Below are 71,073 nucleotides of genomic sequence, written 5' to 3'. Positions count from 1 at the left end.
GTGGGGCATCGAGGCCCGGGCAGAAGGATCAGTTCTTCCAAAATTGCTGGGGATGGGGGATGGGGCAATTTCAGGGCCTCCTCCTCCTGACACTTGGGAGTCTGTTCTTTGTTTTACTCTGCGTGTTTGTCGGAGGCTCCCCTTTCTCTGTGCTCACTTTCTGAGCCCCCTTCCACTGTCCCTAGACTCTAGGGAGAAAGCCTGGCGAAGGCGAGGACAAACTTGGGGCTGAAATCAAACAGATCACTTACTCTCTGTGTGTCTTTGGTGGAGTTATTAACTCGTCTACACTTCAGTTTCCTTTCTAGAAACAGGGCAGAAACTCCTAGCTCCTGGGACACCCCAGAGGATGAAAGGAGGCGACCAGTTGACCGCCCATCACCAATCCTGGCACCAGCACATAAAGAAAGCAACGCCTTCTCTCTGTTTTCCCAAATGTCAGGCTCCAGAGTTTCCTGCCTCATGGTACCCGGCCCCCCACCCTACCCCTGCTCAGGGGAGGTATTCATCTCAGCTCAGCGTCAGGAGACATGGGGCAGGCGAGGGAAGTTGTCAGTGATTTTCCACTAGCTGTTCGGCACTGTGCTGGATATATTAGGCATTGCTAGATATTTCAGGTGTTATTTCGTTATTAGGCAGAAAGCACACAAAAAAACGGTAATGACTCAGGCCTGCCTTGACCTTTCCTGCCTTCTGTGTGGCAGATTTCAGAGACTCAGGCCCTAGATTTCTCGCTCTCTGAGCCTGGCTGCTGGGTGAGACCTGGTCCCCACTTCCCCTTTCCTGGTTGGCCCTGCAGGCCAGCACACAGACCCCGTTTTCAAAGAGTTTCACAGACAGATTGACAAAGGAAGTAACACAAGTTTCAGAATCTCACAGGGCTCTGTGGCTGTGGCCTGGATTCTGCCCCCTTTTAAGAGCTGGTTCTGAGACGCCCCTCGACCTCTTACCTGTCGCAGCCAGGCCTGGGGCTGGGGGTCTGCAGTCTCCTGTTTCTTTTCCAACCTGCCCCCCACTCACCCCCGGCCGCAGAGCATTCAGGCCACAGAGAGAGGGACCTTAGGACTTCTCGAGGCATTCTCGAGGAAATCCCCTTGGGGAATTTTCTCAAAATGGGATTTGGAAATTCTGCACCTGAGTCACTCCTGACAGAGGCAGCTCTGGGCAGTGACAAGGTGGGTGGGGGGACAGGGATTTAGGAGATCTGGGCTCTGGCCCCAGTTCAGCTCCAGACCTCTTTGTGAGATGTTGGCAGACCTCTGCCCTCTGTGGCCCTCCGTTTCCTCATCTAGGAAGTGGAGGTTTGACATTGTTTCTGAGGCTATTCTCGATTAAAAGATATAAAACTAGAGGATTTGTGGTATCCTGGAGGAGAGTTGGGGGTACGTGTCCATTGCTCCTAAAATTGATTCACATCACTTCTCCTGAAGGTAAGGCTGAGGGGTTATCTTATCATCTCTGCTTCCTTCCCGTCCAAGGGAAGGGACTCACCTTATTACTTAGCTCGTGAAGTCCTTGCGTAGGCCGTACTGGTCGATCCTTTCCCTTCACTCCCTCTTCCACTCCTTCCATTCCTCCACATCCCCGCCACCTTTCCATTCATTTCTATGTCTGTAACATGTAAAATTCTCTGAGGCTTCCCTGGTGGCTCAGTGGTTAAGAATCCACCTGCCAGTGCAGGAAGCACGGGTTCGATCCCTGGTCCAGGAAGATCCCATGCTCTGCGTGAAAACAAAGCCCTTGTGCCACAACTACTGTGCCCACGTGCCACAACCACTGAAGCCCGCGCGCCCTAGAGCCCGTGCTCCACAAGAGAAGCCACCGCAATGAGAAGCCCGTGCACTGCACCTTGAGGGTAGCCCCCGCTTGCTGCAGCTAGAGAAAAAAAGTCCTCACGGCAGTGAAGATCCAGCACAGCCAAAAACAACTAAAATAATAAAAAATAAAATTCTTTGTTTCTTAGTGTAGAAAACAACTCTGGCTAACTTAAGCAGGAGGGTATTGTACTGGGGGCAATGCTGAGTAGTTCACAGAATGGATAGAGCATTGGAGAACCTGACTTGGAAAAAGGGCAAGTGGGACACCAGGGTATCTGGGCGGCAGTACTACCGGACAGTCTCATCAGGGTACCACTGTTGAAATAAATACACCCCAGCCATTTTTTTCCTATCCACATCTCAATCTATTAAAGATTCATAGTCCTAGGCGAGGGAGGGTAAACAGCCAAGCTGGTGTCCTTTGCTTGCTTCTTCGCTGGGAGAGGACAGAACTCTGGGCTTTGCAGTACCACTGAGACTGTATACCCTGGAGCAGAAATAAGTCCACAAAAGGATATCAAGATGATATTTGGAAGGGAGAATGGATGCTGTGTGAGGAACTTAAAAAACAAACACAGAAGCATATTAAACCAATACTCCACCCAACCGCCCACCCATTCATCTATCCATCTACCTATCTATCCTTCGGCCAACCAAAAAACACACTTAAAAAAAAAAAAGCCAAAACCTTTTATTTTGTATTGGGGTATAGCTGATTAACAATGTTGTAACAGTTTCTGCTGAACAGGGAAGGGACTAGGCATACATAAACATGTATCCCTTCTCCCTCAAACTCCCCTCCCATCTAGGCTGCCACAAAACATTAAACGAGTTCCCTGTGCTACAGCAGTAGGTCATTGTTGGTTATCTATTTTAAATACAGCAGAAGAAACGCAGTAAAAAAACCTTTTTTTTTTTTTTTTTCGGTCTGTGTAGCATGTAGAATCCTAGTTCCCTGACCAGGGATGGAACCTGTGCCCTCTGCATTGGAAGAGTGGAGTCTTACTGGATCACCGGGGAAGTCCCTGAAGAAACACATTTTTTATTCAGCACCGCTGGCTCAGACAGTAAAGCGTCTGCCCGCAATGCGGGAGACCCGGTTTCGATCCCTGGGCTGGGAAGATCCCCTGGAGAAGGAAATGGCAACCTGCTCCAGTACTCTTGCCTGGAAAACTCCATGGACTGAGGAGCCTGGTAGGCTACAGTCCATGGGATTGCAAAGAGTCGGACACAACTGAGCGACTTCACTTTCACTTTCATGTTCCAGAGGCCATACCAGGCACTTAGAGTGCAAACCCATCCGTCAGAAATATCCCAAGAGTCTTCTTGGGTGTTCATACAAAGGATGTATCTGTGGCGCTGAAACAAAGACGACTACACAGAGAGAGGAATTCATGTCTATCCACGCGCTGGAGGCCCTCTAGCAATGTTTCCAGGGACAGAGTGACTCGTTTTGCCTGCGGGCAGACAAGGGATGGTTTTTGTGGACGTGCACTGCAGGAGATTGCTCACCACAAGTGCACAACAGGATGTGGCCAGGATTAAGCCTCTTAATCCTAGGTTCTGCCTCTAGTCTCTTTACCTCTCCAGCAATAGGGAAGTCATAGTTCCTTTTTAACATCTCTCAAACGGGGACTGTGAATATAAGAATCCCTGCCCGGTATAACTCAGGGAACTTCTGTGAAGGGGGGGTGAGTTAGTGGGTGGGAGGTACTTTCCAAGTGCAAAGACGGAGAACTGTTTTTGCCATACTTACTTCTGTCTCCAGAATGGCTGATGAGAACACTCCTGGCTCACGTGTCCCTCTCACTTCTTCCCAGTCTTCACTGCCCTCCACCTAGCTGGTCACCCCGGAGAGGGTCTGTTGAGATTTTTGGTTCTTTAGGCTGGTGGATGAATGTCCAGGATAATCACTGCTACTCACCTTGGAGCTGTGAATGGTCAGGGCTCTGTGGGCCCCATGCAGGTTGGAAACAGCCCCTGGGTGAGTGTGTGTGTGTGTGTGTGTGTGTGAGCAGGTCCTGGTTTCTTGTAGAGGGGAATACAGTGACTCAGAAAAACCTAAACAACGTGGGTGGCTCAGATACTTTCAGTTCACAGTAGAAAGGAGCTGGTTCTCCAAGTTTTTGCTAAGTCAGCACAAGAGATTGGAGCTGAGATCAGAAGGTGAAACAGATATTGTCTGGAAATTGCCCCGTGCTTACAGGGACCCAGGCCATGACCCTGGGTGAAGCTTGTCAATTCCCATTGCCTGTTTTGCCATCTGTGAAATGGGTGGCTTGCCTGTTGGTGCCCCTGCCTCATCTTTGTCACTTGTCCTAGGATGAATGTCTGGCCAGGCACAGGCCTGCCTGTCTGCCCCCAGCTTGTCTCTTGCAGCTAATGGTCATTCCTCATATGGAAAGCATTCTCTGCGCTGCCTTTCATTGTTTATGGTCTACACACTCTTCCACCTCTCTGGAGGGCTGCTTGGCAAAACCCATTCGAATTTTAAAAGCACATATTGTATTTAATAAGCACTAGCAATTCTACTTCTAGGAATTTATCTTACATTCATACACACATGTGCACAAACTTAATATATACAAGATGGTCATGGTTTGTAATAGTGAAGGCTCCAGACAGCCTCACTGTCCATCAGGAAGGGACTGACTGGGGCTTTCCCCATGACTCAGTGGTAAAGAATCTGCCTGCAATGCAGGAGCTGCAAGAGATGTTTGTTCGATTTCTGGGTGGAGAATATCCCCTGGAAGAGGGCATGGCAATCCACTCCAGTATTCTTGCCTGGAGAATTCCATGGACAGAAGAGCCTGGTGGGCTACAGTCCATAGGCTTGCAAAAAGTCAAAAATAACTGAAGGGCCTGAGCATGCAAGGGGCTGATTAATCCAGTACTTCCATATAATGAAATTTTAGGCAGCTACTAAAAAGAATGATGTGGTTCTTTATGTGCAGATATGAAATGATCTCTAAGATACAAGAGACAAGAAACAGAGTAGTTTTTGAAGTTTGCTGCATGTGTGTGAAAAAAGAAAACTCATCGATGCTTGTAAATGTACAGGTTCTCTTCTGAAGGCTCATGGGAAACTGGTATCAATTACCTTCCCTTCCTATCAGAAAGGGCAATGCAAAGGAGGCCTGGGGGTAGGGGTAAAAGAGGTAGTGCTTTTTTTTTTTAATCTTTCAGACACTTAAAACATGAGTTTAGGGACTTCCCTGGCAGTCCAGTGGTTAAGACTCCAAGCTCTTAATGCAGGGGGCACGGGGTTCAATCCATGGTAGGGGAACTAAGACCCTAGATACTGCATGGCAGAGCCCAAAGGAAAAATGTGAGTTTATTTAGGACAAAAGTACATTTTGAAAAATTGACATGAGTCATTCTTTTTTAATTTATTATTATTGTTATTATTTTTTACTTTTTGGCCACACTGCACAGCATGTGGGCTCTTAACTCCCTGACCAGGGGTTGAACCTGGGCTCCTGGCATTGGAAGCGCCGAGTATTAACCACTGGAGCGCCAGGGAAGCCCCAACATGTATCATTTTAAACAATACAACCGTTCAAAATTATTATAGTATTTATTTTAAGTTTCTGGTAAAAAATTACCTTTTTTACATGACTCCTTCACCCAGCTTGGTTGATTTTTTTCTTTTTAAAAATTTTATTTTATATTGGGGTACCATTTTGCTGACAAATGTCTGTATAGTCAAAGCGATGGTTTTTCCAGCAGTCATGTATGGATGTGAGAGTTGTACCATAAAGAAGGCTGAGCGCCTGCCTAAGAATTGATGCTTTTGAACTGTGATGTTGGAGAAGACTCTTGAGAGTCCCTTGGACTGCAAGATCAAACTAGAGCATTCTAAACAAAACCAGCCCTGAATATTCACTGGAAGGACTGATGCTGAAGCTCCAATACTTTGGCCACCTGATGCGAAGAGCTGACTCGTTAGACTCTTATGCTGGGACAGATTGAAGGCAGGAGGAGAAGGGGGCAACAGAGGATGAGATGGTTGGATGGCATCAATGGGCATGAGTTTGAGCAGACTCCAGGAGAGAGTGAAGGACAGGGAAGCCTAGTGTGCTGCAGTTGCAAAGAGAAGGACACGACTTAGTGACTGAACAACAACAGTTGATTAACGATGTTCTGTTTCATGTGTTCAACAAAGTGAGTCAGTTAAACAGATACATGTATCTGTTCTTTTTCAAAATCGTTTGCAATTTAGGTTATTACAGAATATAGAGCAGAGTTCCCTGTCCTTGTTGATTATCTATTGTAAACGTAATAGCGTGTATATGTCAATCCTAAACTCCCAATTTATTCCTCCCCACCAGAGGGATACTATTTTTGTATCTTCAGAATTTAGTATCATGTGCATGTTCTGTCACTTTATAAAGAGTCATCTGGCAGGAAGTGCCCGGGAGTCCCTTGGCATTTCAGGCTCGGTGTTAGAGTCTCTTTAATCTCTAAGTCCAATGAGGGACCCAGGTCTCACCGGGGTGGGATGGCTCACCCAGAGGCTCATCCTTGCTGCAGTCTCTCACCCAACCCCTCATCCCACCAGCTTTTAGAATCGTGCTTTGACCCCCAAAACACAGCCTTCTGTGCTTTCCCCTAGAAGGAGACTGATGTCTGGACCCTGGCAAAGGAGGGGAAGATTACTATCTCCTCCGAGAGAAGGTGCTGCGTAGTGGAAACTGCACAGGCTTTGCAGTTGCACAAGCTTAGTTTCAAATTCCAGCTTCTGCTGCTGAAGTTGTGACAGTTCAAGAAACTGCCGTCATCTTGCTAGATGGTCTGCTCATCTGTAAAACGGGCTGACTGCTACTGAGTCCTGGGACTGGAAGGACGAGAGGAGGTCATTGTATACAGTGCCTGGCACACAGCAGCCGCTCAGTGAATAGCTGCAGCTGCGCACATGGTCACTGAAGTCAGGGTGACCTCTTCTCACGAGGGAGGGAAGAAACAGTGGTGGTTGGAATTGATGGCCTCCTGGGCTTCGCCCCTTGCTGGGTAGAGGTGAAAGGGCATGGTGCCTGGCAGCCACGGGGGAACAGTGCCTGCCTGCCAAGGGTGCATGGTGATTAGGTAGTCTGGGAGAGCCTCAAGTCTGCAGCCGCCTCTCTGTAGCTCTGACGTCTGGAGATGCTGTGGTCGGCCCCAGGGTGACTGTTTGCAGGATGGGACTTGCCCTGGTGTTTGCCGTGGTGACTCTGGTCAAGGAAGAGCCTGACTCAGGAAGAAACAGGAGTGCTGAAACCTGCTCTGTGAGGCTGCCATGACCCCAGCATGGGGTTCTTATCTCCTGGCTCCACACATGACTCTGCAGCACACTGGCCTTTCCTGCCACTTGGGAATTGTTTTAAAAATGGGGTTTTCCTCCCAGCTACAAAAACATCCACTCCTCCAAGGGGGGCCAGTGGTGGAGGCCACAGAGTTTAGAGTAAGGCCTGCCTGGGTTTGAGTTCTTGCCTGGATGTTGATTCACTCATTGGCTGTGTTCTTTAACTTTGCTGAGCCTCAGTTTCCTTGTCTGTGAAATGGGGATAATAATGCTGCCCACTTTGCACTGTGAGGATTCACAGAAATGTATGAGGCAGTACAGAAATGTTGTCTCAGGAGAGCTGGTTAAACTTGAGCTGATTGGTCTAAAATGAGGGCTAAAATCTTCTTACGGAGGGAATTACTTTTGGGTTTGGGGAAAAGGTGCATAATGGGCATATCTGATTAAAAAAGGGGAGACTCCCTGCCTTATCTCTCCCTACCTCTGTTGTCTAGAGAGGGCTAATTTTTCTGCAAAGGAAAGAAATAGGTTTGAGAGTTTTTCATGGTCAGTGTGAGAGCTGGTGTGGGGTTGTGAGGGAGTAGAGGGGAGATGTCCAAGGGCCCCGGGTTTTGGGAAGAAAGTCAGGCCAGGAAGAGATTAATTTTTTTTCTGTCAGGAAATGGCCAGTGGATTAAAATTTTTTTTAATCTATCTATCTAGCTATCTATTTATTTTTGGCTGTGTTGGGTCTTTATTGCTGCACTCGGGCTTTCTCTAGTTTCAGTGAGCAGGGGTCACTCATTACGGTGTGGGGGCTTCAGCAGTTGGGGCTTAATTGCCCCGTGGTGTTTAGCTGCCCGTGGCATGTGACATCTTCTGGAACCAGGGGTCAAACACGTGTTCCTTATATTGGCAGGCAGATTCTTAACCAGTGGACTACCAGAGAAGTCTCTGGCCAGTGGATTTTTAAAGCAGGGATTTTTATGGTTAATATCTACTTTTATTTTTTATTTATTTTTAATTAATTTATTTGGCTGTGCTGAGTCTTAGTTACAGCACACAGGCTCTTCAGTCTTTATTGCAGCGTATGGGCTCTGTAGTTGCTGCAATGAAACTCCAAGCTGCAGCATATGAACGCTTAGTTGTGGCACATGGAATCTAGTTTCCTGACCAGGGATTGAACTGGGATCAGACACCCTGTATTGGGAGCACAGAGTCCTAGCCACTGGACCACCAGGGAAGTCCCTAATGTCTAATTTTAGGTTCTCACCCAAATTATTCTGTGCTACATTCAGAACCTATCATATGCCCAAATTTCCAGTAAACATCTGTTCACACCCAATAACTCGCAGAGGGGTTACTCTGGGGAGATGAGGGCCCTGCTTGTGAAGGGAGAGAGAATTCAGTGGAAGCTGGGAGCTGGAGGGGAGAGGTGGCAGGACCCAGCCCCAGCCTTCAGTTCTTATGAGGGCATGCGGATGGGCTGAGCTTCCTGCCAGCTTGCAGTCGCTGAGATGCCGGAGGGAACCAGTTTTGGGGATATTTTGGTGGGGCCCCGGATGACCCCAGAGCAGAACCTGCCAGGTGGGTGGCTTAAAAAGGAAGGAGGACACGCTGAGACTCAGGTCCAGGAGCACGTGGTGGGGCAGAGGCTGGAAGTGAGGGACCAGGGGCTCTGGCGACCACGCCCAGTGAGCGGACCGCGAGTCTCTGGAGCTCAGAGCAAGGTGAGATGACACCTCCGCAGGAACCCGGAGGGTGAGAGCCACGCCCCCCACCCGCAGCAGGGCCTCGAGGTTGCTTCAGTGCCCCCTGCATCCCCAGGCCCTCTTGGAAAGGGTTTCCCATCGTCCATCTTGGAGGGAATGGGTCTACCGGTGTGGGATCAGTTCCCAGAACAAAGAGTACATCCATCCGTCTTTGGGGGTGTAGCTAAGTGGTGGCATGTCCGTTTTTGACACTGCCGCGTGATGCACGGTGAAGGATTACCCCACTGTCGCAGATGCGCACCACTTTCCAGCCACAAAACCACCCCCTGGGGTTGCAGACACATAGGCTGCTCTCTGGCCTCAGTGCTGCAGATACTCAGAGCATCTGTCTCTGCAAAGCCCTGCTGGTGCGGCTGAAAGCACGAGGGACCCTCCCTTTTCTGTCATGTAGCTGTCCTGTGACTTGTAGCTTCAGTCCCCCACCCCCCACCTTTTTTTTAAACAAAACAAAACTCTTTATTTGACTGTGCCAGGACTTACTTGGGGCACACGGAATCTTCGATCTTTGCTGTGGCACGTGGGGTCTAGTTCCCTGACCTGGGATTAAATCTGGGCCCCCTGCATTGGGAGTGTGGAGTCTCAGCCATTGGACTACCAGGGAAGTCCCCTTCAGTCCTCTTTATGTGGCTTAATTTCCTTCCCAGGGACCAAGTAGGAAAGGCTCAGAGAGTAGGATATGGAATGGTTTTGTCAAAAAATTAGAAAGAAAGAAAAGAAGAGAAATGGAAAGTATGGAGGTTGAGTCACAGGGCAGTGCGGCTACACCCAGGCCACAGGACGTCAGGTGGGTGGATTTTCTCTTTACTATTCTGTTGAACTCGTCCTTTCCCCCCTCCTGTTAAATAGGGAATAATGTTAAACAATTCTTCCCCTACCGCTTTGGCAAGATTCTCTGAGATAACATAAATGATTGAATAGGATTTAGCACATTGTAAGCACTCACTACAGACCAGCCGATATGATCTTGTTTATTCTTGCCTCCCCTTTGTACTTCTGGTCTCTGTCTCTCCATTCTCTCTTGCCTTCCTTTTTCCATCAGTGAAAAAGTGAATGGTAGCACCATTCAGAATCTCAACAGAAGAACAGACATATGGACACAGAGGGAAGAGGATGAGATGAACTGAGAGATTAGGACTGGCATACACACACTACCATGTGAGAAATAGATAGCAAGTGGGAAGCTGCCGTGTAGCACAGGGAGCTCAGCTCGCTGCTGATGACCTGGAGGAGTGAGATGGGGGCGCTGGGAGGCATTTAAGAGGGAGGGAATATATGTGTCCAGCTGATTCACTTTGCTGTACAGCAGAAAATGACTCAACACTGTAAAGCATCTATACTCCAATAGGGAGAAGGCAATGGCACCCCACTCCAGTACTCTTGCCTGGAAAATCCCATGGACAGAGGAGCCTGGTAGGCTGTAGTCCGTGGGGTCGCAAAGAGTTGGACATGACTGAGCGACTTCACTTTCCCTTTTCACTTTCATGCATTGGAGAAGGAAATGGCAACCCACTCCAGTGTTCTTGCCTGGAGAATCCCAGGGACGGGGGAGCCTGGTGGGCTGCCATCTCTGGGGTCGCACAGAGTTGGACACGACTGAAGCGACTTAGCAGCAGCAGCATACTCCAATAAAAGAATTAAAAATGAGAAGAGAAAAAAAAGGCATAATGCATACCTACATTAAACATCAAATGCTTATCATAAAAAAAAAAGAATTTCTATTGTGAGGAAAGGGGAACCTTCCTGTTGGGAGTGAGGATCTGGCTCCTGGTAATTAGGGATCGTCAGGACCTCAGGTTTTGGGCCCCTGCCAAAGCAGTGTGAACTTGCTACTTCCCTCAGCTCCTTGAAAGCCAGTTTCACCACTTAATAGCTGTTTGACCCTGGGCAAAGGGGTGAACTTAATCGAGCCTGTTTCCTTATTGGTAACGTGGGGCTGATCCTGTGCAGGACACATTGGGGCTGGGATAGTTGACTGGCATGTTCCATGTCATGGGCCCAGCTGAATGCATAAGGCAGGTGCTCAGGATAAGTAGCTGCTTCAGCTGAGATGATGAAGCTCTACCACTCAGGCCAACAACCTAGGAGTTGTCATCCTTGACTTTTCTTTCTCACACACGTCTCTGAGGTTGGTCTCCCCTGGAAGTAGAATACAAGATATGGATTTGAGTGCAAGTGCTTCACTGGGCTTAGGCAAACTCTGGGAGGTGATGAGGGACAGGGAAGCCTGGCGTGCTGCAGTCCATGGGGTTTGGAAGAGTCAGACATGACTTGGCTACTGAATAACAGCAACTTCCCTTGGAGGTGATCCCAGGAATTTCTAGGAGGGACACAGAGAAATGGAGCATAAAAAGTAAGAATGCTCCTGCAGGGTTCTTTACTGAACAGATTACCACCATTGTAAATGGGCTTCCCTGGTAGCTCAGCGGTAAAGAATCTGCCATCCAAGGCAAGAGACTATGGGTTTGATCCCTGAGTTGGGAAGATCCCCTGGAGAAGGAAATGGCAACCCACTCCAGTATTCTTGCCTGGAGAATCCCATGGACAGAGGAGCCTGGTGGGCTACCATCCATGGGGTCACACAGAGTTGGACATGACTGAGCAACTAAATAACAACAAATGATCATAATGGGCACCTTGGACTCAAAGTCCCCTGGGGACCTCTGGGACATGGTGTGGAGTGAGAAGCTGAGTGATCTGCCCACCAGTGTGGATCTATCATTGATCAAGGGCTCTTCAGGATGAATTCCCCAGCATTCCCATCTTGCTGGGGGTGGGCCCTGAGGCAGGAGGCAGGGGCTTGCTATAGAGGGCCAGCCAATGGTCCATTTAATCCAATTGTGGCCTGGATTAAAAGGATGAGCTGGACCAGAAAGATTTCTCTGTTGTGGCCGCGGAGATGGAGAAAGATCGGGGGCATAGGACCTTCCTCAGCTAGTAGGTGTGGACATTGAGCTGGGCGTGTAGATGCTATGACGATGGCCCATAGAGACCACAGGGAAGGTGGATCAGGCATTGATCCGTCCCTCTGGGAGCCTTGGCGTCAGACAGGCATAGATTTGAATTTTGGCTTGGTCACTGACTAGCTGGGTGTGTTGGAGCAAGTTGCTTGAATTCTGAATTCTCCATGGTTTTCTTGTATGCCCTTTGGCTAAAATCCCTGCCCTGCAGGGTAGATATTTGAGACATAAAGGATACTGAGCATCAGAAGAACTGATGCTTTTGAACTGTGGTGTTGGAGAAGACTCTTGAGAGTCTCTTGGAGTGCAAGGAGATCAAAGCAGTCAATCATAAAGGAAATCAGTCCTGAATATTCATTGGAAGGACTGATGCTGAAGCTGAAACTCCAATACTTTGGCCACCTGATGCAAAGATCTGACTCATTGGAAAAGACCCTGATGCTGGGAAATAGTGAGGGTGGGAGGAAAAGGGGATGACAGAGGATGAGAAGGTTGGGTGACATCACCAACTCGATGGACATGAGTTTGAGTAAACTCCGGGAGTTGATGATGGACAGGGAGGCCTGGGGTCACAAAGAGTCGGACACGACTGAGCGACTGAACTGAACTGTAAGGTGCCTGACACATAACAAGATGGTCTCTGAGTGTGATTTTCCTTTTCATTTCCTACTGCCCCACCCCTTGCTTCTTGGAGCTGGGCTGTGACAGGGTTGTGGGTCACACATGGGTTTGAGAACGGAGGCTTCTTAGGAAGAGCTGAGGAGGACTCCAGCTAGAAAAGGGGAAGTGGAGGCACGCTCATGACTCAGAATTTCCATTTCAGGCTCCCAGGCAGGATTGGGAGGATTGAGCAGACAAGAATGAGCGAGGCCAGCGCTGGCTAGACACTGGCGGGTTTCCTGAGCTCGGGCCCCTTCCTTCTCCCTCTCTCCCCTGGGGAGTGAGGTCGGGATGGTGATCCTGGCAGGAACTCTGCTGTGTAGTAAGGCAAGAAAGGAGGTGGGGGAGGCACCCTGTCAGTTACACAGCCGGGAGCCTCAGGCTGCTCTGTGAGCCCAGGAGGGAGGCAGGTAGGGGTCCTACTGTGGTCCACCCTCAGGATGAAGGGTCAAGGGCATCTGCGGGCAGACCAAAGCCTCAGGGAAGCCAGGGTGGGAGCACCTCCAGAGGACTCCTCCCTTGTAGATTTCCATGCTGGAGACACAGGGTAACAAGAATGAAGGGAATGAAGGGAAATGATGCGGGAATGAAGGGAAATGATGCAAATAAAACACAAAGAAAACAAGCAGATCATTAAAACCAATTCAAGTAATGCAGAAGCTCCTAGAGCTGTGGCTGGAATCTAAGTTACAGACTCAGGTTTATAGGAAAGAGAACTTTACCACTATACCCTGGTTTGAGATGTATTTTTATCCTGCCCTGTTGCTGGAAGTTTTAATGTCACCTTTCTGGGGGGAGTGTTCCAGGCATTGGGGCCCTGTATGGTGACCTGTCACCACCAGTTACTGCTGAGCCCTCCTCCCTGGGGTTAGTGTGGACTGGCGGGTGTGATGGTGTTCCGATAGTCTGGGGTCCGCTTGAGGACACAGAGACCTTCCCAGGACTTGGGCCATCTGTCTGAATGTTCTCCACAGCCCTTCTTCTTTGGGGTCTCCCCTGTGTTGGCCTAAAGAAAAAGACACAGTGTGTGAGCTGTGACTTCAGGTTTCATTCAGGGACTGGCTGAGGACTGTAGCCTGGGAGCCAGCCTCCCAGTCGCTCTGCGAAGTTGCTCTAAAGAAGTGCGGGGTGGGGAAGCCAGGGTATGTATGATTATCGGCTGAGGGTTATGAGCAGTCAGGCAGACAGCTTGGTGAAAGGGTACCGCTAGTCACAGAGAACAGATATCTCTGGTGAATGGCGTTAGTGACGTTCGGTGTATGGGAAGAGGTGAGAATCCGAGTTCATTCAAATTCTTCCTGAGATAAACATCTAGCTAACTGAGAGGTCTGCTTCTCTGAGGCACAGAGTGTCTCGTCTTGTTGTGGTCTTCTCTTTGTTTCCTTTATAAATTATGAAAGTATGATAACACATTTACAGCGGCTTGGAAGATACAGAGCACGGTTACACATAATTCCACTATATATTACAATTTCTTCCTTTATTTTTATGTTTAAATTATGAAAATTTGATAACACATTTACAGCAGACTTGAAAAATACAGAACAAGGTTACATATAGTTCTACTATATATTACAATTATTTTGAAAGTAGATAAATTACGGTTTTCTTTTTAAGTTGGAGCTTCAATGTCAAACTCTCAAAAATTCATAGAATGAAAAGATAGAAAGGTGGATATGGTAGACCTGAGAAGCACTATGAACCAATTCACATAGTTAAGATTTATACAATCTTCACACAATAACAGGACACAAATTCTATTCAAGTCTCTGTAGTCTATAAGCCAGGAGACACTGGAACATATATAGGGACATAATACAAGGTGCAAAAATTTCATGGCCTGAAGGTACAGAAATCATAGAGTCTGTCCTCTTATTACTGTGGAATTATGCTAGAAATCAGTATCAAAAGATATCTGAAAATAACCCACGTTTTCAAGTGCAGTGTGATGTTTACCAAGAGAAATCTTGGACTTAGCCTTTGAAAGCCTCAATAAAGTTAAAAGACTGAAGAAACACAGAGGGTGATTGCAGAGAGGAAAAGCCTTAAAGGAGAAATTAATATCAAAATGGAAAATTAGTATCAACGATACTTAAAAATCCCGTGTATTTTGAAATTAAATGTCCACTTTTAAATGAGGGGTGTGTCTGAGAAGACACGACAAGGAAAATTAGAAAATGTCTGTACATCCTGTTGTGGGCCTCGTTTCCCCTCAGAGCGTGCTGTCGGGCAGCTTCTTGAGCAGGCTGTGACCTCATCTTTGTAGAGCCCGGTGGTGAGCAATGCTCTTGTTTCTCTGTGTTGACACCTGCTTCCCGGCAGTGGTGCTGGGATGCCAGGTTGCACCTGCCTCCCTCCAGCCCAAACCAAGACTCCCTTTCTTTTCTTGGCCATGCCAAATGGCTTGCGGGATCTTAGTTCCCTGATCAGGGGTCAAACCGGGGGCCCTTGTGATGAAAGCCCAGAATCCTAACCACCGGGTCAGCAAAGAATTCCACCCCAACTTTTTTTTTTCTAAATGAGTGTTTCATTATCTTTCTTTTTTCTTTTTTTTTCTTAAATTGAGGTGCAGTTGATTTATAATGTTGTGTTAATTTCTGCTGAACAGCAAAGTGTCTCTTTTATACACATGCATACATTTAAAAAATACCCTTTTCCTTTAAGGTTTATTCCAGGAGATTGGATACAGTTCCCTATGCTATCCAGTAGGACCTTGCTGTTTATCTATCCTATTATTTTTGGCTGTGCTGCAGGGCATGTGGGATCTTTTCCCTGACAGGGTACTGAACACTCGCCCCCTGCAGTGGAAATCTTAACCACTGGACTACCAGGGAAGTCCCTGTCTATCTATTCTAAAGGTAATCGTTTGCACCTACTAACCCCAGACTCTCAGCAGAACTCTCTTTTTTTGTCCTGGAAGAAATCCACTCTCTTTAATAATTCTGGTGAAGACATGAAGGAAATGCACTTTGAATCCTCTTTGTGCAGAGGGCATAGGCTTTTAGAACACAAGCCAGAGACCCCCAATTTTGCTCTCTGCCCTGCATCAACTCTCCCCTGTGAGGGCTGCAGGAGCTGTGTGGTGCACACTAGCTGCTTGACTCAGGGAAGGGAAGAGGGGATAGAAATAGGAAAATATCACTAAATATCCTAACAGGGAGTAAAATGTGGCAGTCTGTTTTCCAACAGCGCTCCCTTCCTCACTGTTCACTCCTAGAGAGATGTCTCCTGCATTTGCATGTGTGTGGGAGAAGGCAATGGCACCCCACTCCAGTACTCTTGCCTGGAAAATCCCATGGATGGAGGAGCCTGGAAGGCTGCAGTCCATGCGGTAGCTGAGGGTCGGACACGACTGAGCGACTTTACTTTCACTTGTCACTTTCATGCATTGGAGAAGGAAATGGCAACCCACTCCAGTGTTCTTGCTTGGAGAATCCCAGGGACGGGGGAGCCTGGTGGGCTGCCTTCTATGGGGTCGCACAGAGTCAGACACGACTGAAGTGACTTTAGGTTTAGTAGCCTGAGTTAGTCCTTAAGAGGGTCATGCCCCTCTACAGCCAGGGGCATTTCCCCATCTCCTCCCCATTCCCAGTTTCCCATTTAAAAATGCCATGTAGATTACAGTATAGAATATGGTAGGAAGCAGTAGAGTAGAGCCAGACAGTCTGGTGACGTCAGCTCCCCCTGCAATCCCAGCTGCCCTGTGCCTGGCAGATATGTAGTTCCCAAGAGCATAGTACAGAACTGCTGTCTCTGCTTTACCGTTCCCCCAGCTCCTTATTAAAAAAAATTATTGAGGAGCTTCCCTGGTGGCTCAGTGGTGGGGAATCTGCCTGCCAGTACAGGAGACACAGGTTCAGCCCCTGGTTCGGGAAGATCCCACACGCTGCAGAGCAGCTAAGCCTGTGCACCCTAACTCCTGAGCCTGTGCCCCAGAGCCTGGGAACCACAGCTACTGAAGTCCATGCGTGTTATAGCCTGTGCTGCGAAACAAGAGAGGCCACTGCATCGAGAAGCCTGCGCACTGCAACGAGAGAGCGGCCCCTGCTCATCTCAGCTAGAGAAAAGTCCGAGCAGTGACGGAGACCCAGCACGGCCAAAGAATGAAATAAAAAAATTAAAAGGAATTATTGAGGTGTGGCTTGCATACAGCTAAGCGTGTACATCTTACAGCTTGATGAATTTTGGCACATGGATATGCGTGTGTAGTCATCACCCAAACCCAGATAAAGAACATTTTCAGCTCCTCAGAAGTTTCTCCCTTGTTCTCTCTCTCTCTTTTTTCACCACATCACAGGGCTTGTGGAATCTTAATTCCTTGAACAGGGATCGAACCCTGGCCACTGGTAGTGGAAGTGCAGAGTCCTAACCACTGGACCACCAGGATTTCCCTCCCTCACATTTTTTTTTTTTTTTGCAGTGAATCCCCTAAAAGTAACTACTATTTGATATCTATGACTGTTTTCTTTTTTTTTTTGAGATTTTTTTGGGTGGATCATTTTAAGAAGTCTTTGTTGAATTCGTTACAACATTGTTTCTGCTTTGGTTTTCTGGCCTCGAGACATGTGGGATCTTAGGTCCCCCTACCAGGGATCAGACCTGCACCCCCTGCATTGGAAGGTGAAGTCTTAACCACTTAATCATCAAGGAAGTCCCTCTATGACTGTTTTGACTGTTCTTGAATTTCACAAAAATGGGCAAAAGTATTTACCCTCATGAGTCTGACTGTTTCGCTCCAAACCGTGTCTGTGAAATCCATTCATACTGCATCTATCAGTGGTTGGCTGGTGGTGTGTCCCATTGTACCACAATGACTAAGGCTGCACACAAGCTTCTCTGAATTCAGGTTTCCCCCAACCTCTGGTCTGAAGGGAGAACTGTATGACAAACTGCTCTCCACTTGTTGACCCTGAGGTCCCGCCTTCTACTCTTCTGCCACTCTTAGAGTAGAAGGGGCAGCATTTCCAGGTTCTCCAGCTGTCTCTACTTTATGCCTTCCTCCTTCCAAGGAGACACTGGCCCTGCCTTCTTTCTTGAGCTGGGAGAGCAACTGTTTTGCCAAGGAGAAGATCCAGTATGACAATACCTGCTGCTGAACCTGTGTGGGACTCCCCACTGGGGAGGGCAGTTGGAGAGGGAGAAAAAGGGCCAAAGGAATAGAAGAAAATCTTGGGGGTGGGGTCTGGACTTCCACAAGGCTGTGGCGTTCAGGTTGCATCAAGTTTAATCGGGTCTCCTGAGGGCAGAGAACCTCGAACTGGAGTCTTGGTTTCATGCAAGGATGCCCAAGATCAGAGGTCATCTTGGTTCCTAGCCTCGTGCAAAGCAGGGCAAGCTGGATTGATTCAGAAAGGACTTGGAAAAGGCTGGCTGGACTGAGCTGGGGAAGCAGGCTGTGGCTGCTGGACGGGAGGACAGACCTTCATGGGGAGGCCCCTGTCCCCAGGAGGCCTTAGCTAAAGGCTGGGATGGCCTTCTGGGGGCATTGGAGAGCTTCTGAGCAGATGACTGTTTCTGGACCCCACTGAGGAGCAGGGCACACCCCACTGATACCCGACAGGCAACACTGCAGAGGGAGAAGTTTGTCTGCAGAGGTCAGGATGAGAGCTGGACTGTGGCAGATACGGGCCAGAAGGCCCCTTGAAGACTTTCTGTTTCTAGAAACCCTCATTTAAGTGTCCACTTCAAGCCTGGGCTCTCCAGGAAATTCCCCATAATCCATAATACTCTCACTTCCTCTTTTCTGAAACTTTCCATCTCTCAGGATGGTGGGAATGGATAGCCCCAGCTGGTGTGTTAGTTTCCTAAAGGTGCTAGCGTGGGAAAGCAGTATCTCTGGGTTCTAAATTGAGGTGCCAATTAGGAGGATGACATGACAAGTGGACATGACCTTCGCGAAGGGCAAGGCTCCTCATCATGACTGCAAGTTCCTCTTCTCCCACGCAATCTCACTGCATCTCAGATTATCCCATTACAGTGTAATCTAGCTCACTACTTGCCAGAGCAATGCCTCAGCCTTGCCAATTCCTAGACAACCTTTTCCCTTTCTAAGTTAACCCTCCAGAATTAGTTTTGGAGAAAGTGTCTTTTCCCACCTCTGCTTTTGTGTCTCCTCCAAGTGCAGCCACATCTCTGTCCTTTCGGTAATACGAGGGGCCATATTCACTCTGCGGCCCGTCTGGTCTAATTTTTGGAGGTACTAATTTTTGGCATAAGTGGCAGAAATCTAGCTTAAATGAGCTTACTCAAAAAGGAAACATAATGGTTCATGGAACTGGAAAATGCAAGCGGTTCCCAGCTTCAGGTCTGGCTTGATCCAGAGGCTCAAACAATGTCATCAGGAGTTTCTTGCCCTCCACTTTTCATTTCTGCTTTTTCTGCAGATACAGAATAGTCGGGATAGTCAGAAATTATGCAGAAATGCCTGGACACAGCTCTCTCTCTTTGAGAGAGTTAAAGACTCAACTTCAGTCATTAGCTGTGGACATGTTGTGATGGATTAAAGCAAGGGACACAGCACACAAACTCAAATGCCCATTGAGTCCAGGCAGTAATCTAAAAGAGTGAAATAGGCCAGCTGGAAAATTCAAGCCTCATGCAAAAAGCGGCAATCACTATGTGGGGTGTTGACCCATGGCTACCAGATCTGTTCAATTTTTTGAGTAGACATAGTGTTAAACTTTATTTCTGCATTTTACTGTCTTGGATCAAACAAAATGATATTTTCAAAGTAGATAAATCAGCAGAAAAAAGTGTATAACCAGTTTTCTCTGTAATAATATATTTTTAATATAAATGTCAAAAATCACCCTAATGCTGATTTTAGCCAAGAGATAGATGTATTTTCTGTATCAACCTGAGAATTAGGGACAAAAGAGGAAAAAGTAAAAACAGTAAAACAAAATTTAAAATGGAAGCATTTAGAAATTATTTAAAACATTTTTAATTGGAGGATAATTGCCTTAGAATGTTGTGTTGGTTTCTGCCATACAACAATGTGAACCAGCCACAAGTATACATATGTCCCTTCTCTCTAGAACCTCTGCACACCTCCACCCTGTCCCAGCCCTCTAGGTTGTCACAGAGCTCTGTGTTGAGCTCCCTGTTTTATACAGAAACTTTCCGTTAGCTCTCTGCTTTACCTACAGCAATGTATATGCTTCAATGCTACTCTCTCAATTTGTTCCCCTCCCCTGCCCTGGCTATGTCCACAAGTCTTTTCTATGTTTGCATTTGATTCATGCCCTGCAAACAGGTTCATCAGTACTGTTTTTCTAGATTTGACAATATATGATATTTGTTTTTCTCTTTCTAACTTGGGCTTCCCTGGTGGCTCAGCTGGTAAAGAATCCACCCACAATGCGGGAGACCTGGGTTCAATCCCTGGGTTGGGAAGAGCCCCTGGAGAAGGGAAAGGCTACCCACTTCAGTATTCTGGCCTGGAGAATTCCGTGGACTGTATAGTCCATGGGGTCGAAAAGAGTCAGACACGACTGAGCGACTTTCACACATTCTAACTTACTTCACTTTGTATAACAGGCCCTAGCTTCATTCACTTCAGCTCAACTGACTCACATTTGTTCCTCTTTATGGCTGAATAACGCAGAAGGCAATGGCACCCTACTCCAGTACTCTTGCCTGGAAAATCCCATGGATGGAGGAGACTGGTAGGCTGTAGTCCATGGGGTCGCTAAGAGTCGGACAGGACTGAGCGACTTCACTTTCACTTTTCACTTTCATGCATTGGAGAAGGAAATGGCAACCCACTCCAGTGTTCTTGCCTGGAGAATCCCAGGGACCGGGGAGCCTGGTGGGCTGCCGTCTATGGGGTCGCACAGAGTCGGACACGACTGAAGTGACTTCGCAGTAGCATGGCTGAATAATATAAAACAGAAGCGTTTTACTGGCCGATGCAGATCATCTTTAAAAAAACAAAAGCGAGGGCTCCCCACTAAATTTAAATCATCTTCCCATCAAAACAACAACTACTACAATAACAACAAAACCAAACTGTGAGCTTCCTGCCTGCAGAGGATGGTGGCTAGGATCTTAGTTCAGCTCTTGAAGTTTCAGCTGTGAGCAGCTTTCAGGTTTCTTCAAGCAAGTTCTGTCCAGGTGTGTGCACACTAAGTTGCTTCACTTGTGTCAGACTCTTTGCAACCCCATGGACTGTAGCCCACCAGCCTCCTTTGTCCATGGGGATTTTCCAGGCAAGAATACTGGAGTGGGTTGCCATGCCCTCGGGGCTAAAAACTGTGGGCTAAGGTTGTATAAAGAGTTTGGGATTCCCTTTCACGGACTTTTTTCTTTCTGGGGTTCTCCTCACTTTTGTCTCAGGCTCCTTCCTCTGGTTCATCTGACCAGAAAGACCAAAGACTCTCTCACCAGAGTTTGAGCCAGTGCTGTGGCATCCCCTGCAGCAACTGCAGCTGACCTCAGGTCAAAGCCACAAATGTTATGAACTGCATGCCTGCCTGTTGCTTGCTCCCACTTTCAACATCCCTCCAAAATCCACCTTCTTTTTATACAATCTCTCGTGCTCACAGCTGCATTTTTTTAAAAAAGATTTTCTGAGTTTGTAGCATCTGTTTGCAGATGGATCAGTCTGTTGGATATGTCAGATACTCAGTCCTCCAGGCTGGAAGTCGAAGATTCTCTAGGGAGACAAGTTTATGTTAAACCGTTCTTTTGGGTGGGGGATGGGGGTCCTATCGAATAGTACAGTGCTATCTTCTGCCCCTCTTACCAGCACCTTTGCTGTGCTTTATTCTTCTTACAGAACTTATCACTGCTTGAAGTTGTGTGTATCTGGGTACTTTTTCCCCACTAAAATGCAAGTTCTCTGAGAGCAGGATCTTTTATCTGTTCTGCTTCAACATGAACTAGAAGCCTCAGCTCCCTGTAAAAGGGAGAGAGAAATCTGGAAGAGGTGGGCAACATGAGGGGCCTCTGAGCAGCGGGTCTAACGCACAGGTGGGTCTTCCTGGACACAGCCACGTGTGATAACCCTTTAAGAATACACAGGGGCTTGTTGTAGTTCAGTTGCTAAGTCGTGTCCAACTCTTTGTGACCCCATGAACTGCAGCACTCCAGGCTTCTCTGTCCTTTACCACATCCCAGAGTTTGCTCAAACTCATGTCCATCGAGTCAGTGATGCCATCCAACCATCTCATCCTCTGCTGCCCCCTTCTCTTGCCCTCAGTCTTTCCCAGCATCAGGGTCTTTTCTAATGAGTTGGCTCTTTGCATCAGGTGACCAAATATTGGGGCTTCAGCTTCTGCATCAGTTTTTCCAATGACTATTCAGAGTTGATTTCCTTTAGGATTGTGTGATTTGATCTCCTTGCAGTCCAAGGGACTCTCAAGAGTCTTCTTCAACACCATAATTCAAAAGTATTAGTTCTTCGGCGCTTAGCCTTCTCGATGTCCAACTTTTTATATCCATACATGACTACTGGAGAAACCATAGCTTTGGTGATACAGACCTTTGTTGGTAAAGTGATGTCTCTACCTTTTAATACGCTAAGTTTGTCATGGCTTTTCCCCCAAGGAGCAAGTGTCTTATTTCGTGGCTGCAGTCACTGTCCAGAGTGATTTTGGAGCCCAAGAAAATACGTCACAGCAGCTAGTCACTGTAATTTTTAACCACTGGGTGGCGCTGCCCTCCAATTTTCCTAAGATCAAGTCAGCCTGAAATCCCTTTACAGTGGCTGCAAACCCTTAACCTCTGGGAACCTTATTTAAAATACCATGTCCATGGTGACACATCCTTGCCCTGACCCCCTGACTGGCAATCAGAAGGGGTCTCTCACGCTGACTTCTGAACAGGAGTGTTACTCCCTCCCCTCCGCTGGCCCCCCTCCTTAGTGTGAATTTCATGAATAGACATTTAGTAAACACCTCCAGCCCCTCCCCTGGCACAGGGGGTGGGGGGGCCGGCGGTGGGAGCAGAGTAAATTAGAAGAGGTGGTCCCCGCCCTCTAGGCAGCCCTTTGAGCTGGGTTCAAAGACCTGCACTGGAGGTAAAGGATGAGCCTCTCTCCTGGGCATCACTCTTGGGAAAGTTGACCAAATAGCCACTCAAGCTGCTCGTGTTCTGTGGTTCAGATGAGAAACCCCCATTGTAGGGTCTGGAGCGGAAGGCTCCTTTCTGGGAAGAATGCCAACAGAAGAGGAAGCCCCGAGTATGTGTTTAGGGCAAACACAACGGGGCCCCTGCAATTTCTCAATCCTGCCGTTCACAATCTGGTTGCCTTCCACCCACCAGCTTCTCCTCCTCTGTCATAATCGGAATGTAGGAACCGAGGGCTGTCCTCTCGCCCCACCAGCGAGAACCGGCTGGCCTTGTGCCTTCCCGCTCAGGGAGGGGAGCTCACAAGCTCTGAATCCCAGCTCTGAGGCAGGCCTAGCACTGTGTCCTCTTGACATGTTAACTGGTGTGACTCTCCTGGTAACCTGTGATCGCTGGTGTTTCAGTCATTTCACAACAAGGAAAAGCTGCATCTCCGAGAGGCTGACTACGTCACACATCAACATATAAACCTGCTTCAGATGCTCACATCTTTAAAAATCCTCCCTTGAACCTTCTGCTCTTGACCTAAGTTTGGCTTCCCTTCATAGAAAAGTTCTTACTGGAGCTGCCTCTGTAGTGTTCTGGGCCCCTCTTCCGCAACCTCTGTTCTCCCCCTACCCCTTTGGTTGGGCTTCTATCACTATTTTCCACTGAGACTTATTGACTCACGGATGACCTTCAAAAGGAAAAAAGTGGAAGTGTTAGTCGCTCAGTCGTTTCTGACTCTTTGCGACCCCCTGGACTATAGCCCGCCAGGCTCCTCTGTCCATGGAATCCTCCAGGCAAGAATACTGGAGTGGGTAGCCATCCGCTTCTCCAGGGGATCTTCCCCACCCAGGGATCAAACCCAGGTCTCCTGCATTGCGGGCAGATTCTTTACCCTCTGAGCCACCAGGGAAGCCCATGACCTTCAAAGTTCAACTCCAAAGAGCTTTTCTCTATTCTTCTTTTAAAAAAAATATTTATTGGGCTATGCCGGGTCTTAGTTGTAGTCTGAGAGATCCAGTTCCCTGACCTGGGATCGAACGCAGGCTGCCTGCGTTGGGAGTGTGGAGTCTTAGCTCCGGGACCATCAGGGAAGCCGGTCTCTGCTCTTCCTTTATCTCTTGGCAGCACTGAGCACATTTGATAACTTTCTCTTGATTAAATGATTTTCTTGGCTTATCAGTTACCACGCCCTCTGGGTTTTCCTGCCATCTCCCTGGCCACTGTGCCAGCCCATCTACGTGTCACTCCCACTCTGGTCTCTAAATGTTTGAACGCCCCCGAGCCCATTACTCATTACCTGTTCCACACTCTCCCCGGCTGACTCCGTCTGGCCCTAGGGTTTTATATACTCCAGCTTGACCATTCCTTGGCCTTCCAAACTCCCATAGCCAACTTCCTTCTCCACATGGCCTCATGGACACCTAATTAGCACCTCAAAATAAACACAGGCCAAACAGAACTCTTGATCCCCCACCTCAATTTACTCTTTCCCAGACATCCCCGTTTCTATAAATTGCACCAACAGCTCAAGCCCATCTTTCTCAGTATGTCTTTTCAATTCTGTCCCCCGAGATGTCCCTAATCTCCTCAGCCACCACCACTTCCTTCCTGGTCCAAGTCACCATCCCCTGGAGCCAGGACTGCTGCGGGGGTCTCCCTTGGCCCCCAGGAATCCCTGTCTGTGCAGGTGATTTTTCAAAGGTCAATTAGATGCTCTCCCTCAGCTGCTTAAAAATGTCCTGGATGGCTTTCCACCTCCCTTAAAATGAACTGCATGCTCCTTGCCCGGGCTTGCAAAGCACTCCCTCCCTGCCTTTGACTTTCTCACGGCTCGTGCTGGTCTCCTCACCTCTGTGCTCCAGCCGGACTGTCCCCAGCCTAGGGCTTTGCCCTGGTTGTGCCCTCTGCCTGGAAAGTTTTATCTATTTGTGTTTTCTTTAGGTCTTTGTTGCTGCACATGGGCTTTCTCTTGTTATAGGGCTCCAGGGCTACTCTTCATTGCTTTTGAGCACGGCTTAGTTGCCCTGAGGCATGTGGGATCTTCCTGGACCAGGGATCGAACCCATGTCCCCTGCACTGGCGGGCGGGTTGTTAACCGCTGGACTACTGCGGAAGTCCTGCCTGCAAAGTTTCCTTCCCCCGGTTCCTGGCGTGGCTGATTCCCGCCGGTCATTTAGCTCTCAAGGGGCATGTCACCTCCTCGGTAATGCCTTTCCTCACCACCCACTTAAAGTAGACATTGAGTCACCTCCCTGATCTTGAGAGCTGCCTGGGAGTCTTTCCACTTCTGCAGTTCTCCAGTCTAGAGACGATCAAAGCTTCCACAAGACTTCTGTGAATCCCTGATGACTTACTTCACAGGTTTTGGTCTCCGGTCCAGGGATGCGGGCCCTGTGTCCCATCTCTGGCTTTCAAAGACCAAGTGGTCTCTTTTCTTGGCTTACTCAAAGTGACTTCATCCCTCCCCTTGAAATCTTACCCCAGTCTATTCTTGCCTGGAGATTTCCATGGACAGAGGAGCCTAGTGGGCTCCGTGGGGTCGAGAAGAGTTGGACATGACTGAGCAGCTCACACACACGCGCGCACATGCACACACACACACATCCATACAGACGTCCATGTCCTGGGGGCATTTCTTGCCTTCACTGGGGTTGCAGACACATTTTCTAAACATGATTTTTTCCCTCCAGGAGAGGGATTCTCGTCCTAGCTGATAACAGAATAGCGACATTTTAGCATCACAGCTAAGAGACAGAGTTGGGATCTGAACCTGGATTTGCCTGAGTGTGGAGAATGCTTTTATTTTTTTAAATTTAGCTTTTTACCTCCCTGCATCTGTGGCCTGGGGGATCTAAAATTTCGACCTGCGGACTTTTAGTCGTGGCGTGTGGGATCTAGTACCCCCACCAGGGGTCGCACCCAGGCCCCTGCATTGTGAGAGAAGAATTTGCTACTGGATCACCTGGGAAGTCCCGAGACAAAGCTTTTAAACCAGCACATCACTGTGTCCCGCAGATCCTCATTCAGGCTGCTGCTGACTCTCAGCGGTTGCTTGAACACAGGTGCATGCCCATGTGTTCTTCCTACAGAGGGAAAGTGCCTGCCCTTCTGGCTGGCCTTGGGAGGTTGCCTCTAAGGCTAAATAGCATTTCTTACAGGCCAGCCAGAGCTAGCCGCAGGACATCTGGTCATCTTGTCTAAATTCTCATGGTGCACAGTGGGGATGGGGTGCAGAGGGGATCCATGAGAGGGGATGTGCCGGCCAGGCTCCTAGATGCCAGGTAGAATGCTCCTTGTACTGCCCAGGGCTGCTTCCTTCCTATTTTCCCTTCCTGTCCCACCCACTGGTCCCCTCACGTTGCTGTGTGTGGCCTTCACCCCTTTCTACCCTTTTCTCTGAAAGATGAGTGAAAACCCCGCTATTCCAGGCCTTATTGTCCACCCGCTACCAGTCATCTTGGTTCCACAAGGCTGACAGTCACATAAGCTGGCTGCTGCTGCTGCTAAGTCACTTCAGTCGTGTCCGACTCTGTGCGACCCCAGAGACGGCAGCCCACCAGGCTCCCCCGTCCCTGGGATTCTCCAGGCAAGAACACCGGAGTGGCTTGCCATTTCCTTCTCCAATGCATGAGAGTGAAAAGTGAAAGTGAAGTCTCTCAGTTGTGTCCTGCAGCCCACCAGGCTCCTCCGTCCATGGGATTTTCCAGGCAAGAGTACTGGAGTGGGGTGCCATTGCCTTCTCTGATAAGCTGGCTAGGCATACAGTAATGTGAATGAATCACTTTGATTGATCAGGCTGATCACGGTTGGGAGACACCTATGGGTCAGAATGAGGAGGTCTTTCCTGTGTGTGCCTCTGTGTGCATGGGTGTTATGTTAAAAGCCAGGCATTTATCTACCTTGAAAAGATTAGGAAAAGCCCTCTGATGGACACAGAGGGAGAAAGGGAAGGTGGGATGAACTGGGAGTTCAGGTTTGACATAAATACACGACCATGTATGAAATAGCTAGCTAGTGGAAACCTGTGTAACGCAGGGAGCTCAGCTTGGTGCTCTGTGGTGATCTAGAGGGTGGGATGGGGTTGGGGTGGGAGGGAGTCTCAAGAGGAAGGGGATATACGTATCCATACAGCTGATTCACTTCATTGTTCAGCAGAAACTAACATAATGTTGTAAAGCAATTATACTTCAATAAAAAACAAATAAAAAACCCCAACAAAAACAACAAAACAGCTGATTGCACCTGAGATAAGTTACTTTTGGTTCTGAACCACTGGGAGTTTCTGACAAGTTTTATTATTATGTGCCGGGATAAGAATTTGACTTTGTATACAGATTTTTCAATTAGATTTTTGGACTGACATCTCAACTCTGAACTCTTGATAGATAAAAAAAAAAAAAAGACTCAAGATGACATTTCCATTCCAGCTTGCTAGAATCCCGGCCCCGCCTGTGCTTCCTGTTTTCAGGAAGCTTGTCCTTCAGGCCTTTGAACTCGAGTTCCCTGATTATGACCCTGGTGCTGGCTAAGGACTTTGAAACCTCCTGCTTGGCTGTGCACACCGATCGTGGTCTGGCTTCTGCGTCAATCCAAGCCCTGCCACCTCTCTGTGTTCACTCTGGCTCCGGCAAGCAGAGGTCCAGCCTGGCTATGTTGTATCTGTCAGTGGTTCTGTCATCCCTGGGCTGTGAGCTCCTGGAGGATGTTTGATCACAGTTAGCTTTGATTGCAGGAATTGTGGAGAGAAATCCCTGGATCCAAAAGTAGGAGCTCACAGCCTGGAGGGACGACAAGGGAGCATTGACCTCTGTCCGGGACAAAGGGGAGGGTCAGAGTTTGAGGCCCTTACCTGCCCCAAGCTCCTGCCTGGCCAGCGTGGTGACTGACAGGTCAGTACAGGAGTTAAAGTGCTTTTGGCACAAACGACAGAAGCTAAGACCTGCTAACTCGAGCTCGTGTAAGGAAAAGGGGGTACCCAGACACCCGTGGACACATTAATGAATGAACAAAACAGGGTAGACACAGACAATGAAATATCATTCAGGCCTAGCAAAGAATGAAATCCTGACAACATGCATAAATTTTAAAAACATTGTGCTACGTGAAATAAGACAGTTACAAAAGGTCAAATACGACATGATTCCATTTATACCTAGAGGTATAGGTACCTAGAAGTACCTATAGGTTCCTAGAGGAATCGCGTTCATAGTGTCGGAAAGCAGAATAGTGGTTCCTACGGGCTAGGATCTCCAGTACTTTGGCCACCTCATGCGAAGAGTTGACTCATTGGAAAAGACTCTGATGCTGGGAGGGATTGGGGGCAAGAGGAGAAGGGGACGACAGAGGATGAGATGGCTGGATGGCATCACTGACTCGATGGATGTGAGTTTGAGTGAACTCCGGGAGTTGGTGATGGACAGGGAGGCCTGGTATGCTGCAATTCATGGGGTTGCAAAGAGTCGGACACGACTGAGCGACTGAACTGAACTGAACTGAACTGAAGGGCTGGGGGGATGGAGGAGGGGGAAGTTATTGTTTATGGGGAAGAGAGGTTTCAGTCTGGGGTGAGGGAAAAGTTCTGGAGATGGATAGTGGTGATGGTCGCATGACAATATGCCACTGAATTGTACACTTAAATACGGTAAAAATGTTGGGTACGTGTGAACACACACACAACAGAACTGACCTAAACCAGCAAAATGTTATTGCAGAGGTGCTAAATGCCACCACGGTCCTCTAGGAATTCAAACAAACGGACAAAACAAACAAGAATAGTGGGAAGAATGTTGGGGCACCTCATGCAACTGAGGTTAGCCAAACCTCCAAGCCTGGAGGAGGGACAGGGCAGCTCCAGGGGCTTCGGCGGACGAGTACACAGACCTCTTCCCTTGGGACAATGCTCCAGGGCTGGTTTCTCAGGTCCGAAGTTCATCTAAGAGAGAGTCTGATTGGTCAGCTGGGGTCAGGTGGCGTCTGGGTGGGTTAGCATCAGTTGGGGTCGGGGAGCAGGCAGGCAGGATGATGTAGTACCACGGGCGGCCACTGGGGGCAGGCTTGGGTCAGTTTAGCAGAATCCAAGTCATTGGAAGACCAGTCTTCCCAATGATCACTTCACCAAATTCGTTTCTCTATAGGGATTTAGTCAGGGCTTTTGCCTGACTTTGCTTTGCCTTCACAACACCATTTTGGGGGAATGTTGGACTTTGTCTGAGTCCACTCCCTATTGTTGAGCTGGGGACAGAGAGGTAGGGAGGAGGGGGAAAAAATAATCCACGTCTGGAAAAAAAAGAAAGTGAAAGTGTTAGTCACTCAGTCACGTCCTGCTCTTAGCCATCCATGGACTGTCACCTACCAGGCTCCTCCGTCTGTGGAATTCTCCAGGCAAGACTACTGGCGTAGAATGCCATTACCTTCTCCAGGGGATCTTCCCTAAGCCCAGGAATCGAAGCCAGGTCTCCTGCATTGCAGGCAGATTCTTTACCATCTGATGTACCAGGGAAGCCCCCCACCTCTGGCCTCAGTGCTATATAAAAGCTCCAGTTCCCCAAATGGAGAAATTTCTCAGGGGAATGTGAAGACCCTGAAAAAACTGAGATTAAGTTTCTGCCATCCCAGCAGAAAGGAGGCAGGGAGTTAGAAACGAAGTTGGTAATAAAGGAAATTGTGTTTACTGAATGGTTGAGTTTTGGACCAGGATTTTCACCCCCAGCCTAGCCAAATGCCCTTCCAGCTTGCAGTGGGAGGGACCTAGGGATTGACACCTCCTCTTTTGTTTCAGTACCATCTGTACCCACATCACCCTGGGGAAGACCCAATATTGGGGAATTCAGCAAAGCCTCAGCAACAGGGACAAAAATCATTAGCATTTGACGATTCCCATAAGAAAAGGTTAGGTTTTTTGTTTTTAATTTTTATTTATTTGGCTGCCTTGGGTCTTAGTTGCAGCATGAGGGGTTTTTTAGTTGCAACGTGTGGGATCTAGTCCCCTGACCAGGGATTGAACCTGGGCCCCTGCACTGGGAGCACAGAGTCCTAGCCACTGGACCACCAGGGAAGTCCCAAAAGGTTAGGTTTTAAAAGAAAAGCATAATAGAAGAAAAAAGAGATCTAGACAAAGGATAAGGGTAGACAGGAAAAGTCAAGAGTCCCGTGAGTCTTTTAATGAGTGGGAGGCCAGAGAGAGCCAGAGGTGGTTTGGCTGTTGGGAGGCAGGACGTGATCGTTCAGGACGGGCTGGTGCATCGGAGGGAGGTGAGGGTCTGAAGCAGGACAAGGAGGAGGATGTGAAAGTGCTGTGCTGAGCGTTAAGGATGTATCCCTGCCCTCCCCCTCAACCTTGGCATTTCCTCCGGAGACTGAGAATATATTCGAAATGCTTTACTTTTTTGAATCTCTGGCCTCTTTCTCTGAAGGTGACTCTTGTCATTCAGACCACAAGGTTGCCTGCGTTTTCACGGGATTACGCCTCCCCCCCCCGTCGAACTTGGGCTCTGTTGGAGGCCTGACCACCACGGCGAGTTGTGGATCTGGGCTTGACCTTCCTCCCATCTGGTGATGTTAACCTAGGCCAACCTCCTGGAATGCCGCGGATGAAGTCTGGGATCCTTGATGTACTCTTGGACCCAGTCATTGTTGGGGTTGGTACAGACCTCTCGTTTCCGCTTGGTGATGAAGCTGTGGGGGCAGAGTTAGACCATCAGGGGCCCTGGAGCAGTTAGGGGTCCAGTCCACACGCTCCCCCTCACTTCTAGCTCACTGGGGGCTTGCCTCATGCCCTGTACCATCTCCCTAGGCCTCCCTCTGTCTGGGTCCCCTCAAAAAACTCCCCTCTCTGGCCTCTAGACCTCATCGTCTCTTCTTTCAGCCCCTCTCCATTCAGCCTAGACCCTCAGGCTCGAGTTCCATTATGGCCACCGTTTCTTGGACCACATGAACCAGCCACGTGCCTCTGTAAGGTGGCAAAGTCTAGAACAAACCCCAGGCCTGTCCCATGAGAGTCAAAGCCCAGGCCCTTAACTGCTGCTCCCCTGTTCTAGCATGGAGACTTGGTTCTGTGTACCCCGATCCAGCCTTGGGCTCCCCTTCCCGCTGCCTGTAAATGTCTGCAGGACGGTGCTTACACGATTGCCGGCAGGTGACAGTTGAGGGCCTGTCTGTATCCCACCACCAGTTTCCTCGGCAATACTTTCTCATGATACTTCAGGCAGCAGTTGGGTGGGGGGTTCACCGACTCAGGAATTTCTGAGGGGATGACATTGAAAGCTGAGTTAAGAAGGCAGAGAGGAAGCCCATGGCTGCCCACCTCCATCTCCCATCTCTTGCATTTTGTCCGTTCTTCTGATGGCAAAGCCATCTGTCAGCAGGGATTGGTGGTAGCTTGATGGGTAGCAGACAAGAGAAAAAGATGAATCTTCTGCAGATCTTTCAGCCTCATCTGAGGCTGAGCTTCATCAAGTACAAAGGACTGGGGGATTCACATTTGCTGATGAACTTGACTGGGCAAACATATATTGAGCTCCTATTACAAGCCAGGCTCTATGGGAGTTAGAACATGTGGAAGACACAGTCACTACTCTTGTGTCCCCTTATAGACCAGTCTGGGTGAAAAAGCAAAGTGAACAGATAAGCACTACAATGGGATAGAGTAGATTTTGATGCAAGGGGCCATGGGAACAGAACGAGGAGCACCTGACCCAGCCTGGCTGGTTGAGGAAGAAGTCCCGCAGCAGGTGATGTCTGAGCTGATTCCTGAGGGATGAGCAGGACTTAGGCAGACAGAGGGGTCATGGGATCTGGAAGAAAGAAATATATGGAGGCCTGAGGTGGGGGAAGCCCAGCGTGTCTGGGAGGATGGAGCAGTTCCAGGAGCCACAGTGCAAGGTGGGAAGGAAGAAGTAGGAAGAGGATATTAAAGAGGGCGGGGAGGGCTGCACCCCTTCTGAACTATGTCAGGGAGCCTGCATTCTGTCCTAGAGGCACCAGAGAAGCTGAGGTAGGGGGGAAGCTGAGATGCAAGGATGAGCAGGAGATGTCAGGGCAAGGGGAAAAGGCTTGTATTTAAGTTTTGGGGCCAGACAGCATGGGTTGGAGTCTTGACTAAATGACTTGAATCACGGGCAAATTTCTTAACCTCTCTGGATGCCTTCACCCATTAAATGAAGGTGAAAAAGCTCCATCCTACACAGCAGGGGAAGGAGAAGGCAGGATGAATTGAGACAGTGGCATTGACATATATATGCTACCATGTGTAAAACAGAGAGCTAGTGGGAAGCCGCTGTATAACCTAGGGCGCTCAGCTCAGTGCCCTGTGATGACCTAAAGAGGTGGGATGATGGGTGGGAGGGAGGCCCAAGAGGGCGAGGATGTGTGCAAACATACAGCTGATTCACATTGCGAACAAAACATTGTAAAACAGTTATTCTGCAAGTAACAAAATATCCTATGCTACACCATAATGAAACAATATTTAAAAAGAATGCATATATATGTATAACCAAATCGCTTTGCTGTATAACAAGAATTAACAACATTGTAAATCAACTATACTTCAATAAAAATAAATCAATAATAATAAAAAGAAGTTATGTCCTAGGATCGTGGTGAGGATGAGTTGAGAAAATGCTTGCAAAACCCTTAACTCAGAGTCTGGTGTAGAAAGTGTCAGCGCTTGTGATTAAGAGCTGATGGTAGGGAGAATGGATACATGTGTAAGCATGGCTGAGTTCCTTCCCTGTGCACCTGAAACTATCACAACATTGTTAATGGCTGCACTCCAATACAAAATAAAAACTTTTTCTTTTTTTTTTAAAGAGGTAATGGTAGTAATGGCCACTCTACTGGCTTGGAAAGTATTTTCTCTCCCTCTCTGACACTCCCAGGAGGCCAGACTTGGTTGGTTGGTAGCACTGTGTCCCCCTTGAGCTCCCCTGACTGCTCATCATTCAAGGATATTACCTTCCCCAGCCCCGAGACCTGCAGAGTGCAAATCCCTGACCAGTAGGTGGCAAAACTTGAGACGTCTCCAGGGCACCATTTGGCTGATCCATGCTTTGGCTGGGCCATTTTTCTTCCTGCCTGACCTTCCCGAAGGGCAATATTGCCCCCTCCCACCCCCAGGAGGCGCCTCTACCCACAGTGGCCCTGGTTCTTTAAGGCGACGTTTACAGGGATCAGGGGCGTGCTGAGAGTATGTGGGCAGATTACATGGTGTGTGTGACCCTCGCTCCCCCGAGGGTTCACAAAGGCAGAATCCAGCCAGACTACGTGCCAAGGGCAGCCTTAGGGAGAAAGAAAGGGCCATTAAAGGCGGGTATGTACTGAGAGATGGCCTGAGTCTCTGGTCCCTTGCCTGTCACCAGCCCTCATAAATGCTGGTAGAGGCAGAGCCCATGCATCTGTCTCATGGCTACAAAGCCTTTCAATCTCCTTCAACCCCTTTTCTCTTTTCTACAAACTTTTTTAGCCCTAGGCTGGGAGATGGAGCCAAGGGCCCAGAAATCCCCAAATGGCACATGTGGGCATCCCACTGGGGCGTCTCTTGGTTGCCATGGCAGTCCCAGAAATCTACAACAGATCCTGCCCGCAAGGGGTGTCTAGATTCAGACTCCCCGTTCTGGGCTTAGCCCCAAATCTCCCTCCGCCGGCCTCCCTGACTCCCTCGGTCCTGCCCTGCCAGAGCAGGCGTGGCTTTTCCCACCCACTTGCCTCGCCTTCCTCCTCATCACATATGTTTGTGATTGTCCCTTCTGCTCCTTCCTTGGCTCTTCCTCCTAAATGATCATTCCTGCTGTGTCCTCAGGACTCCTGACGTGACCTCGACCCAGCTTCCTGAGACTGCCCAGCCCCAGCAGCTCTGGAGCGCAGCTCAGCTCTGCTTGCCAGGGGCCAGTGTGCAGCAGCGTGGGTGCAGGTGGGGGCCTGGGGCTGATGACGGAGGCCTGAGAGCACTCTCGGCATCACCCTGGCCTGCTCCCTGTTCCCTTGGCTCAGTGCCGCCCTCCAGGGGCAGGTGGACTCACTTGGCTGGCTGTGAACAACAGAAGTGATGGTGAGAACGAGGAGAAAGAGGGCAGCCACGGAGACCTTCATCCTCTCAGTGGGCAGTCAGGCTCCGGGGGGAGGCTGGGCGGACACAGTCTCCTTCCTTGCTGGTCACCCACGCGGGGCCCTCAGCTCTCTGGACTCTGACCACTTCAGAGTGGGTGGAGGAAGAGAGACGACGGTCCTCCCTTCCTGTTTGCTGAAAGGGAGGGCAGTGGAGGGTGGGGTCTGGTGCACAGTTGAATTTGCTAATATTTGCATCTGCATGGAGGAAAAGAGAAAGGGAAGAATAGGCGCTGGGTGTCAGCTCCCTTCAGGCCCTATTTTACTTAAATTCACAGAGGGGAGTAGAGACTTTATTCCCGTTTTGCAGATGAGGCCCCTGAGGCTTAGAGAGGCTAAATAAATCTCACGTGGGTAGGAGGCAGAGGCTGTTTAGTCACTAAGTCGACTCGACTCTTTGTGGCCCCATGGACTGTAACCCACCAGGCTCCTCTGTCTGCGGGGTTCTCCAGGCCAGAATACCGGAGTGGGTTGCCATGCCCTCCTCCAGGGGATCTTCTCGACCCAGGGATTGAACCTACGTCTCCTCCATTGACAGGCGGATTCTTTACCACGGAGCCAGATAGGCAGTCCTGGAAACAGAATCTGTGTGGCTTCATCGAGTTCCCCGCCCCCATCTCTACTTTGGGAAAGAAGAGGGGAGGTTGAACCGACCTTTTCCCCAGGTGATCAGTCTTTGGGAGGCAAACAGAAAGCAGGGTTAGAGAGAGCACAGACTGAGGCAAGTGTAGGGTTTAGTGACCTCGGAAAAGAGTGTCCCCCTCGCCCCCGTCCAAGGACACACGATGGAACTCACACTTTCTTGTTGCAGATTACGTCACTAATACTCTTCCCCCATTCCTAAAGGGTCAGATCTTTGGGTTCCTGTTTGCTGAAATGTTTGTCTCATTTGTTGATGCTCTCATTTACCTCTTTGGACTTTGCACTGGGAACCAGTTTCAGGTCTAATCAGCTGATCCCTCCTGGGTGCCCTCGTGCGTGCGGGTAAAGTCTCTTCAGTCATGTCCAAATATTTGCGACCCCAAGGACTGTAGCCCGCCAGGCTCCTCTGTCCTTCGGACTCTCCAGGCAAGAATACTGGAGTGGGTTGCCGTATCCTCTTCCAGGGGATCTTCCTAACCCAGGGATCAAACCAGCTTCTCTTAGGTCTCTGGCATTGGCAGGCGAGTTCTTTACCCCTAGCGTCACCTGGGAAGCCTGGGTGCCCTCAGTGTGGGTTAATCCAATCTGCCACCGTGGTCAATCATGGCCAGCAGAGGGCTGTCCAACACGGTGAACCTGACAACCTGCTTCTGGGTCCCAGAGTTCCAGCTTCCGCCCTTGGCTTTGGCTAAAGCTGGACTTGCCCCCTCGGGCTTCCCTGGCGGCTCGATGATAAAGAATCCGCCTGCAATGCAGGAGTCGCAGGAGAAGCAGGTTCAATCCCTGGGTCGGGAAGATGCCCTGGAGGAGGGCATGGCAACCCACTCCAGTAGAGGGGCTTGGTGGCTACAAAGCGACTCAGCATGGGCCCATGGACCTGCCCCTCAGTATCTCCTCTTTTCAGACTGCCTCAGAACCCTGTTCCAGGCTGAAGGCAGCTTTCAGAGAAGAAATGAAAGAGGGGATTTGCTCTTTGATGGACTGTGACCTCTAGAGGCATGAGGGAGTGTTTCAGGAGATAGCAGTTGTGGGGGACGGGGCGTGGGGAAATAAGGATCTCGAAAATCCTTGTGGGTCTTGTTGTTTGGCAAGATTGCTTATAAAATAGGGAAAAGCAGGCAATGCAATTAGTCCTGGTGGGTTCAGGGCAGTTAGTGGTGGTAAAGCTGTGGCTTTTTATGAGGGTAGCGGGGTAGGTATATGAGATAACCCTTAACCTCTGTGTGTGGAGGAGAGGAGGTATGAGGAAGCCTGCTGTGCCTTTGCTGTGCAGACACCCTTGGTCTTTATGGAGGGCTGGAGACCAGGGAGGGTGGTCATCATGTCTACACTGGGTGTGCTCTTCCTCTGTGTATGCAGAGCTCCTTGAACCTGGAAGATGGGTCTGAGAGCCTTTGGGGTCAGCTGGAACATAAGCTTCCTCTTGGTTCCTTTCTCATTCCGTCTATCCACCCATCCACCATCCATTCATCCACCGATCTATGCATTCATCCATCCACCCATTCATCCACCATCCACTATCCATCCATCCATCCACCCATCTATCCATCCATCCATTTATGCATCCATCCACTCATTCATCCACCATCCATCCATCCACCCACTGATCTATTCATCCATTTATCCACCCACCCATCTATGCATCAATCCATCCACCCATCCATCTATGTACCATCCATTCATTCATCTATGCACCATCCATTCATTCATCTATGCATTCATCCATCCACCCGTTCATCCACCATCCACTATCCATCCATCTATGCATGCATGCATCCATCCATCCATCTACCCACCCACCCACCCATCCACCCACCCATCCATCCATTTCCTGAGCACCTGATGTGGGCCAGACTTTTTGCTATGCCTTGTGAAGTACACAAAAATGAATAAAACAATATAGTGCAACCTGATGTGTGTATGTGGATGGCGAAGAATTGGATAAAATTTGTCCATCAATCATTCCTATCTTAGCCAGCAGGGGACAAAGGCCTTGGGACCACCACAGAAAAAGACTATGGAACTTAACTGTTACAGAGAGGCCTTTATGAAGATTTAGCTGCAAAATCAAGCTTTCCTTGTGAAGCTTAAATAAATGAATGCACATAGACTGCTTTAGCAGAGTGCTTGGACTATGGAGGTGCTACAAAAATAGTATCTGTTTTTATTGTGGTCATTACTGTCTCAAGGTAGCCTTTATACAGCCTGTCTTCCTCACTTCCTGTTCAGTTTCTCTCTACCTCCATGGCAGACCTGACCTTTTTTTTTTTTTTTTTTGCACCAGGCTCTGGCCAAACTTCTGCAGAGTGAAGCATGAGGCTGAGGGTGGCACCCTGAGCTGCCTTGCCAGAGCAGGCATGGCTGGGCTCACCAGTGTCCTCAAGTCCGCAGCGAGCGGGGAAATTTAGTAGAAATGCATGAGGGCAGGGAAGGGCCTGACTGGTCTTTAATTCAAGTCAGGGCATCTCCCAGGAGGCGGCTGGGGCTGAGCTGGGAGGAGGGGAGTGGGGTTCAACCCCCTCTCTTTAAATCCCGAGCTGTGTCCTTCTCCATTACTTCTGGGTCACTCCTCCAGTTCCTTGATATAGTCCTGGACCCAGCCATCACGGGGGTTGGCACAGATGTAATGGCCCTTCTTGGTGATGAAGCTGTGGAACAAGAGGGGAGAAGGATGACCAACCAAGGCTCCGGGAGCCAGGAAGCGAGAGCCAGTCCTTCCTTCTTCACAGATTCCTCATTCCACCCAGACCGGTTCCCCTTCCTTAGTTAGAGGCAGCCCAGGGCCAGTGTATTTTCGGAGATACACCCTCCAGCCCCTCAGGGCTGCTTAGACCCGTCCAGTCTCTGTGCCCAACCCAGGAGGTGTCCCTTGCCTCTCCTTCCTCTCCCCACCACATCCTCATCCATGGGCCCAGCTTCCTCCTGGACCCAGCAGGGCCCCCCTGACGGCCCCTGAGCCCCAAGTCTGCTTCTCCCTACCCCACCCCATGCTGCTTCTCTCTGTGGACACGCCTGAGAGCACTTTGGGGAGCACCCATCCTGCGTTCTCCCCCCTGCCCTTCCCCACCATGCTCCCAGCCCTACGGGCCCCCCATCCCCCAGGGTGGTGTGTGGGTTTCACCTACATGATTCCAGGCTTGGGGCATTGGCTGCTGGTCTCATAATAGCTTGAAACGCGCTGCCGGGGGACTGGCCGGCTCACGTAGGTGAGGCAGCACTCGGCGGGGTGGTAAGGTCCTCCTGAGGAGAAAGAGGGGAGCAAGCTGAGATCAGGGTGCTCGTTAGAGATGCAGGGTGCTGACTGCCTCTGGAACCCTAGGGGGTGCAGGAGGAAAGGAAGGAGAGCACCCCAGAATTCAGAGAGAGGGCTGTAGAAAAAGCTCAGTCCCCTGGCCTCCCTCTCAGGCTAATCCCCGGGCTCCTTTTTCTCTCCTCCTTCATCACCGATCACCCTGCCTCCCTTTCTCTCACCCCTGTGGAGTCCTTTACCAAAGTCACCTCATGGACTGTAGCCCGCCAGACTCCCCTGTCCAAGGAATCCTCCAGGCCAGAATACTGGAGTGGGTTTCCCATTCCCTTCTCCACGGGATCTTCCCTGACCCAGGGATCAAACCCAGGTCTCCTGCATCGCAGGCAGATTCTTTACCATCTGAGCCACCAGGGAAGCTATGTTGTCATGAGCCCCCCTGCTCTAAACCGGGCAGCTCCCTGACCCCACATTGACAAAAATACCCATCCTATAGCATCCTAACCAACCACCTAACACCACCCTTCTAGCAAGAAGTTTCTTTGTCTTGAGGCTATAAAAATTGGCTACCAGCCCACAAAAGGCACTGTCCCTGTCTTGAGCCAGCCCACTGGCCTAACAGCATCTCCTGCTCTAGTAAACTCTCTTCTCCTCTCATTCTGCCTCATGTCTCGAAATTCTTTTCCAACCTGCGCATAGACCACGACAATTGCCACGTCAACCCCAAAGGACTGGCTGATGACTTTGAACTCTGGATGGAAGCGCAGCAAAGTCCAGATCTCAGCGAGCACACAACCCTGGGGAGAAGGGATATTAGGGGGGAAAAGTCCCAATAGGATTGGGGATGCAGATCCTGTCCCTCCCAGTGCCCCCATCCTGCCTGATCCCCACTGAACCCACGCCCTGCCAAGAGGGCAGAATGCCCACACCAAGACCCATGGACAATGACCAGGGAGCTAGGACTACCAGATCTAACCCCATCCAGCCTCTGTTGGCTTTGCACCATCACCCCCATGTCTGCTCATCTGTGAACAAGGCGGTTAACTGCCTTGGCGGCTGACTGCATTTTACACACAGCTTCCTGGAGGCACAGAGGCACTTGGGAGCTGAGTTACGGGTATAAGACCCCATCTGCCATTTTTTCCCTGTTTTACATTTTGGGCCTCCTGTGTAAGATTTTGCTGGAAGAAAAATTTTCCTGATCTAAAACACTTAAAAAAAATCACTGTATTTTTCAGTTATTTTTTGATTCCAAAATTTCATGGCTCTTGTAGGAGGTGCCCTTGGTGACAACAAAGTCACACCAAGATTGAATTACAGGGGCAGCAGGGGAGGGGTTTCAGATCAAGGGCCTTGCAGTTAGGGGGTGCAGTGATTGGGGCCGTCACATTATGTGACCAACCTGGACAGAACTATGGGTGTGCACAGCGATGGCCTTGGGATCACTGAGGTGCTTGGGTGGCAAGGGAAGGGCTGGTCGTCTTATGCAGCGCCATCTCCAGCAGCACTGTCACCCCCTAAAGAGTGGAGTAAGGGACCCCCTGGTCCCTGAGAACCACTGTCACTGCATCCTCTGAGCTGCCCAGTGACTCCTCAGATAAGCAAAGCAAACTGTCCACATTCCACCCAGTCTAGTCTAGCTCCATTTCAACAGCCTTCTATGTTTCCCTTCAGTTTCTAAAAAGGAAACGAGGTAAAATTGCAGAGTGAGGAATAGCTTGGGTTGCCTGTAAAGGCAGTTCTTCCGAAGAAACAAGCTGAAAAATGGTGGCCTAGGAGCTCCCCCATCCCAACTCTTCCTTTCCCCCAAGTACATACCCAAGTGATGCTGCACTCATGGGGTAGGGAGACCCTGGAAGCAGCCTGGACCCAAATCTCAGGGGGTAAAGGGACAAAGTGACCTTGAGGGTCCCAAACACGTCTTCCCAGTCTCCTGGGGGATAATGAGCCCAAATGGGATGGGCCTGTCTTTAGTTTAATGGCAAAGAGAGAGGAATGGAGGGAGTGAAGAGATAACCTGGCCTCACTGCATGGCGTTGGCAGGGAGGGGACTGGTCCTGGGCAATGTGAGGATGAAACCAGTTTAAGAGGACATCAGACACAGTGGAATACTACTCAGCCGTAAAAAGAATGAAATACTGCCATTTGCAGCCACCTGGTTGGACTTGGAGGGCATTATGCTAAGTGATTCCCTGGTAGTTCGGTTGGTAAAGAATCCGCCTTCAATGCAGGAGACCCCGGTTCGATTCCTGGGCCTGGAAGATCCACTGGAGAAGGGATAGGCTACCCACCCAGTATTCTTGGGCTTCCCTTGTGGCTCAGCTGGTAAAGAATCTGCCCGCAATGCGGGAGAATTGGGTTTGATCCCTGGACTGGGAAGATCCCCTGTAGAAGGGAAAGGTTACCCATTCTGGCCTGGAGAATTCCACGGACTATATCCATGGGGTTGCAAAGAGTAGGACACGACTGAGTGACTTTCACAGCAACAGAGCCTGCTAAGTGAAATAAGTCAGACAGAGAAAAATAAACACAGTATCATATCCTTATACGCAGAATCTAAAAAACACAACAAACAAATGAATAGAACAAAAAAGAAAAGATTCACAGATATACAGAACAATAGTGTTTACCAGTAGGGAGAAGGAAGTGGGGAGGGGCAAAGTTGGGCTAGGGGATTAAGAGGTACAAACGATTAAGTATAAAATAAGCTACAAGGATACATTATACAACACAGGGAATACAGTCAATATTTTATAACTATAAATTGAATATGATCTTTAAAAATTATGAATCACTATATTAAACACCTTAGGTAATATAACCTTGTGTATGCATGCGTGCTAAGTTACTTCAGTCGTGTCCGACTCTTTGTGACGCTATGGACTGCAGCCCACTAGACTCCTCTGTCCATGGGATTTCCCAGGCAAGAGTACTGGAGTGGGTTGCTGTATCCTCTTCCAGGGGATCTTCCCCACCCAGGGATCCAACCCAAGTCTCTTGCGTCTCCTGCACCGGCCGTGGGGTTCTTTACCACTGGCGCCATCTGGGAAGTCTATACAACCCTGTATAGCAACTATGTTGTTGTTATTTAGTCGCTAAATAGTATCTGACACTTTGCGACCCCTGGATTGTAACCGGCCACCCCTGGATTGTAACCAGCCAGGTTCCTCTGTCCGTGGGATTCTCCAGGTAAGAACACTGGAGTGGGTTGCTGTATCTTCCTCTAGGGGGTCTCCCCGATCCAGGGATTAAACCCGAATCTCCCGCTTGGCAGGAGGATTCTTTACCACTGAGCCACCTGGGGAGCCCACAGCAACTGCACTTCAGTAATAAAGAAAAGAAGACACTAGACCCCCTTCTGGAGCCCCTTTCTCTTCGCATCCCAGCACCCCGGCTCCTGCTTGCTATCCCACAGGGACCAGGTTGGAAGGTGTTGCACTCACTTGAAGACGATCCATTCTTGGACCCAAGGGCCACAGTGATGCTGAGGAGGAGGAGGAAGGAGACGGCTGCCATGGAGACCTTCATCCTCCCGTGGAGGAGCAGCTGCAGGAAGAGAGGCAGCTTGGTAGGGGCTTCAGAGGCTTCCTGGGCTTCGGAAGTTTTGAGAAATGCTCATCTAGACAAATTTTTTTTTTTTTTTTTCCAGTAAGGGAACTAGGATTTCAAAGGGAAGTAGGAAGCAGTAGATCCCTCAGCGATTTCACATCCTGCACATGTGTTGAGGGTGGAGTGAAGGAAGCCTGGAGAGCCAAGATTTCAGAGAGGAAATTGACCTCCACCCTAGTGGGAATATGTTTAACCCTTTTCTATTGCCAGATTTTAGATATGATATTTTATTTTTTATCCCATGCTCAGTCGCACAGTCGTATCTGACTCTTTGTGAGCCCATGGACTGTAGCCCACCAGGCTCTTCTGTCCATGGGATTTCCCAGGCAAGAATACTGGAGTGGGTTGCCATGTCCTACTCCAGGGGCTCTTCCTGACCCATGGATCGAACCCACGTCTCCTGCATCTCCTGCATTGGCAGGTGGATTCTTTACCACTGAGCAACTTGGGAAGCCCTGTTTAACCCTCTGATGTACGCCTTTCCTTAGTCATAGAAAGACCACGAGCCCTATGGGGAGGGAAGACTGGCTCAGCCTTAGTTCAAGATCTCAAGGCTGGGATGTGTCCCGTACTTAGTTCTGGTACCAGGCCCCAGAGCAAGGCTGTATGGGGGCCAGAGGTCAGAGAGGATTTGGGGTAACAGGATAGGGTCTCCAGTCTTGGAAATCCTCACTTAAGCTCTTCAGCAGAACCTTTGGCTCCCAACCTCATCCTCACTCCTTCACTGTCCCCTGGGGGTGAAGAAGTGCCATGGTGCTCACTAGATAATTTATTTAACAAGCTTTATACTTTAATATGGCGCTTCCCAGGTGGTGCTAGTGGTAAAGAACCCGCTTGCCAATACAGGAGACATAAAAGACATGGGTTTGATCCCTGGATCAGGAACATCCCCTGGAGGAGGGTATGGCAACCCGCTCCAGTATTCTTGCCTGGAGAATCCCATGGACAGATGAAGCAACCTAGGGTGCACACACAGACACTTTAATATACACTAGCTGTTGTCCCAAATGCTTCATGAATTTAGGCATTTTAAGCCTTATATTATAAGGCTTAAATTATATTAGCTTATATTATATTATATTAGCAGTTGAGGAAACTGAGGCACAAAAAGCATCCATAACTTGCCCAAGCTCTGACAGTTGATAAGTGGAATCAGGCTTCAAACTCCAATTGGGTAGTCTGGTTCCCAAGTCTATGTTCTTTTTTTAAAAAAATATTTATCTAATTATTTAGCTGCACTGAGTCTTAGTTGCAGCCTGCAGGATCTTCGATCTTCATAGTGGCACATGAGATATTTAGCTGTGGCATGAGGAATTTTCAACTGTGGCATGTGGGACCTAGCTTCCTGACAAAGGGATGGAACCTAGGCCCCCTGCATTAAGAGCCACTTAATGGAGTCTTAGCCACTGGACAACCAGGGAAGTCTTCCAAGTCTGTGTTCTTAACCACTATGCTATGGGGAAGAACCATGGGAGTCCCAATCAAGCAGTCTCTAAAATCGTCCTGCTTGCTTTGGCTTCTCTATAAAACCTTTGGTCTGAGACATTTCTGAGTTCAGGGAGTAGATCTCTTTGGGACCGTCTCCTGGTTTCTCACTTTGTGACAGAGAAGCTTAATGGGAACCTAGAAGATGCCTTATTTGGGGTTTAGTTCAGTTCAGTCGCTCAGTCGTGTCTGACTCTTTGCAACCCCATGGACTGCAGCACGCCAGGCTTCCCTGTCCATCACCAACTCCCAGAGCCTACTCAAACTCATGTCCATCGAGTTGGTGATGCCATCCAACCATCTCATCCTCTGTCGTCCCCTTCTCCTCCTGCCTTCAATCTTTCCCAGCATCAGGGTCTTTTCCAACGAGTCAGTTCTTCACTTCAGGTGGCCGTAAGTATTAGAGTTTCAGCTTCAACATCAGTCCTTCCAGTGAATATTCAGGACTGATTTCCTTTAGGATGGACTGGTTGGATCTCTTTGCAGTCCAAGGGACTCTAGCAGGCAGCTAGCAGGTTTCCTGGACTAGCAGTGGCCTGGAGCTCAGTGCTGGAAACTGTTCTGAAGCTGCATCCGTGGATCACGTGACTGATGTGCTTTCTGTGAAGGGGCAGCTTGGTGCTACATACTTGCTGTCCTTAGATCTGTCTACATGGGCCATTTACAGAGGAGGAGTTGGGACTCAGGAAGGGCAGAGACTCGCTCACATTCATGAAGTGATTTGGATGCAGGACCAATCCACTCTTCCTTCTCTCAGTCCAATGGCCTTGACCACGCTCTTCCAGTGGGGGTCCTTGCCCCATTCTTTCTGCTTTTGTGGTTAGAAGGCTGTTTCCATCTTCTCTCCTCCACTCATCGAGGCAGGGCAAGCCTAGCAGATAGCAAATGATCTGTAAGTATATGTTTTATTTATTTACTTCAAAAATATTTATTTGGCTGCATTGGGTCTTAGTTGCAGCATGCAGAACCTTCCTTGCAGCATATGGACTCTTTAGCTGTGGTTTGTGGGCTCAGTTGCTCTGCAGAATCTTATCCAACCAAGGATCGAACCTGTATCCCCTGCATTGCAGGGTAGATTCTTAACCACTGGACCATTGAGGAAATTCCTGTAAGTATATGTTTCAGAAGAAGGATGAATTGAGCTGGTCTAAGTATGTATATCTCACAGGAAATAGCTGAATTCTCATGCTTGGGTGCCAAGGCTGTCATTTATTCGAAATTTTCTGTATTGTTGTCTATAATAACACTGTTTAAATGCCTCGAGTCAAGTGATAGAAATTGTCGCCAGCAACAATATAAGAAAACAAGCTGTTTCTGGGAAGAATGTTTAGTTGGGACAAAATAATGACATTCTTTTTGTTTTTGTGGAGACTAGCCTACCTGCCAAGTTGTTGCTTCGATCTTTAGAGGAAAGTCTTTATTTTTTTTCAAGCAATTATTGAGTTCCTACCTACATTAGCCTGGATATGCTCACTGCTATAATAAACAACCCATAAATCTCAGGGGAGTCATTAAATGAAGGTTTATTTCTTGCTTATGTCACAGTCTGCTGTGGGTCAGCAGTGGGGTGTATGTGTATGTGTGTGTGTGCTGGGCAAAGCTTTTTCATGCATCCATTTTTTTAATCAATAAAATTTAATTTTAATACTTTTACATGATTTAATAAATGACAGCTATTTTTATTTAATAGTTACAAATCCATTGAACACTCTGGAATGTATGGAATCAGAGAGCAAGGTCAAGAAAAATGGCTGGGGTGTGATGGGGAGGGAGGTGAGAGGGGGTTCAGGATGGGGAACATATGTACATTCATGGCTGATTCATGTCAATGTATGGCAAAAACCACTACAATATTGTAAAATAATTAGCCTCCAATTAAAATCAATAAATAAATTAAAAAAAAGAAAAATGGCTGAACAGTAAAAATTAAGAGTAAGCAGAATTTTAATTTGTAATTTACCTAGAAAACACTCATTTTCTTTGCCTTTTAATTTTTGAGAGGTTTTGGCCTCTTCTTTCTGCAATTCTTTTCCCTCTTGATGATGTTTTTCACATCTTCTATCTTGTGAAGATTTTCAAAAAAGGAGCCTCCAAGTTTGCTGCCAATGAGGAGAAGCAGAGGGGGATAGGCAGATTTTCATGGCCCATTTCTGGAAATAGCATAAATTACTTTCAGTTACACTCCAGGGCCAGAATGAAGTCACCTGACTCCAACTTAAAGGCAGAGGTAAGAAAAATATAGGTCATCTATGTGCCCAGTGGGAAGAGAGAATGGGTTTAGTGACCACATCCCTTCTTTGTCATAATATTATGGACTCAGCCTGGAAGTGACCCTGACCTCATAGCTTGAAGAGGGAACTCAAAAAAGTAAATGAAAATTACAAAACAATGGGGTGAATGGACTTTGATGGCAACATAATCAGAGACCTCAAAGGTTCTTCTGTGGCCCACTGGTGAGTATGCAGGAGTGCCTTTTAAAAAGTTTTTCAAATCAACACATTTGCATTGATTTTAAAAAATTGAATAATACTGAAAGGGTGGGTGGGACCCTTATATTAAAGGTTTACTTCTTTGCTACATCACTTGTATGTGACAAATACAGACCCCACCGTCCATAATCAAGTGGGCCCTCTGCCCCAGCCCTGGTCCATGTCAAGAAAAAAGGGTATGAGCTACGTTACTTAAAAAATCTTGTCTATGGTTCTAAAAGTGAAATAGTAAATGTATGGATTTTTTTTTTTTACAACTTTAAAGCACATATTTTTCTAGCTATTTTGCATTTGTAAGATTTTTATTTTTATTTTTTCCCCCACACCACATGGTAAGTAGGATCTTAGTTCCCTCTCCAGGGATGGAAACCATGCCTCCTGCATTGGGAGCATGGAATCTTAACCACAGGACCACTAGGGTAGTCCCAAGATTTTTACTTTTAAAAATTCAAAAATTGGTTGGCAGACTTACTGAGCCACATTTCAACTTTTTCCAGGGCTTCCCTGGTGGCTCACCAATAAAGAATCTGCCTGCCAATGCAAGAGTTCGGGTTCGGTCCTTGGGTCCAGGAGATCCCTCGGAGAAGAAAATGGCAACGGACTCCAGGATTCTTGCCTGAAGAATCCCAGGGACAGAGGAGCCTGGTGGACTCCAGTCCATGGGGTCGCAAAGAGTCAGACACGACTGAGTGACTAAGCACAGCACAGCACAGTCACTCAATCATTGCCAGCTTGAGTGATGATAAATATCTGTTTCAGAATTCTAGGGAAAGGGAGAGGGGTGTTCTGACTGGGACAGTGAGGGAAGATTTTATGGTAGCATCTAAATGGATTGAGTTTTGCTGGGAGGGTTGAGAGCAAGGGACATTTCTGGCGGAGTCACCACAGAGAGCAAGGAGACAATAGAGAACATGTTGTTTTTGAGGAACTGTGAAAAGAGAGTATCATGTAACGGACTTTACATAACATTGCATCGTCTCCTCAAAGAGCTCAGAGAACAGCTGTGATTGACCAGGTGCTTGGTCAGGAAGGAAAGTCTCATGTCACCCCTCATTTCTTTTCAGCTGCCATTGTTGTGAGGCACCTGGCACAGCCCAAGTGGTTTGCGCTCACATTTCACTCTACTCAGTTGGCAAGTCAAAACCACACACATTGCCCTTAGGGCTAGCATTGCTTTACTCCAATAGTTCTTTGAGATCTTCAAGACTCTGAAACAAAATCTCAAGAGTATCAAAGAAAAGGGGGGAAGCAGGACCCTCTGGGGTCTTGTCCCCCATATCCTCTGCTTTAGCTCTTCTCTGAAGTACCTAGATAATACATTTATATACATTAATACATTTACCTAGATAATACATAATAATCACATACCTAGATATACATTTCCTGAGTTGTTTTACAGATGTGGAAACTCCTCATCAGATGGAAGATGTTACCTACTGGATGACCAGGAGCTCATAGCCCCAGGCCTCCTGAAGCCTCAATTCAGTCGCTCAGTGGTGTCCTCCTCTTTGCGACCCCATGGACTGCAGCACGCCAGGCTTCCCTGTCCATCACCAACTCCCAGAGCCTACTCAAACTCATATCCATCAAGTCAGTGATGCCATCCAACCATCTCATCCTCTGTCGTCCCCTTCTCCTCCTGTCTTCAATCTTTTCTAGCATCAGGGTCTTTTCCAGTGAGTCAGCTCTTCGCATCAGGTGGCCAAAGTATTGGAGTTTCAGCTTCAGCATCAGTCCTTCCAATAAATATTCAGGACTGATTTCCTTTAGGATTGACTGGTTGGATCTCCTTGCAGTCCAAGAGACTCTCAAGAGTCTTCTCCAACACCATAGCTCAAAAGCCTAAGGACTTTTGAAGCCTAAGTCAGGTAAAGTTAACCCTTGTGACACCACCCTGTGCTCTCATCATCAGCCAATCAGAGAATTGTGCACAATTGTGCACAATCACATACCCTGCAACCCTCCCCACCCTCACCTGATTTTTTAAAATGCTTTGCAGAAAACCTCTGGGGAGCTCGAAACTTTTTAGGGCATGAATCAGCTTGTCTCTTTGCATGGCCTTGCAATAAATCTTTCTCTGCTAAAACAACACAACAAAACAGAAAACAAACAAACAAACAAAAAACCAAAAAAACACTCGACGGGGAAGTCAAAAGCTTCTGTGGACACCCCAAGTAATGAGAGCAATAGGAAAGATCATACAGGGCTCAAAATACAGGCCAGAACCCTTAGCATCTGTGTTGCCTCTTTTGCTTCCCCCAACTCCATAGAAATGACAGAATAAGTGGGAAAATAAAAACCACACTAAAAATAAATTCCGCTTTTCACAAAGATGGTGCCAAAGGCGAAGAAGGAAGCCCCTGCCCCTTCCAAAGCCTAAGCCAGAGCAAAGGCTCTGAAGGCCAAAGCAGCAGTGTTGAAAGGCGCCCACAGCCACAAAAACTGTGGCTAAGGTTCACAAAAAAAGGCGGCCCGAAACACTGCAGCTCAGGAGGCAGCCCGAATACCCTTGGGAGACTGCCCCTAGGAGAAATGAATTCGACCACTATGACGTCATCAAATTCTCCCTCGATCTGAGTCAGCCAAGAAGAAAAGAGAAGACCAAAACACACTGGTATTCACTGTGGCTGTCAAGGCAACAAGCATCAGATTAATCAGGCTGGGAAGAAGCTCGATGACATTGAGGGGGCTGAGGTCAACACCCTGATCAGGCCTGATGGACAGAAGAAAGCTGGCTCCTCACTAGGATGTTTTGGCTGTTGCCAACAAAATTGGGATCATCTAAACCAAGTCCAGCTGGCTAATTCCAAATATAAAAGTTTTCACTATTAAAAACAAACAAACAAACTCATAGTAACAGTAAAGGATCAGAAAAGATGACAGAAAGCTAACCATAAGGTGAGAAATTTCTGTTCTATATAAAGGACCTTTGTCAATTTGATGGCAACACACAAAGTGGCTGAAAAACGTATATCCTTACATAGGTGATGGAGAAGGTCATCGAGAAAACGTGTTTCCAACAGGACCCCGGGGAAGCCAAAGATCAGTTGGGAGGTGTTGGGAGAAGAATCTTGGGCCCAAAAAACAAGTAAGGACCTTGCCAGTCTCCACTTTTGGACAGTCAGGGGTTTGACCCAGGACGAAGCTGCAAGTACAGTTCTCTAAATAAAGAAGGGTATCTGCTGTGGGAGTCCAGAGGGGACCATGGGCCAGAGAGAGAGTTGGGCATCAGTTATTTCTATTTGGCAGCCCACTCCAGTGTTCTTGCCTGGAGAATCCCAGGGATGGGGGAGCCTGGTGGGCTGCTGTCTGTGGGGTTGCACAGAGTCGGACACGACTGAAGCGACTTGGCAGTAGCAGCAGTATTTCTATTACCTCCTTCCAACTGGCTGACCCATTCCTCTGTGTCATTTAGTCTACTGTTGATTCCTTCTAGTGTATTTTTTACTTTATTGGTTACATCTGTCATCTCTTTGGGGGTTTTCTTTTTTACTTTCTAACTCTTTGTTAAAGACTTCTCACTTCTCGCTCTGTGCATCCATTCTTCTCCCAAGTTCTTTAATCACTGTTATGATCACTGGGCTTCCAGGTGGTGCTAGCGCTAAAAAGAACCTACCAGCCAATGCAGGGGACTCGGGTTTGATCCCTGGGTGGGGAAGATCCCATGGAGGAGGGCATGGCAACCCACTCCAGCATTCTTGCCTGGAAAATCCGATGGACAGAGGAGCCTGGTGGTCTTCGGTCCATAGGGTAACAAAGAGTCAGACGCCCCTGAAGCAACTTAGCACACATGCATGCATGATTGCTACCCTGAACTTTTTTCTCAGGTAGATTGCCCATCTTCAGTTCACTTAGTTCTTTTTTCTTTTTTTCTCCACTTCAGCTAGTTCTTCTGAGGTTTAATCTTGTTCCTTCGTCTGGGGCATGTTCCTCTGGCATCTCATTTTGCCTAAGTTGCTGTTTATATTTTTATGCATCTGGTATGTGAGTTGTATTTCTTAACGTTGGAGAAATGGCTTTGTACAGGAGATGTCCTGTGCATTCCAGCAGTGCACACCCCTCTTGTCGTCCAAGCTGCATGCTCTGGGGACTCCCCCCATGAGGGCTGTGTGGTTCCTTTTGTTGTGGCGGGCTATGTGGGCGGTTTGATAGGCTTGGTTGACCCTGGTCTGTTTACTTACCAGGCACTTCCTTGTATAGAGGCTGTTGGCTGCTGTTAGTGGGACCTGGTCACAAAGCAGCTGACTGCGGAACTCCAGGGGCCCTGGGGCTTGTGCTGGCTCCCTGGTGTGTGGACTCAAGACTAGAAGACTCTGGGGCTGTGGCCCACCTACTGGTGGTAAAGCCAGTTCCTGGGGTTAGTGCCAGAATACTGGCAGGGAGAGCTGAGTCCTAGAGTCTGGTTGCAGGGCTCAGGGGTCCCAGAGTTGGTGTCAGATCGTTAGTGTTGGTGAGGTGGAGTGGTTTCTGACACAGTTGCGTACAAGTTCAGGTTGTCCCAAAGCTTGTGTCAGCCTACTAGTGCTCAGGACAGAGGCCCAGGTGGTCCCAAAGTAGGATCTGGCTTCTTGGTGGACAGGTTGGTTCTGTAAGCCGTGGGGTTGCCCACTGGTGGGTGGAGCTGGATTCTGGGTCTTTGGGTGGGTTGGGTCATGTCCAGAGGCAACTGTGTGCTCAGTGGGGTCTCAAGGCAGCCTGTCTACTGATGGTGAGGCTGCGCTCCTACCCAGGTAGTTGCTTGGCCTGAGGCAGGCCAGCACTGGTTCCTACAAGCTGCTGGACCAGGCAGGGCTGGATCCCAGGGCAATAAGCTAGAGGAAGGATTCCACAGTGGTGCCCACCAGCAAGGTGTCTTTGTGGCAGTGAGTTCCCAAGGACAGCTGCTGCCAGTGTCTGTCCCCAGGGTGAGCTGTAGCTGACTCCTGCCTCTCGGGGAGACCCTCAAAGATCAGCAGGTAGGTGTGATCCCAGGCTCCTATCAAATACTGCTTTTGCTGTGAGTCCTACAGGCTGCAAGACTTTGTGTGTGTTCTCTTTAAGAGTGAAGTTTCTATTCCTCCAGTTCTCTGGGACTGCCAAAATTAAGCCCTGTTGCTGCTGTTGTTTAGTCGCTCAGCTGTGTTTCTTTGCGAGCCTGTGGACTGCAGCACGCCAGGCTTCCTTGGGCTTCCCTATCTACAGGAGTTTGCTCAAACTCATGTCCATTGAGTCAGTGATGCCATCCAACCATCTCAACCATCTCTGTCGCCCCCTTCTCCTCCTGCCGTCAATCTTTCCCAGTATAAGCCCTGCTGGCCTTCAAAGTCAAATACTCTGGGGGCTTATCTTCCCAGGGCAGGGCCCCTGGGTTGGGGAGCCTGAAGTGAAGCTCAGACATCTCACTCTTGTGGGAGAACCTCTGCAATGTAAGCATTCTCCAGTCTGTGGGCCACCCATGAGGATGAATGTGGGTGTGTGCTCAGTCGTGTCCAACTCTTTTCGGCTCCATGGACTGTAGCCTGCCAGACTCCTCTGTCCGTGGAATTCTTCAGGCAAGAATATTGGAGTGGTTTTCCATTTCCTCCTCCAGAGGATCTTCCCGACCCAGGGATTGAACCTGAGTCTCTTGCTTCTCCTGCATGGGCAGGTGGATTCCTTCCCACTAGCGCCATCTGGGAAACCCACCAGGGAATATGGGACTTGGCCTATCATGAGTCTGCTCCACCCCCAGCACCGTATTATTGTGATTCCTCTTTAAACATCTTTAGTTGTAAAAGATATTTTCTTGTTGGTAGGTTCTGTTTGTGTTTCTTTTTTTCCATTGATAGTTGTTCTACAAGTATTGGGTTGGCCAAAATAATTCATTTTGATTTTTCCATACCATCTTATAGAAAACCCAAAAAAACTTTTTAGCCAAGTTGTGATTTTGGTGTGTTCATGAGAGGAGGTGAGTTCAGGGCCTTTATACTCTGCCAACTTGGCCTGGAAAAAAATCTTAAACTTTTTTTGAATTAAAAAAAAAATGTTGTTGTTTAGAATTCAGTCCTTTATTTCTGAATTTTATGTGAGAGTTGATTAAGATTTACTAATTATAAATAGAAATGTATATGCTTTAATAGATATGAATCTAAAATTGATATTAACTGTAGTTTTAAGTGTTTTCCTAATGTCCTTTAACTTCAGAGAAGATATCTTTTAGGAACTTATATCTGGTAAGAAAAAAAAAATCCAAAGAGTAGCATTAAGGCAGAAGGATGAATATAGGCCTTTCAATGTCATATTGGAGCACTTTCTGAAGGACTCACCCAGGATTCCTTAATCTGTATGGGAAATGTACATTTGATTGACTGTCTATATACGTTGACCAACACCCAGAATTTATGAAATTGCTTGTTGACTGAGACTGATTTGTAATTTTATTGTTAAGCACAGATCCAAAGTCTTGCTGTCTAGTACAAAAGATAGTCCCCAAAGTTACAGATTTATTGCCCTCTAGGATTTGAATTTGTTTTTCTCTAACAAACATTTCAGAATGCCATCTCCAATAACTATATCAACTTCTGTTCCTCAGATGATCTTTGAATCGGTTTAGTGATTAATGGGTTAAATACACATACTAAGTCTGTATTTGAATGCCATGTTTTTAGCTTAAAAAAGTTTACACTGTGATATCTTGTTCAGACCCTCCCCCCCAAAAAAAGCCCCACGAATCCAAAGTTCAGCAATTCCTACACAATCTTTTCCCTCTAAAAGTTTGAGTGAAGTCAAATTGGATACTCTTGATGAATGTGTTGTGCTTGTAATTAGAACAGAACAGTAACTGTTGCTTTTTAAAAAGTAATTCAGGCCACGGCCCTCCAATGAGGACGGTGAGGCAAGAGAGACGGAGAAGAGGGGGCCCGGTCCAGGCGCTTCCGCTCAACCAATAGCGATCTCAGGTCCTCGACGGCTGACCCCAGCCTCAGCTCCGACTTGCATTTCTGAACTCCCTCATTGTTAGGATCAGCACAGACACTCTGCCCCTTCTTGGTGATGAAGCTGGGAAGAAGGTGGGGGGAAAGATTACAAACAGCAGAGGGTTCAGCAAATATGGGTGGGGACCCTATTCTCCCTGCGCCTTGGGCCCCCGACAGCCCAGCCAGTTCTTCCTTTCTCTGTTGCAGGAATTTAGAGCAGCTTCTCTCTGAGACTCTCCCTCAGGCTGAGACGCCCTCAGCGACTCAGAGTTTTCTTGTGAAGCCTCCCTCCGGCTCTCACCTTCCTTCCCTAGCTTCCCTTTTCACCTGGAGCATCTCATACCTGGTGCCCTGAAGGATCCTACTGAGGACACATGCTTCTGCTGACCTGGCAGGATCCAGAGGGTGGGACTTTCCTGGACATCCGTTCCTCAGGTGCCACCCCTTCCCCTCTCCACTCTGCCCCCAGCCACGGCCAGTGAGCTTGGCATACTTACATGACAGCTGGCCGGGAGCACGCACTGCTCGTCTCTATATAATTTTCCATGAATACACATCGGATGTTTCGTGGGGTGTAAGACATGCAGCAGTCCGTGGGCCGGTAAAAACCTGCAACAAGAGAAAGCATCACTTAAGGACTGAGTGGGAGGAAAACTTGCAGAAGGAAACAGCAAGCCGCCTTTGTATTCTTGCTTGGGAAACCCCATGGGCAGAAGGGCCTGGAGGGCTACAGTCCTTGGGGTTGCAAAAGAGTTGGACCCAACTTAGCAACTAAACAAACAAAACTGATGAAAACTGCATCCTTTCTACCTTTCCTCCCACCTACTGGGAAGAGTGAGAAGGTGCAGGGCTTTAAAAAAAATTATCTTTGGCTGTGCTAGGTCTGTGTTGCTGCACACGGACTTTCTCCAGTTACAGCGATCAGGGACTACTCTTCCTTGCAAGGAGGCATGGGGAATCTTCCCGGAGCAAGGATGGAACCCGTGTGTCCTGCATTGGCAGGCGGATTCTTAACCACTGGACCACCAGGGAAGTCCTGAAGGTTCAGGACTGGAAAGGGATGTTTGCCTTCTCTTCCAGCACTTATGGCCTCTCCTTGCCAGAGACATTTCGCTCTCCCCAGGGCTAAGCTGTGTGTCTGAGGGCATCCAGGCAGGGCCACGACAGAGCAGAATTTCTCCCAGAAGAAGGAGGGTCTGAGGCCTGCAGGAGGCATCCCAGAGCACCCTTCCCCTCTCCCCGTAGTGAGCCAACTCTTGGGACAGCCAGGTGGAATCGAGTCCATCTCTGGAAGAGGCCATCTATGGACACACAGCCCCTCCTGAACTTCCTTGGAGATGTTCACCACCCTCAGGACCCCCCTCAGGTCCTGTAAACCACGTGGATTGAAGTCTTTGAGGCAATCTGTACCTGCTAGCTGTTTTAAAATATATGCCATAACAAAACTTTACCTCCTTGAGACAATGAGTGGTAATTCTGTTCCGGACTTGAGAGTTCAAACTTCAGGTTTGACATCACGTCTTTTACTTGAGAGAAACAGTAGAGAAGGGGAGAAAAATTACTGGGAAGCAACGTCGTTTCAACACCTCCATCTGTCTCATTCCTCAACCCCATCTCCTGCTAGGGAGGCAAGGATACTGAACCATTGGCCCAGATGTGCCTCCAAGCCCATTTTCTCTATCAAGGCCCTGAGACTTTTCAGGGGACTTTTGAAAAAGTTCGAGATAGGGAACCATTCTATTGACTATGAATACAAAAAGCTAACTGCACACCCAACACGAGTAGATCAGTTGAATAGTTCCATAATGCGATCCAATGCACCATGCTCTCTACACATTTCTGGAATTCACAGGGCTCTGGAAACAGTAAACATTTCTCTATAACTGATCTGGTGACACAACATCACCCAAAGTGAAGCGAGGCTATTTACAGGCTTTATTTACTCCATTAGTGTGAATGTGTTTGCTGCAGAAATGTGACTGTGTTTGGTTAATGTGTGTGTCTCAGACTCTGCCAGGGATGTTAAGTAATGCCCAGGTATATGTTACCTTTTTAAAAATACATTCTTTTAGAATATGATAGCATGAACATAATGCAAAGTTTACAATTTAAAAAAAATACTAAAATATTTCTTCATTTGAATAAGGTCACTGTTATTTCTTGAATTCCAGCTAGCATCAAAATTAACAATCAGAAAAAAAAAATGCTTGACAAAATGTTATCCAATTGATATTAACCCCTTTTAAACTTTAAAAGAAATATATTAAACAGGCAACATTCAGATCTAAAAAGTTGAAAGTAGTAGTTTTACATCAGATCTTATAAATAAAAAAGTCTCTAATATAATCATTTGTTCACTATCTCCCTGTGATCAGAACATGGATAGGAAAGAATAATCATGTCTGAATATTCACAATTGTCATTTACAATCTTTGCAAAGATTACATGTCTACAATGCAGCAGGTCAGGCAGTTTTTCAGGTAATTTTTGTTTTCCTCAAGTTATCAAAAAGTGCAATTGTCTGAGATCAAATGTCACAAAAATCACAATCAGGAAAAGCAAAAGCTCTAGCAGGCAGACCTGAAGACAGGGGTATTCGTGGTTTGACATGAACTGGAGGTGATTTTGTACATTAAAGAGCTGTCAACCGAAGTACCAAGAGCTATAGGCAGCAATTGGGGTTTAGTCTGTAGTTGCTAATAACCAAGAGTTAGCACATACGTAATGCAAAAAACATAAACTTTACCATTTTAATCATCTCGAAAAGTTCAATAGCATTAAGTACCTTCTCATATTGCGCAACTTACCACAATCCATCCATGGAACTTTTTTCATCTTGAAAGCTGAAACTCTGTGCCCATTACACAATAGCTCCCCATTTCCCCCTTCCCTAAACCCTGGGCCACTGCTACTCTACTTTCTCTCTGAATTTGACTATTTTAAGTACTTCGTAGGAGTGGAATCATATTATCTGTCCTTTTGTGACTGGCTTATCTCATCTATCATCATGTCTTCAATGTTCGTCTATGTTGTGGAACATGTCAGAATTCCCTCACTTTTTAAGGCTGAATAATACTCTCTCTCTCTCTCTATATATATATATACACACACACACATCCTGTTTTCCAATCGATTTGTTTGTCAATGGACACTTGGGTTGCTTCCTCCTTTTGGCAAGTAAAAATTAAGCTGTTATTAGCAAGGTTGTGTAGGTATCTCTTTCATGTATCTACTTTCAGTTCTTTTGGCTATATCAAGAAGAAATGGAATTTCTGGGTCATACTGCATTGCCTTTTTAAAATCTGAAAAATTCTGCATTCCAAAATGCATCTAGCCCCAAAGATTTGGATAAATGGATTGTGGACCTGTACTAGAATAATTAGGCAAGCATAACTAAAATTTAGCTCATTCTTATGTAGTTACATATGAATTATATTAAATGAGGCATGTGCCTACACTTCAATATGCTTAATATGATATGTGTGGAGCTTGCAAAACTAAGTCTTGGATGGGTGTTGTCTTCCCATTACAGCTTCCTAACTAGCTTGTAACCTAATGCCACCACGTATGGGTGTGTGATCTTGAGCAAGTTATCTAGAGTTCCTATGCCTCATCTCTTGTTTGTAAGAGGGTAATTAATAATAATAATAAGTAAATCCATATAGTTTGCTGATAGTCTACTCTACAGCATTGTCAGGAGGATCCAACATATTAATATCTACAAGACACTTAGAACAGTGCTTGCTTTCACATAGGAAATACTAGATATCTATTTGCTACATAAATAAATAAGATGATTAAGTACACTTGAGTGGGTCACTTGTCTGGCTTGTCCAATTTCTTCTCTGAAGTGAGAGTTTTATGCTAGAGGGCATATAATAGTTCTAACACTGTGAAAGTCTATACTTCTTTCTACAGATCTACGATTTTTCTACAGTTCTCTTGATCTCGTCCATAGTGTTCCTATGTCAGCAAAGAGAAAATATCAGACAATTCTGGTCATGAAAGGGAGAGAATTGTTTCCCCAGGTGGGACCAGTCAGCTGTATGCTGCTTTCCCCGGGGACCAGCGGCTGAAGGGAGAGGTCTGTACCTACTGCTGCTGCTTTTAAACGGGAGCTATATCCACGTTGGGACAAAGGTGTCCCTCTGCATCTCCTCCCTGGTCTGCAAGTTACCACCCACCTGCCCACCTGGGAGAAGGCTCACTGAACTCACCAAGTGCAGCCTGGGCAGCGAGGATGAGGAAGGGCAGGGCAGCTATGGAGGTCTTCATCTTCCTGGTGTACAGACGGTGGACCAGCCTGAGGACTCTGGGGCTCTCTCGGACTTCCCTGGATCTCTGCTCTGCCCTTGTATTTATAGAAAGAGGAGGAGTGGGAAGTCACAGGGCAGAGATCAGAACGCTTTCCTGGGTTGTATAATAGATAACACGCTATTTCTAAATAAAGGGAAGGAGGCTGAGAAGGCAACAGGAAGAAGGGGCGAAGATGACATGAGGCTTCTCCAACTGCCCACTGGACACAGGCAAAGGGAGAAGCCAGTTTATGAAGGATCCTTCCTCTAGGAGGGTCACTGAATCCTCTCATCAGAATGTTTTCCTTGGGAGTTCACCCCATTCAAGGGCACAGAGAGCCTGTTATCAGGGTGCTCTAACATGTGAGCCTGGTCATGTGACTCCTCACATAGAATCTTAACCTTTGACTCCTCTGTTTGTTTCACCTCCACATCCGATCCATTAAAAATACTGGGGTGAGTCTACTTTCAAAAATGTGTCCAGAACCTTATTGTTCCTCACCACATCCTCTTTCTCCACCTGGTCCAAGCCATTCCTGTCTCTTACCAGGATTCTTGCAAAAACCTCCTAATGTGTCTCCTTCCTCTGCCCTTGCCCCTTTCCAGTTCATTCTCAACATTGCAGCCTGGGTGATCCTGTTAAAATATAAATCAGCCAAGTCAATCCTATTTAAAACCCACGGATGGCTTTTTAATCCTGCATCCCAACCCAGTGTAAAGCCCAATCCTTCTCCTAGCCTACAAGCCCCTATCTGATCTGGTCCCTGTTCATGCTCTGTTATCAAGTCCTTATTACTCTTCCCCTCACTCATTTTGCTTTGATCATGCAGGCTGGCTCAGAGATTTCTGTTCCTGCTTCCTACATTACTCTTCCCTTCAATAACTTTTCTGGGAGAAAATTTTACTTTCTCCCTAACCTCCTTCAACTCGTCATTCAAATGTTGTTTTTCTTGTTAATCTTTCTGGGACTCTCTATCTGAAATTATAACCTCCCTCTGCCCAGATTTCTTGTCTTGATTTTTCTCCTGTGTATTTGACAGTATGTAAAATACTACATGAGCTTCCCAGGTGGTTCAGCAGTGAAGAATCCACTTGCCAATGCAGGAAACGTGGCTTTGATCTTTGGGTGGGAAGATCCCCTGGAGAAGGAAATGCAACCCACTCCAGTATTCTTGCCTGGGAAATCCCCAGGACAGAGGATCCTGGTGGGCTACAGTCCATGGGGTTGCAAAGAGTTGACACGACTTAGAGAGTACAACAACAACAGCATGCAACTTGCATTGTATTTTTACTGGACAGCCCTGCTCTAGATGGTTCCCCATCCCTTTGGGTCATTTCTTGCTTTTCGTGTCTTCCCAGGCATGCCCCAGGCATCATGAAGCAGAGACAAGCCATCCGGGCTGTGCCCTGTGTGAATTTCTGACCCGTAGAATTTGTGAGTAGAATACAGCTGTTGCCAATTTATACTAGTAAGCTTCAAGTGGATTGTTACGCAGCAATGTGTTAAACTGTGGTGAGAGCAAGACTTCATTGGCCAGGGATGGATTTCAAATATTAATTTTATTTTATTATTGGAGTATATTTGCTTTACAAAATTCTGTTAGTTTCTGCTGTAATCAGCTATAGGTATATACATATATCCCCTCCCTTTGGATCCCCCATCCCACGCCGCATCCTACCCCTCTAGGCCATCAAGCACAGAGCATCGAGCTGAGCTGCATGTGTTACGTAGCAGTTTCTCACTAGCTGTCTATTTTATGCCTCGTAATGTATATATGTCAGCGCCACTCTCCCAGTTTGTGCCACCTTCTCCTTCCTGCCCGTGTCTGCATGATTCTCTATATCTGTCTCTGTTCGTTCCCTGCACATAGGGAACTGTACCATTTTTCTAGACTCCGTATATACAAGCATTAATTTACTCACACTTCTGGTTTGCTCATGAGTGTCTGTTATGTTCTTTCACATATTCCATACCTCAGAATCAGAGAAGCCTGGAGTTACGAGGTAAGCTAGAGTTACGAGGTAAGACACCTCCATGAAGCAGGAAAAGCAGTGACTGAGCAGTGGCTGAGGTAAGGAGTGAGGTTGCAAGGGTGTGATGTAATACATAATACAGTCTGCCCCTTGCTTCCCTCCAAGGTGTTTGTGCCTTTATTATGTCTGCTGCTGCTGCTGCTGCTAAGTCACTTTAGTTGTGTCCGACTCTGTGCTACCCCATAGACTTAAGCCCACCAGGCTCCTCTGTCCCTGGGATTCTCCAGGCAAGAACACTGGAGTGGGTTGCCATTTCCTTCTCCAATGCATGCATGCATGCTAAGTCGCTTCAGTCGTGTCCGACTCTGTGCGACCCCGTAGACTTAAGCCCACCAGGCTCCTCTGTCCCTGGGATTCTCCATGCAACAACACTGGAGTGGGTTGCCACTTCCTTATTATGTCTAATCCATCACAAAGCTTGCTTCAGGCTGGTTGTATTAGTCTGTGGGGTCGCAAAGAGTTGGACATGACTGAGTGACTGAGCGCGTGTGCGTGTGCACATGCACACACACTCACACACACACGTTCTTTCAGGTTCAGTAGAACCCACACTGTGCACTCATACTTGTTCATCTCCACCTCTCCCATCTCCCCGGAAATCCAGCAGAGTCTAATGCTTCAGGGATGGGAATCACAAATAGATGACTGGAAATATGAAGACGGAGGCCAACCCCTTGATTCCTGTGTGTTTTAGCCTCCGGGGACATGGCATTATCTAACATTCTTTGCTTCCATGCATACACTGCATTCTGGAGAAGTCCCAGCCCTGAAGTTTGTTTTTGCTTCAGCTAAATTATTAACCCCTCACCATTCTCTTAGCTGTTTCAGTAACACCAAGTGGATCCCATATGCCCACTGACTCACACCATTTGTAAGATGGATCCTTTGACCTGAGGCCCTCTTGTGCACATACCATACTGAGCGATCAGGCATTCTCTAAGTCCTTGGACCATCGGCCTGGCAAAGGTACTGCTGGTAGTGAAAAGCCCCACATCGGGAATAAGTGTTGGTCCTGCTAAGGTTGGCAGACGTCCAAGATAATCAACATGCCACTGTACGGCTGCGTTTTCTCCTTGGAGGCCGGCGCCATAGTGAGACTTAATGTCTATCTCTGCTGGAAGGTTATGCATCCAGCAGCAGCCACAGTTAAATGGGTCTTGACGAGAGACAGCCCACACTGTTGGGCCCATGCCTAACCTCTGTCCTTGCCACCACGGCCAAGGGCTTGTTGCACTAGCTCTGTTGTGGCTGAGGGAAGAGGCTGGCTGACTTCCACGGGACAAGCCATTCCATCCATGTACTCGCTGACTTTCTCCTTTGCTGTGGATACTCCCCAGGGACTTCCAAGTCTTTGAGTCTCTGAGGCTCCTGAGTCCAGTACCTCCAGGCTGCAGCATCTCAGTCCTGAGTACCAAGTGGTTTCCTGCAGGTTCTCTATCTCAGCATCGGAGACTCCCTGATTCAGGAGAGGAATGGCATGCATGATGAGATGAAGGCTATGAAAGGGGAGATGCTGCCAGACTGCCCCTCCATGGAGCTGGGCAAGGCCTGTACAAGATTGGTTGTTGTAGTGGTGGCCAGAGGAAGCGATGGGGCTGATGGGTGGGAAGTAGTGTAAGAAGTGTCTGATGCAGCATCGAATGCACATCTCTTCAGCAAAAAGAAGCGATGAAGACACATGTACGATTTCACAATATAGTGCTGTTTCTCTTTTTTTTTTAATTTATTTATTTTTAATCGAGTGGCTTTGGTGTACTTCCTGAGTCTTTTATGGATTTTTTCTTTCCTATGCCACCTAGCATCATTGTTGACATTGAAGAATCACATCAGCTCTATTTGTTACTCAGCTTGGCATGGTTGAGGGAGCAGGCTGTGCTCCTTGTAAGCTGCTCCAACCTCAGGGGTCTTCCAGGGCTGATGATAACAACAGCTGGTGCTTTCTGAGCAGTTACTACACTCCGAAACTGCGTTATGGGTACTTCCTTTGAGACGAGATGTTTACTACATGAAGCGCTTACTACAACTATTTCACAATACTGCCTAGCACACCCAGCAGCTTCTTCCCTTGCAGAAATACCAACGACCCTGTCATTTCTGCCTGTAAACACTGGTCTTGCCACATCCCGGGACCTAGGCTTGCATAACCTGTTTGTCTAGCATAAGCTGAGCTGCCCTGTACTGTTACAGTGTCAGCATATTTGAGCTAAGATGGCCCACCTGCTTTCTCAGATCTGCACTTGGCCTGTGACAATTGTCTGCCATTGCTCTCAACTCCCCATCACTCCTTTCTTTGTCACTCCGTGTGTTATGTGTCTGTATCCTGGGCAGGTCTTGAAATCTCAGGATGGTGTTCCATGCACAGATGCACTGGTCCCTTTTCAGGAGAAAGGCCTGAAGTGGTTTTTCCCTGCACTGCTTGCTGTTCCTTTCTTGGTGCTGTTTATTTGCTAAGTCATGTCCGATTCTTTGTGACCCCATGGACTGCAGCATGCCAGGCTTCCCTGTCCTTCACTATCTCCTGGAGTTTGCTCAAACTCATGTCCATTGAGTCGATGATGCTCTCCAACCATCTCATCCTCTGTTGCCCCTCTTCTCCTCCTGCCCTCAGCCTTTCCCAGCATCAGGGTCTTTACCAATGAGTTGGCTCTTCATATCAGGTGGCCAATGTGTGGGAGCTTCAGTTTCAGCATCAGTCCTTCCGATGAGTATTCGAGGTTGGTTTCCTTTAGGATTGACTGGTTTGGTCTCCTTGCTGTCCAAGGGATTCTTAAGAGTCTTCTCCAACACCAGAGTACCTTTAGTTTCCAAATGAAATCATCCCAGGTGTCTGGCCTCCTCTGATGGCTGTGTAAGGAAGGTACGGAAGTAAGGAAGTAAGGAAGGTACCTTGAATTCAAGTTAAATACCTTGAGTCCCATGCAAAGGCGAGGTAGTGATCTAGTTCTCCCTCAGGCCAGCTGCACACTGCATCGGGAAAGGCATTCTAGTCTATGCAGTCTTTCAACCCCTTTAGGGCCACAGAAGAGAGGCCTTGGGGCTGGAACACTTCTTTCCCCAGAGATAAAGTGCTGCACAGCTGTGCTGGGCTTATTGCCTTGTGTGGGATTATCTTACTCTGTTTTGGACTCAGCGTGTGCTCCTTTGTTTTGCTTAAATTGTAATGACATAGGGCACCAGGCCAACCCCACTACTATCTGTTCCTGGTGGGGAGGGAAAGGGTCCTTCACTTGCAGCCCAAGAGGGAGCATGCAGATCATTGCCCTAAGTCAACTGCAAGATGGCACCCACTGGCTGTGTGTGGGGGGACTGACCCTCACTGTTGAAGCTGATCTTGCTCTGTCTCTTCTCTTCTTGAGTAAACTGTTCCATCCAGGGCCTGTGTAAGTCATGTCCTTCGAGGCAATCTGACACAAAGCATGCAGTAGGTTGACATATTGGGACAGTGGTTATTACCTGCCTAGCGCATCCCAACTTTCAAAGAGCCAGGACTTTAAGATGCAGACAGTGGGGAACCCTGCTTGGATCCCTTACTTTGCAGCACTCTTCATATCGCAGCGTGCTGTGCGGTGCTCAGTCACTTCAGTCGTGTACAACTCTGTGATCCTATGCACTGTAGCCCACCAGGCTCCTCTGTCCATGGGATTCTCCAGGCATGAATACTGGAGTGGGTTGCCATACCCTCCTCTAGGGGATCTTCCCGACCCAGGGATCAAACTCTGCATTTCTTAAGTCTTCTGCACTAGCAGGTGGGTTCTTTACCACTAGGGCCACCTGGGAAGCCCCTTTTATACAGTAAAGTGAAGTCGCTCAGTCGTGTCTGACTCTTTGCGACCCCATGGACTGTAGCCCACCAGGCTCCTCAGTCCATGGAATTTTCCAGGCAAGAGTACTGGAATGGGTTGCCATTTCCTTCTCCAGGGGATCTTCCCAACCCAGGGATCAAACCCAGGTCTCCCGCACTGCAGGCAGATGCTTTATCATCTGAGCTACCAGGGAAGCTTTTATACAGTAAGCCCACACTAAATAAATTCATCAGAGGACACAGAAAACACCTCTGTCTCTTGGTATGTGGTCCTCAGAGCTGGCTTGGCATGATCTGCAACACTAAACATCCGTTCTAGTGACACAGTTCATGCCTCCAGGGAAAATGCTTTTTCACCTCTCCCGCTCTAGCTCTATGTCTTTGGAAGGAAGCACACCCGAGTCCAAAAGCTGTGGAGGCTGATGGGTTACCACTGCCAACACAGGAAGAAGATACCCCTTTGGACTGCAGGAAAGATTTGAGCTGCAGAAGACTTTAGATGAGAGAAAAGACAAGCCAGCTAACTTGTCAAAATCTTTCCTCTCATATGGTGTGAAAACGATACATTCTTGTAAAATAAAGAGTTGTTCCCCTGAAATGCTCCATGTTCAGTTTCTTGCTGCTTTTTTTGTGCTCCAGTCTATGGCGATAGACTCCTGAATTAGGGCTGTATATGCAATAGTTTCAGGCTTCCTTATGTGGCTCAGGGGTAAAAAATTTGACTGCCAATGCGGGAGATGTGGGTTTGATCCCTGGGTGGGGAAGATCCCCTGGAGAAGGAATGACAACCCACTCCAGTATTCTTGCCTGGGAAATCCCATGGACAGAGGAGTCTGGCGGGCTTCAGTCAATGGGGTTGAAAAGAGTCAGATACAACTTAGCAACTAAACAACGACAATATGCAATGGTTTCATATGGTTGCAATATTAAGTAATTCAGTGTACTTTTAAATTTGTTCACTCACTTATGTTTTGAATATTGGCACACCTGACTCCTTATGGATTCTTGCTGTGGGTTGTGTAAATGTTAGAGACGCAGGACCCACAGAGGCAGGTGGCCACATCCTCTGTGTCCTTACTGTAAATATCTGTGTTTGGAAATAATCTATGTGTGCATTTTTCTTCCACATGCATGATCTTAATCTATGTCACTATCGCACACAGGAAAATCTTTCTTTTCAAGTTGTAAGAGGAAAAGCAGATCCAACCAACTGGTCTTCTTGTTTTCCTTGCTGTCTACAAGACAGGGCCCACACCCTCCTTAGAAAAATATAGCAACCCCAAACAATAATATTCCATTCAAGATTCCATAGCTGAAGTCTGTTCTATAGTGCAGAATTGAAACCATTCTGTGGTCACACATGGACGGGGTTCCTCAGATACTGTCTGACCATTCCCTATATGCTTTGGTGATATCAAGTCAAATAGAGAGGCTTCCCTTTTGTACCAAGCACTTCTCCTAACTCTAGCTTGGCTATTAGAGATTAGATCTTGGTTCAGATATTTAACTTCTTCCTCCCTTTGGTAGTATTTAACTTCTTCCTCCCTTTGGTAGCTTATGTAAAAAAAAGGGCTGCAAGAATCCCCCTCACCAAGTATGTATACGTGTGGGAAGTCACGTCCCATACTGACTCTGGTCTTGGCTATGAGACTTTGGTAAATGAGATAATAGAATGTATCATGCAAACAGAGACTTGAAAACCGCTGGCCTGTTGAGACTTGTGTTAGTTTTCTGCTAGGAACTTTTATGCCTTTATGTGTACCAGCCCACAACAACCTCTCAAAGATTGAGTGACCATGTGGAGAGCTGTCCCTGGTGAGAGATCATCCTCAACCATTGAACCCCAGCTGAATTGCCTCAGACCAGCAGAACCATTTATCCAACCCATAGATTTGTGAGAAATAATAAATCCTTGCACTTAAAATTTTTTTAATGTTTTCATTAATACTTTTAAAAGAGCAGTTTTAGATTCATAGCAAAACTGAAGGGAAGTATAGATGTTTCCTGCATATACTCTACCCCCAGAGACAGTCTCCCCATTTTCAATAGCCCTCATCAGAGTGCTACATTTGTCACAACTGGTGAACCCACACTGACACAGCATAATCACCCAAAGGCCATAGTTGTTTTTTTTGGAGTATAGCCAATTAACAATATTATGATGGTTTCAGGTGAACAGTGAAGGGACTCAGCCATACATATACATGTGTCCATTCCCCCCCAAATTCCCCTTCCATCTAGGCTGCCGCATAACATTGAGCAGAGTTCCATGTACCACATAGGAGGTCCTTCTTGGTTATCCATTTGAAATATAGCAGTGATTACATGTCCATCCCAAACTCCCTAACCATCCCTTCCCCCCATCCTTCCCTACTGGCAACCATAAGTTCATTATCTGTGAGTCTCCAAAGACCATGGTTTACATTACAGTTCACTCTTGGTGCTGTATATTCTATAGGTTTGGGCAAATGTATAATTATATGTATCTATCATTATGGTACCACACAGAGTATTTCCACTGCCCTAAAAATCCTCTGTGCTCTGCTTACTCATCTTCCCTAGCACCTATCCACTCATCCCCAACCTGCAACCACAGATCTTTTGACTGTCTCTCCAGAGACAGTTTTGCCTTTTCCAGAATGTCATATGCTTGGAATCATGCAGTATGTGGCATTTTCAGATTGGCTTCTTGGTAAATGAGATAATAGAATGTGTCACACAAACAAAGACTTGAAAATACTGGCCTATTGAGACTGCACTTTTAAGATATGTAATATGCTTTTAAAATTCCTCCGTGTCTTTTCATGGCTTGATAGCTCATTTGCTTTAGCACTGAATGTTCCATTGTCTGGAGGTAACACAGTTTATTTACCCAGTCACCTACTGAAGGACATCTTGGTTGCTTCCAAGTTTGGAAATTATGAATAAAATTACTATAAACATCTGTGTGCTGGTTTTTGGGTGGACATAAGTTTTCAGCTCCTTTGGGAAAATACGAAGAAGCATAACTACTGGATTGCATGGTAAGAATATATTTAATTCTGTAAGAAATCTATACATTTTCTTCCAAAGTGGCTGTCCCATTTTGCATTCCCATCAGCTATGGATGGGAATTTCAGCTGTTCCACATCCTTGTCAGTATTTGATACCGTTACTGTTCCGGATTTTCACCATTCTAATAGGTGTGCAGTATCTTGTTAACACTGGCTTTAATCTACTAAATTTTAGGGTGACTTGTTATGAGTAAAAGCTAACTAATAACTTCCTCTTTGGACAATGAAGATTGCCTCATCTTTACAGGCTTGCTGAAAGCAAAATAAGAGTTCCTCATTCAAGAGGAGGCTTATTGCTTTTTGTTGTTGCTGTTGAGGTAAAACTCACATAACGCAATATTAATTGCATTAATCATTTTAAAATGTGAAATTTAGTGGCATTTAGGACATTCACAGTTTGTGTGCCCATCACCTCTATCTAGTTCCAGAAGGTTTTCATCACTCCAAAAGGTGTTACAGGGATTCCCTGGTGGGCCAGTGGCTAGGACTCCATGCTTCCACTGCAGGGGAAGTGGGCTCAGTCAGCGGTCAGGGAGCTAAGATTCTGCAAGCTACAGGGCGTTGGGTTGCAAAAGAGCTGGACACAACTCAGAAACTAAACAACATCGTGTAGTAGTTTCACACAGTTGCAATATTTAGATTTAGTTCAGTCCCTCAGTCGTGTCTGACTCTTTGCAACCCAATTAACTGTAGCTCGCCAGGCCTCCCTGTCCACCACCAACTCCCAGAGTTTACCCAAACTCATGTCCATTGAGTTGGTGATGCCATCCAACCATCTCATCCTCTGTCGCCCCCTTCTCCCCCTGCCGTCCATCTTTCCCAGCATCAGGGTCTTTTCCAATGAGTCAGCTCTTCGCATCAGGTGACCAAAGTATCGGAGTTTCAGCTTCAACATCAGTCCTTCCAATGCACACCCAGGACTGATCTCCTTTAGGATGGGCTGGTTGGATCTCCTTGCAGTCCAGCGGACTCTCAAGAGTCTTCTCCAACACCACAGTTCAAAAGCATCAATTCCTCGGTGCTCAGCTTTCTTTATAGTCCAACTCTCACATCCATACATGACTACTGGAAAAACCATAGCCTTGAGTAGACAGACCTTTGTTAACAAAGTAATGTCTCTGCTTTTTAATATGCTGTCTGGGTTGGTCATAACTTTCCTTCCAAGGAGTAAGCGTTTTTTAATCTTCATGGCTGCAATCACCATCTGCAGTGATTTTTGAGCCCAGAAAAATAAAGTCTGACACTGTTTCCACTGTTTCCCCATCTATTTGCCATGAAGTGATGGGACCAGATGCCATGATCTTAGTTTTCTGAATGTTAAGCTTTAAACCAACTTTTTCACTCTCTTATCAAGAGGCTCTTAGTTCCTCTTCACTTTCTGCTATAAGGGTGGTGTCATCTGCATATCTGAGGTTATTGATATTTCTCCCGGCCATCTTGATTCCAGCCTGTGCTTCTTCTAGCCCAGGGTTTCTCATGATGTACTCTGCATATAAGTTAAATAAGCAGGGTGACAATATACAGCCTTGATTTATTCCTTTTCCTATGTGGAACCAGTCTGTTGTTCCATGTCTAGTTCTAACTGTTGCTTCCTGACCTGTGTATAGGTTTCTCACGAGGCAGGTCAGGTGGTCTGGTATTCCCATCTCTTTCAGAATTTTCCACAGTTTATTGTGATCCACACAGTCAAAGGCTTTGGCATAGTCAATAAAGCAGAAATAGATGTTTTTCTGGAACTCTCTTGCTTTTTCAATGATCCAGCAGATGTTGGCAATTTGATCTCTGGTTCCTCTGCCTTTTCTAAAACCAGCTTGAACATCTGGAAGTTCATGGTTCACATATTGCTGAAGCCTGGCTTGGAGAATTTTGAGCATTACTTTGCTAGCGTGTGAGATGAGTGCAGTTGTGCAGTAGTTTGAGCATTCTTTGGCATTGTCTTTCTTTGGTTGCAATATACATGACCATAACAAATTAAATTTAAAAGAAAATGATAAAAAATAAAACACACACACACACAAAGGTATTACAATATTCAGTGGCAACCCACTCTCCCCCTCCCCCAGCCCCTGGCAATCACTAATTTGCGTTCTGTCTCTACAGACTTATCTATTCTGGATGTTTCATGTGTAAAGGGAATCATTCTATATGTTGCCTTTTGTGTCTGACTCCTTTCATTTAACAAAGTTTTCAAGGTTCTTCCATGCTGTAACATGGATCAGTACTTCATTCTTTTTGATGGCTGAATAATATTCCACTGTATGGCTATATCTCATATTGTATATCCATTCATCACCTGATGGGCACTTGGTTTGTTTCATAACCTGTGGGTATTAAGAATGGTGCTGCTATAAACATTATTCATGTACAAGTTTTTAAATGAAAATATGTTCAGAGATCAGGGTAATGCTGCCTTCATAGAATGAGTTAGGAAGTAGTTCTTCCTCTTGTCTTTTAGAAGAGTTTGGTGTGTTAATTCTTCTTTAAGTGTTTGGTAGACATCACCAGTGATGCTATTTGGACCAGAGATTTTCTTTGTTAGGAGATTTAGGCTTATTTCTTTTACTTAAACAAATCCTTGTTAAGAAGGATTACTGTAAGTATTAGTAAAGATGCTTTTATTCTAGTTGGGGTAGAGATGAAGAAAACTGAGAAAGACCCTGCTGACCAGAGCTGTGGGACCTCAGTGTTCAGTGAGGATTTCAGAGGAAAGCAAGAGAGAACTCCTTAGATTAGAATGTGGAGGAAAATTCATGAAAGGGATGGCATTTGGCCTGGGTCTCAAAAATTAGACTGAGACTGTATTCGATTTTAGAATGCAGAGAAAGACAGAAGAACATTCTACTCAAAGGTAACTGCCAACAGGGATAATAGTTGTCGTAAGACAGGAAGCACTTACTATTTTGAAAATATTTACAATTATTTCCTGACTACAGCCCTGTGACATTGGTAGAGTTGTCGTCCCCTTTTACGGATGAGGATACAGAGGCGCAGAGCTATGACATAATTTGCTCACACAGCTAGAAAGGGGGAAAAGCTGGGATTCAAACAGAGGTCTTCTGATTCTAGAACTCACCCTTTCAGACAAAGGCGTGGAAACAACAAAACGTGAGGCATGTTCTGGGTGTGTCCACATTGTGGATCACAACAAACTGGAAAATTCTTAAGGAGATGGGAATACCAGACCACCTGGCCTGCCTCCGGAGAAATCTGTATGTAGGTCAAGAAGCAACAGTTAGAACTGAACATGGAACAATAGACTGGTTCCAAATCGGGAAGCAACAATTAGAATTGGACATGAAACAACAGACTGGTTCCAAATTGGGAAAGGAGTACATTAAGGCTGTATATTGTCACCCTGCTTATTTAACTTATATGCAAAATACATCATGTGAAATGCTGGGCTGGATGAAGCACAAGCTGGAATCAAGATGGCCAGGAGAAATATCAATAACCTCAGATATGCAGATGACACAATCCTTATGGCAGAAAGTGAAGAAGAACTAAAGAGCCTCTTGATGAAAGTGAAAGAGGAGAGTGCGCCCCACAAAATCTCTGTCACACCTGCCCAGCTCTTGTTTGTAGATCTAAAGCAGTCAAAGGCCACATGAAAACAAATGAGCATGACTGTGTTTCAATAAAACTTTATTTACAAACAGGCAGCAGCTGGATTTAACTCCAAGACCATAGGTTGGAGACCCCCTAACCTGAAAGTCTGATAGAAACCTACTGATCCAGCCCATTAAAAAATTGTACTTTATTTTTTATTTTTGGCTTTACCACATGGCTTCTGCAGTCTTAGTTCCCCAACCAGGGACTGAATCCCAAGCCCTTGGCAGCGAGAGTGCGGAGTCCTTACCACTGACCCACCAGTGGAATTTCCAGTTCATGTTTACAGCAAAGGCAGGGCTGGGGTGATGCTGTCTGGGCCATCAGCAAAGAGTTTGCCTCTCCTAATTCACCTACTCAATGCTACTTGGCCTCATGGAACTGTCTTATGAGGGAGAAAACCATTAACGAAATAGTGTCATATAATAAGGACAGAGTTACAAGTTGTGATGAGAGCTATAATGGGTTATTTCTAGGATTTTTACGAAACTGTGTCACTGGAGACCAAACTTATACTAGAGGTTAACACGAGGCTGCTCTAAGAAGAATCTTTAACAGAGACCTAAAGGATGAATGAGAGTTGGCTAGCTAAGAGTGGGTGGAATAGAAGCCCTAGGAGAAGGAGACTAGCATTTGCAAAGATCCTGAGGCAAAAAATGAGGTGTGAGTGTTTGAGGTGACTAAAGAAGGTCTGTGTGGCTGGAGCATCAAGATGAGGGAGCGGGCTGAGCCTCAGGAGACAGGCAGGGTCCCAGTTATGGGGCATTTGGCAGGACGTGCTTATAAAGATTTTGGATTTGATTGTGTTTATAAAGGGAAGTATGGTGGCTGAATGGTATGATTTTCAGGTGGCTGTGGTGGAGCATGGAGGGCATGGAGGAAGAATGGAAGTGGAGAGACTGAGTAGACCATATTTTGGTCATCAGGGCAAGAGATGAGTATGACTTGGATCGGTGTGAGGTTTTTTTTCATGTCTGCAGGTCAAGTTTTGTGTGTAGGAAGCTATTGCAGTTACTTTGATTTTTAAATGAATATTCAGTAGAGCAACAAATTAAAAATATAGCTTCCCGTGCCTCACCCATCTTATCCTATTTATAAAACTAGCAAAATTTAAGTCCCTGATGAATGCTTAATTAAGTAGACTAGACAAGCCTTAAACAATCAGTCCTGTTTAGAACTTTGTGGATTAAATTTTTGTAAATAATTTAAGCTGTTTTAATTAACTTAATATACTGGATTTTAGGCTTCCCAGTTGGTGCTAGTGGTAAAGAACCTGCCTGCCAATGTAGGAGATGTAAGAGACTTGGGTTTGATCCCTGGGTTGCAAAGATCCCTTGGAGGAGGGAATGGCAACCCACTCCAGTATTCTTGCCTGGGAAATCCCATGGACAGAGGAGCCTGGCGAGCTACATGGGGTCACAGAGTTGGACACAACAGAAGCGACTTGGCACATTAAATTTTTAAGAATATTCTCCATGTCCAATCTACCATTCAGAATCTTCCAAAGCACTTCACTCCTATAATAACAGCAAATTAAACTTAGGACTATAGGAAAATCAAGTTGTGTTAAATACTCCAGTGTTCTTTGTTAACTTAGCCATATTCTCTTATATTTATTGCTCAGCTCAAAATCACAAGCACAAATAAGTTATTTAATTACACATTTAATACTGGAATCACATGAATAATCTTTTATGTACTTTAAGAAATCATTTTAAAATGTATTATAAGTGCTCTAAGTTCCAAACTATATAGATGATTCCAATGATTACAAACCTGTAACTCATCTTTGCATTTGAATACTAATATTCCTGGCCTGATTTACACTATACGACCTATGTTTAATTGTAAGCTTCCACAGGCTTACCAGTTACAGAGTAACTCTTAACTTACAGAGTTATTATCTTATGAAATTGAGATTACTGGGCTAATTATATGTAATTGCCACCAGATCACTATCCTAGCATTGGTGGTGGTTTAGTTCCTAAGTCGTGTCCGACTCTTGCAAACCCATGGACTGTAGCTTGCCAGGCTCTTCTGTCTACGTGGATTCTCCAGGCAAGAATACTGAAGTGTGTTGCCATTTCCTTCTCCAGGGGATCTTCTCAACCCAGTAATCAAACCCGGGTCTCCTGCATTGCAGGCAGATTCTTCACCAACTGAGCTACAAGGGAAGCCTTGTGGCTTCAGGTTTCTTAAAGGGAATGAATCCGATTTCCATGGACTGGACTTTAGGTCCTTAATTCTG

The 71,073-nt window shown here is 47.2% G+C and overlaps 3 protein-coding genes across 3 annotated transcripts; all 3 read right to left on the bottom strand.

The window, feature by feature from the left end:
- Positions 1–29,887: 29,887 nt before the first annotated feature.
- On the bottom strand, positions 29,888–33,703 carry CCL16 (C-C motif chemokine ligand 16). The gene is made up of 3 exons (XM_024980640.2): positions 33,544–33,703; positions 30,646–30,766; positions 29,888–30,199 (listed from the first exon to the last, which is right to left on the bottom strand). The coding sequence occupies exons 1-3, from the start codon at positions 33,611–33,613 to the stop codon at positions 30,088–30,090; spliced, it is 303 nt and encodes a 100-aa protein (XP_024836408.1). The 5' UTR covers positions 33,614–33,703; the 3' UTR covers positions 29,888–30,087.
- A 2,596-nt stretch (positions 33,704–36,299) lies between these two features.
- CCL14 (chemokine (C-C motif) ligand 14) lies at positions 36,300–41,123 on the bottom strand. The gene is given in 3 exon segments (NM_001046585.1): positions 36,300–36,918; positions 37,396–37,510; positions 40,961–41,123. Coding segments are annotated over 3 exon segments (285 nt in total). The 5' UTR covers positions 41,046–41,123; the 3' UTR covers positions 36,300–36,833.
- A 10,349-nt stretch (positions 41,124–51,472) lies between these two features.
- LOC508666 (C-C motif chemokine 23) lies at positions 51,473–56,649 on the bottom strand. Its single transcript, NM_001244199.1, is given in 4 exon segments — positions 51,473–52,117; positions 52,533–52,644; positions 53,487–53,561; positions 56,253–56,649. Coding segments are annotated over 4 exon segments (441 nt in total). The 5' UTR covers positions 56,311–56,649; the 3' UTR covers positions 51,473–51,921.
- Positions 56,650–71,073: the final 14,424 nt, after the last annotated feature.

This window comes from Bos taurus, chromosome 19, assembly GCF_002263795.3.
Source record: "Bos taurus isolate L1 Dominette 01449 registration number 42190680 breed Hereford chromosome 19, ARS-UCD2.0, whole genome shotgun sequence".
Lineage (NCBI taxonomy): Eukaryota > Metazoa > Chordata > Mammalia > Artiodactyla > Bovidae > Bos > Bos taurus.
This window is presented reverse-complemented; position numbering and strand designations above follow the sequence as displayed.

Coding starts and splice junctions, on each gene's coding strand:
- CCL16 (XM_024980640.2), bottom strand. CDS start 33,613: ATGAAGGTCTCCGTGGCTGCCCTCTTTCTCCTCGTTCTCACCATCACT. Junction 30,767..33,543: donor TGTTGTTCACAGCCAGCCAA/GTGAGTCCACCT, acceptor TCATCCCCTCAG/AAATTCCTGAGTCGGTGAAC. Junction 30,200..30,645: donor TGTCACCTGCCGGCAATCGT/GTAAGCACCGTC, acceptor CTGCCCCCACAG/CTTCATCACCAAGCGGAAAC.